Source organism: Hibiscus syriacus, unplaced genomic scaffold (assembly GCF_006381635.1).
Source record: "Hibiscus syriacus cultivar Baekdansim isolate YM2019G1 unplaced genomic scaffold, ASM638163v2 tig00111239_pilon, whole genome shotgun sequence".
Lineage (NCBI taxonomy): Eukaryota > Viridiplantae > Streptophyta > Magnoliopsida > Malvales > Malvaceae > Hibiscus > Hibiscus syriacus.
In genome coordinates, this window is record NW_024063031.1 from 3,219 (window position 1) to 75,307 (window position 72,089).

Sequence of the window (72,089 nt, forward strand, 5' to 3'; positions counted from 1 at the left end):
ACTATATATATATATATATATATATATATATATATATATATATATATATCAACCATGCATTTACAAATACCAACATGTTCCATTAAGCATGCATAAGGTATTATTGTATTACCTCGATTTTCTTGCTCCATCGATTGAACATTTAAACTTAATTCGATCACTCTCAAACTTGAATCCAACGTCCAATAATATCTCAGATATATACAAACATAAATTACATCAGAAACGAGGCTTAATTGTAGAAAATGGATCAAATCAGAATGTAAAATGCTGAAAAATAGCTTATCGAGTTTGAATTTAGGAAATTGACTTTGGATTCAAACTCAGGACATTGCAAAACATGAAATATGACTTTTCGAAAAATTTGACTTTTTTTTGTCAAAGTCAACGGTTAATAATCATACCGGTTCAGGTCAAGTAGACCAGATTCAGATTGGGTCATGTCGGTTCGACCCACCCCAATCGATTCCAGAAGGTTTTCTTATCTGGGGAAGAGCCCACGCGCGCACGACGACGCGTGGCATCGTGGGACGGCGACGATAGGCTCGGGGTCTGTCGATTACTCCCAGGCAACCAAATAACATTCCCAACCAAAAATTAACCAAAAACATCAACCAAAGCAAGCCAAAATAACTGAAATATCTGAGACTTACCCACACGGCGATAGAGGAAAATTGGCGATGACACGGTGACTCTTCGATTAGGCCTTGACCAGAAAGACGCGAGGAGTCTAGCTGAGGTGACGGTGTGGTGAAACAACTAATTGAACGATCAAAAAACAAGAAATCATCGTGGCAATTAGGGTGGTTTAGACATTGGCTTCTTCTCTCTATTCAAGTAAAAAGATGGTCGATCCGGGTGGTTACCTGATGGGGTTGGCTCGTAGAGGGGCGTCGGTTCAGTTTGCTGGTTGCAGGCACACTAATGGCGACCGGACCTGGGTGGATCAGAGACGAAAACTTGAAGACGGGGTTTATATTGGGAATGGGGTTAGAGTTCACCGGGGTTTAGTTTTTTGGGTTATAACCCAAACCATATTTTATGTTATTATTATTATTATTATTATTATTATTATTTGCCCCAGAAATTGGGGTGTGACATTTAAATTTACTTGTATTTAAATTTATAGAGCCTCAAATCAAATTTAACCTAATTTTTTATTTAATAACACAAAATTAAATTAAATGTAATTTAATGTTATAGTTACTGTATATTAATTTTTTACATATACTTTTATCAAAATTTAACTAAAATTATATGAATGTATTTTTATAATTATGAGAAGTTGTAGAAGAGCTCATTGGAGTGTCATGAGGATTCCCTTTTTCAGTCCAAACTTCTTGAGCATATCTTTGACGTACTTAGCTTGATTGATGAAGATGTCATCTTTTCTTTGCTTGATTTGGAGTCCCAAGAAAATGAGAGCTCCCCCATCATGCTCATTTTGAATTCACTTTGCATTAACTTTGAAAATTCTTGGCAAAGAACATCATTAGTAGAACCAATATTATATCATCAACATAAATTTGAACTACTAATAAATCTTTACCTTTATGATTTAAAAACAATGTAGTGTCAACCTTCCCTTTTGAAAAACCTTTTTCAATTAAAAAGTTTGGCAATCTTTCATACCAAGCTCTAGGAGCTTGTTTTAAACCATAAGTGCTTTGTCAATTTAAGAACATGATCCGGAAATTTTGAATCTTCAAAACCTGGAGGTTGTTCCCCATACACTTCTTCTTTTATAAAACCATTTAAAAATGCACTTTTAACATCCATTTGATATAGTTTAAATTCATGAAAACATGCAAATGCTAATAACATTCTAATTGCTTCCAATCCTAGCTACGGAGCGTATGTTTCATCATAGTCTTTGCCCTCTTCTTGAGTATACCCTTGAGCAACAAGTCTAGCCTCGTTTCTCACTATATTACCACTCTCATCAAGCTTATTCCTAAATACCCATCTAGTACCTACAGTAGATTTATTACTAGACCTCTCAACTAATGTCCATACTTTACTTCTCTCAAATTGATTTAACTCTTCTTGCATAGCCATAATCCAATGTTCATCATTTAATGCTTCTTTAATATTCTTAGGCTCTATGCATGAAATAAATGCAACATAATTACAAATATGTCTAAGAGAAGATCGAGTTATTACCCCTTTGGATGGATCACCTATAATCTCACCATCCTTGACATAGTTGTACTCTCTTGGATAAGATACTTCCCTTTCTTCAATGGTTGGATTCTCAAGATGATCATGAGTTTCCTCATCTTTCTTCCTTTGATGATGATTCTCCAACGTCATGTCTAACGTCATTTGTATTTATAATACACATCATCATTCAAACAAGAATCATTCCTCGGAAGGAGATTATCATCGAAAACACATGTATAGACTCTTCTACAACCAAAGTTCTTTTATTAAATACTCGATAAGCTTTAGAATTTAAGGAATAACCCAGAAAAATTCCTTCATCACTTTTAGCATCAATTTGCCAAGGTTTTCTTTACCGTTGTTTAAAACAAAACATTTACATCCAAAAGGATGAAAATAGTAATGTTAGGCTTTTTATTTTTGAAAATTTCATATGGAGTTTTCTTTAAAATTGGCCTAATCATTACTCGATTTACAACATAACAAGCGGTATTTATGGCTTCTGCCCAAAATTTTTGGCAAATTATTTTCACAAAGCATGGTTCTAGCCATTTCTTCTAAAGTTCGATTTTCCTCTCAACAACTCCATTTTGTTGAGGGTTCTAGGTGCTGAAAAATTATGGCTAATACCATTAGAATTACAAAATTCATTAAATCCAAGATTTTCAAATTCAGTACCATGATCACTTCTAACAGTGATAGAGTAATCTTTTTCGGTTTGTATTACTTTTGAAAATGTGATGAAATTTTCTAATGCTTCATATTTAGTACTTAATAATAAAACCCAAGTATATCTAGAATAGTCATCTACCAAGACAAATGCATATTGTTTTCCACGCAAGCTAGTAGTCCTAGTTGGCCTAAAAAGATCTATATGTATCAATTGTAATACTCTACTAGTTGACACATCATTAATGGATTTAAAAGAAACTTGCTTTTGTTTTCCTTTAGCACAAGCATCACAGATTTTATCATTATCAAATTTAAGCTTAGGAAACCCTCAAACTAAATCACCTTGAATTAGCCGTTGCAAAACACTCATACTAGCATGTCCTAGTCTCCTATGCCAAACCAACTATCATGTTCATCCTTAGCAACTAGGCACAAATTAGTCATATCAATAGAATCTAAATGCACCATGTATATGTTTCCTATTCTATGACCAACAAGCATAACCCGATAAGATGCAATGTCAACGACTTTACAACATTAATTTCAAACATGAAATTTAATCCCTTATCGCATAGTTGACTAATACTCAATAGATTATGCTTTAATCCATTCACATATAACACATTTTTAATTTTTATGGACAGAGATTTACCTATAGTACCAATACCTTCAATGTGACCTTTTGAATTATCACCAAAAGTCACTTCTCCTCCATTTTTGGCGTTAAGCTCTATGAACCGGCTTTTGTATCCGGTCATGTGTCTCAAGCCTCCACTATCAAGGTACCATGAATTTGAATTTGTTTCTCGTGCCTTGTAGCAATGCTCCTTTTCCTACAAACATAGATTAATTTCTAATTTTTTGTACCCAAATTCTTTTGGGTCCATACTCATTAGTTTCTAAAATCCTTGTCCCTTTGGTATCCATTTATAAAGGACATCCTTATCTTTAGTAGTAATGATTCTTTAGGAACCCATATACTCCTAACAATTTTACCATTCAAGGTTCCTTGAGGACTTCTATGTTTGTAGCTTCTAAAACCTTTCTTAACAAAGTTGGATTTTGAATTCTCACCTTTTTCAAAACTTTTTGTTCCAACCTTATTAAAAGAAGTTTTAAGATCATCAATCTTCTTTTGATGATCATCATGAACTTTTGAAAGTAAGTTATGCAAATCAATATTTTTCTTTTCAAAATCATTAATTTTGATTTGCAATTCTTTGATCTTACTTTCAAGCTCATTGTTGGTCTTGGATATAAGACTATTTTTGTTTTTCAATTTTGAAATATCATTTTTGTATTTGAAAATAGAGTCTTATAATCCGAAGCCAACCCATTATCCTCTAATAACTCATCATAAGATAATTCCCAAATCGAATGACTTAGAGGTTACCTTAGAATCTTCCCCGATAGCCATCAAGCACAAGTTTGCAACTTCTTGTTCCTCTTCATCGGAACCTTCTTCATCACTCCATGTAGACATGAGCCTTGTGCTTCTTTTTGGATTAACCCTTTTTCTCAATTGTGGGCAATCATATTTGACATGCCCAGGCTTTTTGCATTCATAGCAAATGATTGGGTCTTTCTTCTTCGATTCAGTTCTGACGCCTTCATGACGTTTGAATTTTCTTCCTCGGTTGGGCATCATCAACTTTCTGAATCGTTTGGCAAATAACGTCATTTCCTCGTCATCATCATCGTCATTTGAATCACTCTCATCTTTTGTGGATTTGAGAGCAACTCCAATTTTTTTTCTTCTCCTTTGGTGTCTCGTCAATCTTATCAAGGTCCACTTCATCTTCAAGCATCATTTCATGAGTAAGAAGGGAACCAATTAGTTCTTCAAGAGTTAAGGACGTAGATCCTTAGACTCGATGATTGCCGTCTTCTTTGATTGCCACGATTTTGGAAGGGAGTAGACTAACTTCCTCACAAGCTTTTCATTTGAAATGATTTCTCCATATGATTTGAGACCATTGACAATCGTTGAAAATCTATCCGTCATAGCTTTGATATCTTCACTTGGTTTCATCCTGAAATTTTCATAGTTATGAGTTAGAATACTAATTTTAGATTTTTTTACCTCATCAGTACCTTCATGAGTGACATGAAGCTTGTCCCATATTTCTTTGGCGGTTGTACAAGATGAAACTCTTCCGTATTCATCTGGTACAAGAGCACAAAATATGATATGGATGGCTTTGGAGTTGAGCTGGAACATTCTTATCTCTCATTCACTCCACAATCTTGGATGAGTGAGAGGCTTGATGTATCCTTCTTCTATGACATTCCATGCTCCCATGTCACTTGCTTGAATGAAGTACATCATCCTAATTTTCCAATAGGCATAATTAGCCCCATTGAAGAAAGGAGGCTTGTTGACGGGCATCGAATCGAGACCGGAGTAGTAATTTGAAGCAGAGGCCACTGATGACTTGATAATCGATGTAACTCTTCCCAAATCGACTCAAGAGGCGATTAAACCTTCAAATGATTGAGGCTTTGATACCAATTTTTGAGTTAATCGATTGACAGAATCGGCCAAGAGGGGGGTGAATTGGCAATTAAAATTTTGTGGAAGCTTTTGCAGAATGCAGAAAATTGAAAGTAATTGCACAGCGATTTAGAGTGGTTCAACTTTATCAACCAAAGTCTATGTCCACTACCTTAGCTATCCACACTAAGGATTTTCCAACAAATTCACTAATTTATTATTTCTTTTGAGGCCAAAGAGATAACCTTACAACTCCATCAAGAATATACCCCAATTCTTGAGAACATTATTTTCTCAAAGAGAAGATTACAAATTTGCAAACTCACAAGAAAAACCTCACAAGACAAATATGTTTGCAAAATTCTAGAACAAAGAAAGAACACTCAAGAATAAATACAATTGAGCACAATAAGTGTTCTTGAAAGCAAAATGAATATTGAATGAAAAATAGGCTTGAAATGCTCAAACTTGAGGTTTGATGCTTTCTCTTGATTCTCTCTTGATTCTAGTTGCTTGATGTTTCTTGTTATTGATCAGTGGCTTATAAGCTTGTTTAAATACACCTTGAATCACTTCTGAACGTTGGGGATGATTAGTGGAGTCAATAGAGCCATTTAAGTATGAAAATAATTAATTAAAGCAGTTGGGAGCGTCAGTGCATCGATGCATACCCATGGTGTATCGGTGCATCAGTGTAAAATTCAAATATTTTGATCGTTGGACCCTTAGTGCATCGGTGCACTAAGAGTGCATCGATGCATCAAGTGCATTCGATGTTTCAAAATAGCCAGAGTGCATTGATGCATGACTGGTGCATCGATGCATCAAATGCATTCGATGTTTTCATAACATTCTCAGTGCATCGGTGCATGGTATATGCATCGATGCATGAAATGCATTCGATGTTCAATTTAATTCATGGTGCATCGATGCATGAATTGGTGCATCGGTGCATCACTCTGAAAAATTGATTTTAGACTTGATTTTGGTTCAAAATACTTTGTGAAAATTGTTTCAAAAATATATTAAGTATAAAACACAATTTTACACATTTAGTAAGATTTGAAATTGATCGTAAAAGACTTGGAGTAATAATTTGATATTCGAGTAATTAAATCGAATATAGTTTTAGAAAATCATTTGTAAAATCTTAAAATTTAACTTAATTTGTTATATCGAAACATGAAAATGTTTTCAACAGTAACCTTTGAGTTGTCACCAAAGGCTACCATCCTCTATTTTGTCGTTAAGCTCTATAAACCGGCTCTTGTCTCTGGTCATGTGTCTTGAGCATCCACTATCAAGTAACCATGAATTTGAACTTGTATTTTGCGCCTTGTAGCATTTCTCCTTTACCTACAAACATAAATTAATTTCTAATTTTTGGTACCCAATTTCTTTTGGGTCTATATTCATTAGTTTATAAAATTGTAGTCCCCTTGGGTATCCATTTTTGTAGGATATTCTTATATTTAGTAATAATGAGTTCTTTAGGAACCCATATACTTCTAACGATTTTACCATTAGAGGTTCTTTGGGGACCTCTATGATTGTAGTTTTTAAAACTTTTTCTAACAAAGTTGGATTTCGAACTTTCTTCATTTTCAAAACGTTTTGTTCCAACTTTATTGAAAGAAGCTTTAAGATCAGCAATTTCTTTTTGATGATCGTCATGAACTCTTGAAAGTAAATTATGCAAATCAAAATTTTTCTTTTCAAAATCTTTGATTTTGATTTGTAATTCTTTAATTTTACCTTCAAGATCATTGTTCTTGGATATGAGATCATTTTTTTTTCAATTTTGAAATATCATTTTTTTATTTCAAAAATAATTTCTCATAATCCGAAGCCAACCCAATATATTCTTCTACTAACTAATCAAAAGAATAATCTTCAAAATCATATGAATTAGAGGTTACCTGAGAATCTTCCCCGGTGGTCATCAAGCACAGGTTCACTACTTCTTGTTCCTCATCATTTGATGATTCATCATCATCACTCCAAGTAGCCACGTGTACCTTGTGATTCTTCTTGGATTGACCCTTTTTCTTTAGTTGCGGGCAATCGTATTTGACATGCCTGAGCTTTTTGCGTTCGTAGCAAATGATCGGGTCCTTCTCCTTTGGTTCATTTTTGAAGCCTTCATTTTTTTTAAATTTTCCTCCTCTATCGGGCTTCATTAATTTTTTGAACCGTTTGACAAATAATGTCATTTCTTCATCGTCGTCATCATCAAAATCACTCTCAACTTTTGTGGATTGAGAGCAACTCCAACATATCTCGTGAGGTCTACCTTATCGTGCGTGAGGAGAAACTGATGAGTTCATCGAGAGTTAAAGACTTTAGATTTTTAGCTTCGATGATCGCATTCTTCTTCGATTGCCAAGCTTTAGGAAAAGAATATATTAACTTCCTTACAAGCTTCACATTTGGAATGATCTCTCCATATGATTTGAGACCATTGACAATCATGGAAAATCTATCCGTCATAGCTTTGATATCTTCATCCAGTTTCATCCTGAAATTTTCATAGCTATGAGTTAGAAGACTAATTTTAGATTATTTTACCTCGTTTGTGCCTTCATGAGTGACTTGTAGTTTATCCCATATCTCCTTGGTGGTTGTACAAGATGAAACTCTCTCGTATTCATCTGGTCCAAGAGCACAAAATATAATATGGATAGCCTTTGAGTTGAGCTGAAACATTTTTTTTCTCTTCTTCACTCCACAATCTTGAATGAGTATATGGTATGATGTATCCGTCTTCCACGATATTCCATGCTCACATGTCACTTTCTTGAATGAAGTACCTCATTATATTCTTCCAATAAGCATAATTAGCTCCATATAAGAAAGGAGGCTTGTTGACGGACATTGAATCAAGACCGAAGGCGAAGTTTGAAGTGGAGGTCATTGATGACTTGAATATCGATATAACTCTTCCCGAATCGACTCAAGAGGTGGTTAAACCTTCAAATGAGTGTAGCTCTGATACCAATTGTTGAGTTAATCGATCGATGAATCGGCCAAGAGGGGGTGAATTGGCAATAAAAATTTCGGTGGAATCTTTTACAGAAAATTGAAAATATTTGCACGGCGATTTAGAGTGGTTCGACTTTCTCAACCAAAGTCTACGTCCACTATCTTAACTATCCACACTAAGGATTTTCCAATAAATTCACTTATTTTTTCTTTCTTTTGAGGACAAAGAGTAACCTTACAACTCAATCAAGAATTATACCCTAAATTCTTAAGAACATTCTCTCCCAAAGAGAAAATTACAAATTTCGCAAACTTACAGAAAAACCTCACAAGGCAAGATGTTTGCACAATTCTAGAACAAAGAAATAACACTCAAGAATGAATACAATTGAGTAAAAATGGTGTTCTTGAAAGCAAAAAGAATATTGAATGGAAATAGGCTTGAAAAATGCCCAAACGATAAGTTTAAGGCTTTCTCTTTGATTCTCTCTCAATTCTTGTTTTTTGTTATTGATCAATGGCTCCTTAGCTTGTTTAAATACACCTTGGATCACTTCTGAACGTTGAGGATCATTTGTGAAGTTAATAGAATCGTTATAGTGTAATTATCATTAACAAATCTGTTAGGAGCGTGGGTGTATCGGTACACTCTCTAGGTGTATCGGTACACTCAGTGTAAAATTCAAATATTTCGACCGTTGGTTGACTTAGTGTATCGGTACATCCCAAGTGTATCTGTACACTAATTACATTCGATGTTTCTCGGAGCCAGGAGTGTATCGATACATCGTCTGTGTATCGGTACACTAATTACATTCGATGTAGGGGGTGTATCGATACATCCAATAGTGTATTGGTACCCAAATTACATTCGATGTTGGGGGTGTATCCATACATTCAAGAGTGTATCAGTACCACCCTTTGTAAAAATCATTTTTGACCCGATTGAGGTTCAAAATACTTTGTAAAAATTGTTTCAAAAATATTTTAAGACTAAAACACAGTTTTACACTTAAGTAAGGATTAAAATTGATATTGAAAACTTGGAGTAATATTTTTATATTCGAATAATTTAATCGAATATAATTTTTAACCAAATAAAATCTTAAAATTCAATAGTACTTTATTTGTTATATCTAAACATCAAAATATTTTCAACAGAAAATGACAATAATGTGATTTGAACTCAGCCCATTAAGATTATTAAGTAGCATTCAAACCATTTGAACAAATCCTATACATGGTTAATACAAATGAATTTAATATTTATGTATTTTTAAATTAAATTAAATATTTTATTTTTAACATTTATAATTTAAGTATCATATAACAATCTTAAATTGAGTCTTTTTAATTTACATTTAAATAATAAAATGTACAAATCATTTTTATTTTATTAATTTTTATTGGAATGTGTACTTCAAAATGTATAATTTAATAATTTAATGAATTATTTATTTGATTGTGTAATTGAAAATGTATAATTTAATGTTGATATTAATTAAATAATAAAATGTACAAATTATTTATATTTTAATTAATTTTTATTGAATTGTGTAGTTCAAAATTTATAATTTAATAATTTAATTATTTTTATTAGATTGTGTAATTGAAAATGTATAATTTAAAGTTGTACATTTATTTTTTAATAAAAAAAAATCATTAATTAAATTAAAAAGACTCAATTTAAGATTATATATAATCCTTAAATTATAATGTGAAAATAAAATATTATATTTAATTTTAAAATATATAAATCTTAAATTCATTTTTTAATCTTGTACAAACTAGTGTTTAATATATATATATATATATATATCTATCCAATTTTTTATCAAATGCAAGCTTGTTTAAGTGGTTTTGTGCTTCTAAGCTATTTAAGTGGCCTAGGTTGAGTTACTCTAATTTCCTTCCTTCCTTTTTTTTGCCATTAAATAAAATATATTGCATATAAATGTGTAAAAGTAATACAAAACTATGTTTGGCCTAGTGGCTGCAGCGCGCGCATCCACACTTAAATATCTAGTTCGAGTCCCTCTCAACCCCTTCTATATTGCTGTTCTTTAAAATTTATTTTACCTTCAATCAAATGGTGACACATGTCACCATTTGGTTGAACAAAAAAAAATTAAATTAAATAAATTTAAATTATAAAAAATCCTTTAATAAAATGATGATGTATGTCACCACTTGATTAGAATATTATATCTATTGAATTAAATTAAAATTAAGATCAAAATGATAAACTATATAAGTATTGAGGACTTAATATGTAATTATACTAATTTTGTTAACCCTTCTATTAAAAGTTAAAGGAAAGTGACTTGATTGAAGCATTTAAATAGTTGAATGGTTTGATCGTTTAAATTGAAACATCGGTGGTCAAAATAAAAATGGATAATAGTTTGGTGGTTACCCGTGTAGTTTTTTCTATATATTTTTTTATAAATATGACATGAATATAATATAATATCTATTTAAAAATTATTAATCGTTTAACAATGAACGCTCATACTCTTATATACATAATGCTAGAATACAAAATTTAAAATAATAATAATAAATCTATTAATCACTAAATCACTTGATTGGTACTATATTTTCATATTCATATAATCAAATTTGGGGGATGAAAGTCTGAATATGGCCTTTAAGCAATTTTCCCCATCCAAGAGGAGGTGTCAAGGGCTTGTTGTCATAGGTTCGTTTTCGGCCCACCTCAAATTTAAAGCAATTTCGCTATTCATTTAATATTTTAAAATTAAAAAAATATTTTTCAAATATGCATAGGACGTTATTTTAATTAAATTTAAACATAAAATCATGAACCCTGATGATCACAGTGGTAAAAAAATATTTTTATTCTTTTAGATCTCGGGTTTAAGCACTAAAAATATCAGAGGTACGAAGGTTAAATGTCAAAGGATTGAATTATCTTTAAACAAAATATATCTTGTACTTATCACAATTAAAAAAACTATAAAAATATTGTAATTAAGTAAAATTACTCCTGCAAAATAAAAATATTAATATTAATTGTCATAAATAATATAATAAAATAAGAAACATACTTATTATATCATATAAGTTATTATTTTAGAAACAAATTTATTTAGATTAATATATTGAACGCGGTATTTAAAATTAACATAATCGTTTAAATTTTATACACTCAAAATAAAAAAATAGACTCGAATAATATTACTTCTATACTATTATTGCAGACTTGTTTTATTTTCCTCTAAGAGTAATATATTTTAAAGAGTAAAGTACATAAATGGTCTCCCGACTATAAGACTGTTGTTTTATTGAGTCTACTGACTATTAAAAGTTATAAAATAATTCTAAAACTATATGTAGTTGTTTTATTGAGTCTCCCGATTATTAAAAATTATAAAATAATCATTCCAAACTTGTCCTTTTATGTTGAATATTGGAGGGCATTTGAGATGGACATAACCCATTCACAAAGGAATGTTAAAATGATCCTAGAATCGTTTTAATTGTATTTTATGGATCGAATCTTCGTTTACATTATATCATCAATGCAATGCTTGCAACATTATGTTGGTGAGTTAGTACTTGAAAGCAACGCCGATGCTAGTAAACATCACTAAGATATGATTTTATCATATCTCAGTCAGCATGTTAACGTCCATCTCAAACATGTTTCAATTTTTTAACGAAAAAGGATGATTTTAGAATATATGAATAGTCGAGTGATCATTTTATAAATTTTAATAGTCGATAGACTTAACAAACTTTATCTTATAGTTGGAGATCCTTTTATAATTTTTAATAATTAGGGGACTTAATAAAATAATATATTATCATCGGGAACCATTTGTTTACTTTATCCTATTTTAAAATAGGCGTGTATAGTCTTCTATTGCCCCCGAGGAAATGACATTAACATGACAACATTATTCAAAAAGTCATAATCATGTAGATTTTGAATTAGAGTTATTTATGGATCGAATTAGACTATATTATATTTAAAAAGTTTTATATTTAATTTTTTTTGTTTAGGTCCCTTTTGTCCAGTTCAAGCTTACGAGTTTTATTATTCACTTAATCTTTAAATAATTATAGTATTTTTATAATTAAATTTCAACATAAAATAAGTTAATCCAGGTCAGTTCAAAATTAATCTCACCTTGTTTAATCTTAAATTAGATGGATAATTAAAATTTTGGATAGGTATATATATATATATTATGTTTAATCTTAAGTCGGTATAAAATATTTTATGTTTGAACCTTTTGAGAGATTTCAATGGTTAAAGAGAATGTTATTCTCTTTTAAAGTTATGAATTCGAATAATCGCATCTACAGGGTGTGTAATTCTATTATGAATAGATACCAACTTGTAATTGCATCATACCATTCAAAAAATATTTTCAATTTTATTTTGGTCAATTTTTTTATATATATTTTGATCATTTCGGCACATTAATTTGTACCATTTGATATAATATTTTAATATTTAAAATCAAGTAATATTTTTTATCTTAAATATTTTTATAAAATTTATAATTACATTTAAATATATAATATAATCATTTCATTAAGTTATTAGACTTAATTAATAATATTAATATTCATAATTTTTATATAAAATATTTAGAAAAATATTTTAAAAAATAATTACTTTCCTTATAAATCTATCCAAAAAATATTATATACGTAGAAAGAAGACGACAAAAATGTCAACATGATATTATTTTCATGGCTTAAAAATGTAGACATTATTACAAAGATTATCAAATCCATCAAAATCAAATTCAATCAAATCTAAAGGGAAGGTGAAGATGTTTTAAGTTTTTTGACAACTTCATAGACCGATGTTTTCATAGACAGAAGTGTCGATATTTCAATTTGTCACGGTCAAGAACGCAAACTGACATTCATTCGAGGAAATTATGCCATGAATTCGAAGATCTGCAAAATTGAGAGCCATCTTCATTGCAGAAACAAGAACTTGATGGAAAATCTTACTTGGGTTGGATAAAAAATGGCCATCTCACAAGGATATGACTAATCTTCATTCATCACGAAGAAGGTAAGCTCTAAACCTTACTTTACATCTAACAAACCATTTTTCCCATATTTTTCATGTCTGTTTAGCAATATTTTTTAAATATCAGTATCGGTAAAGTTTTGAGTTTGAATCTCTGTGTCTGATAAATTAAATTCTTTTTTCAAGTTACGATTTAATTTTAATCCCTCTAAAATTAAAGTTATAAGATTAAATTATCAATCAATATGTTGAATCATTATGGTCATAATTCATAATATTTTAAAATATATAAAAAAGGAAATTTAAAATTCGAATCTCAATATCATAAAACTCAAAACCCTTCCCTTCATGGCAAGATGGAGACAATATTTCAAAACAAAAACAAGAGGTGAGCCATGTTTTAGAGATAGGGCCTTATCTCCATGAAACTCCCCATATTCACCCATCATCTCCTTTCTTCTTCCACCATTGATTTTCTTTTTCCAATTTTTTTTTATATTTTAGATCATTATACCAAACTTTTATATCCATATTTTATTTGAACTCATTTGATGGTTTCATTTGTTAAAAATTGTTGTTTTCTCTAGAGGTTGTGTGCTCGAACAGTTGTGTCTACAAGATGTGTGTGCATTGTTAGTGGTTAAAAATCTATATTTTATTTGAATACATTAAGTGTTTTCAGTGGTTAAAAGGATTGTTATTTCCCTAGAAGTCATGGACTCGAACAATTTTGTCTGAAAATATGTACGTTGTTAGTGGTTAAAATATATATTTTATTTTAATTCATTAGTGTTTTCAATGGTTAAAAGGATTATTGTTCTCCCTATAGATCATGAGCTCGAGTAGTTGTGTCTGCAATGTGCGGGTTATCAGTGGTGAAAAATCTATATTTTACTTATTTTTTTCTTTTATTTGTATTTGAGATACGCATATGTGTGTGAATAATACATTTTTTATGTATGTAAAATTCATTAAAAGTAATTATATTAAATCAATAAAGATTATTAGTGGAGTGGTAAAATGTTTATTTATAAAAGATTTTGGTTATGTGTACTAATTCGAAGTAATACATTTAAATTTTTTATAAAGATAGGAAAGGATAAAAATATTCATAAAATAATTTACATTAAACTTTAAAATATATAGAGTTTTGTTATTTTTCAATTGAACTATTGATCGGTTAACCGGTCACAACGAAACTTAGTAAAATAATTAAATAGTAATATATATTTTCCTGTTTTAAATTTTATGTTTATATTGAGGGACGAAGCTATGTGTAATGTGGGAGGGGACATGACCTCTATTCATTTTTGGATTTTAATTGCTTTTTTGGTCCTCTTAAATTTTGAAAAATTAAGTTTTGATCCTCTAATTTTTTGGATTCAATTGCAATTTAGATCCTCTTAGTTTTGAAATTGGGATAATTAAATCTCAGCCTCTCATTTTGTTTGATACAATTGGTTTGCATGTCTCCCTTAATTTTAAAATTACACAAATTGAACCTTGACCTGTCATTTTTTCGGTTTAAACTTTCTGGTCCTTTTATTTTTGAAATTAAATAAATTAGTTCAAAAGCTCTCTATTTTTAATTTTAAATCGATGATTTAACAATCTGATTATAACCATCATTTTATTCATATTTATATTTATCATGAAGTTCCATCTCGATTTCGTTCTTATATATTTGCATATATAGGGATATGATCTTGTTATATAATGTAAAATTCTTTTAGTTTTACACATATTTAGGATCGTTGGATGAGTGAAAATAAACGGTTGAGATAACAATAGAAAATGAGAAGATATTCATTGGAAAAAAAGAGTCAATATCTGTCATCTATTTTCACTCATCCAACGGTCCTAAATATGTGCAAAACTAAAGAGTTTTACATTGTGTAAGTAGATTCTAACCCATATATATGGACCTAGAGGGGGCGGTCGTCCCCTAAAATTTTCAAATTACTATATATTTTAGATAGTTTCTTTGTATTTTCTATTAAAAATATGTTGTCGTCTTCTTAAAATTTTATAAGTTATTCATTGTTTAAAATTTTATAAGTTTGTTTCTCCGAATATGAAATCATGCGTCCGTTTCTATTAATATATATAGTATATAATTTATATTTCTACGGTTACAACAAAAACCATGGGTTTAGTATACGTGGAGAAAGGTCGTTGAATGCAAGTCCAACATGCAATAAATAAATGAAAAAAAAGAATCTCCAACTTTCAAACCTCATCTACAAGAAGTAGAAGCTCTCATTCACCAAGCTTTCACTTTTTTTTTCTGATTAAAATATGTCATTAGTCCCTTTACAATAAAGTAAATCAGAGGTTAAATAATTATATCAACAATGATCTTTTTGGTTATCAAACTTATTGATTGTGACACTATAAATAATAATGAATTTTAATAAATTTAAGCATTATTTTATAATAATTTGATAAGTTTAATGACTATTTTGTAACTATTTAAGACACTTAATGATAGTTTTATAATAATTTGAAGTAATTAAAAAAATCATATATAAAAACAAATTGTGTGCATGAACCAAACAAATTCAGTGATTAAGAGATTATATTTTAGATTCGAGTACGACATCTATAAAAATATATAACTTTTATCGTTAAATAATTGAGGGTATTTTCGAACCGTTGCAATATTTTATTCCCTCATCCTGATAATAGAATTAAGTTGTGTGAATATGGCAACATACTGTCTGAACTGCTGACACGTGTATGGCGTTGATTAACCAAAAGCCGCACTATCAAATGCACCCCCTTTTGGCTAAATAACGCTTAGTTCCCCCTTTTAATCGACGTTCACAATTTAATCTTCATTTAGTGAATAAATTCTACACATTTGGATAAAATGGGTTGGTTGTATTTTAGATCCCTCTCTAAAATAAATAATTCAATCCAGTCCTTTTAATATAAAATTTCGTCTTTAACCCCACAATTTATATTTTATTCTAATCCGAATTTTTTTTCGAATTCCGCTCTGATCTATTGAATCATAAAATAACGAGTCAAATTTTAACTTGTAAAATTTATTTGAGGGTTTGAAATTTTGTAGAGAGAAGACATGGGAAACAAGTCCTACGAGGAAGCCGTTGAAGCTCTCAAGAAACTTCCCAGGTATTCTCTACCTCAAAATAATGTAGTAACATCCTCATTTTTATATATATAAAATTTTTAGAGGTTCATAATGCAATTAATTATTACACTAAATTAAAATTTCATAACTTTTAAGGGACTAAAGTAAAAATTATACTAATTGTGGGTTTATGTCACTTCTCGGCTTAGTCACTTATTAATAGGATAAATTATAATTAGTCATTAACATATTATTTCTCCCCTGTTTTGGTCACAAAACTTTTTTTTCTTCTAAAAACATCACTATCTTTTTATTTTATTTTAATCACCGTCAGTTAAAAATTTAAAAACGATATTAATATAATATTTTTTTATCTTTTTAAATTTTCTTATCATTTTCTACCTTTCATCAATAACATCCATTAATGGATCGATAAAGCCATTAAGAGAATCATCTTTAAAATTTTTAAATTATATATTTTGTGTTGATAACCTATTTTCGTTTTTAAAATTTTATAAGTTTGAGCCTTAGTAAAATCATTTAACAACATTGAATTTTAACATTTTTTTGAGGAAAGAAATGACTTATATTCCAATGGCATCAACGATTACAAGTTGTTTAATACATTCAGGTTCATCCAGGAAAAACCAAATCGGATTGTGGTTTGATAAAGCCCATTGAGCTAGCCTGTGAGCCACTCTGTTCGCTTCCCTATATACATAATGCACTTTGAAGGATGGGGAATCATCAAGAAGGGAACGAGCCTCATTGAGCAACAATCTGATTGTAGAGAGGTCCTGGGTCTTGTTCAATAATCTATTTGACAGTCTGTTCACCACCGAGATAGCATCTCCTTTAATTAACACATTGTTCCACCCATTCTCGATAGCAAGTCTAATTCCTTGAGTAAACGCAAAAGCTTTAGTGGATTCAGTCGTATTAGGAGGATCAATCTGTTTGGCCATTCCTCCATGGACCATTCCGTTCGAATCTCGTGCCACGACCCCCATAACGGCTTTATAAGATTCTTGACTAAACGCTCCATTCACATTGATCTTAATAAATCCCTGCGCCGACTTACTCCACTTGCGAATTCGGTGGGGAGGAGTCTCTCTGCTAAGGCAAGCGAACGGATTGGAAACCTGTTTAAACTCACCAAGAAGATTCCAAGCTTTTAAGATGACATCTTTATCCGTTTACAGCTCAACATCATGGATCCATTTATTCCTATGATTCTAAACATTCCAAAGTAGCATGAGGAATAAATCAAATCCTTATCGGTTTAGTATAGGGAACGAGAATTTAATCCATTCAAAGCAGGAGGTCTCTTCCCACTTAACAATAGCTTGGGGAAGTCCCGATAGACTGATGATAGATTTCGACTTAGGACAATCCTTAATCGCATGCAGAGCTGACTCCATCGAACCGTTACAGAGGCTACACATACCATCGTCGAGTCTGTTCTGTTTAAGTTTTTCCCCAGAAGGAAGGGCTTCATGACAGAGTCTCCAACCAAAGATTAGAATTTTTGGGAGAACATTTGCCTTAGCAATAGTATTCCAAATTTTCTCGGAGACCATAGCCGTGCTATTATGAAGCTTCAACCAATTATAACCTGACTTGGCCGAGTATGAACCTGAGCTATGGTGGCACCAGAGGATTTTATCCCCATAAATGGTTGCTATCAACGTTTCCAGAACCTTTGTTGCATCTTCCTTGATAGCACCGAACGAACTTTATTCACATCTCATTTGGGGCAATCAGGAAGCATAAAATATGCCACCTTAACAGGATCAACATTGTTATCCATGTATCTTCCATTCCACCAAAGAGGGCCTGAGTCCCCCCATCTGTCCAGGAACACCCGTTTGGAGCTGTTAATCCTAACTCTTTAGAGGAAGCCTTCATTTAGAGCATCATTGGCCTTAAGAATGCTTGCCCACGCATAAGAGTATCTGTCCCTCAGTCTAGCTTCAAGAAAATTAGAACGAGGGAAGTACTTGGCCTTAAGGACCTTAAAAGTCAAATACTCCTTGTCATGAATGAGTTTCCAAACTTGATTGTCTAGAAGGGCAATGTTGAACAACTTTAAGTCCCTGAAACCCATTCCACCAAAATATTTAGAATGACAAACCTTATCCTAAGCAAGCATTGGCCACCCTCTCGAATCCTGTTTGCCCGACCACCAATACGACCTCACTTGGGTCTTAATATCCTCAATTACCCCTTCCGGTAACAGGTAACAAGACATGGCATACGCTGGAAGCGCTTGGACCATAAACTTGATAAAAATTTCTTGACCTCTGAAGGAAAGTAGTCTCTTGGTCCACCCTTGAATTTGTTTTGCAGTTTTGTCTTTGATGAAGTTGAAGGCCGCTCTTTTACCTTTCCCCACTACAAGCGGTAACCAAAGGTAATGTCCTGGATCATGGGTCTCCACTACTCCCAGCACATTGAGAAAAACTGTCCGGTCATCGAGTGGAGTGTTGGGGCTAAAGTAAATGTTAGATTTCTCGAAGTTGACCTTCTGTCCTGACGCCCTTTCATACTTCAATAAGATGCTTTTAATTTTCCTCAGTTCCTCGACGGAATTCTTCACAAATAGGGTGTTATCATCTGCATAGAAGAGGTGAAATATTCTAGGTCCTTAAAAGCTAGCCTGAATGCCTTTTATATCATTCCTCCTTTGAGCCTCAAGGAGCAAAGCTAAAAGACCCTGTATGCTCTTTCCAGGGTAAAAGGATCAGACAAAACACCATTAATCTAATTTGAAAGAAAACAGAGCTAATGCATTTACGAATGAGGTTAACAAAGGATTCATTAAAACCCATTCGAGTCATGGCATTAAGAACAAAATCCCATTCAACCCCATCATAAGCTTTTTCCATATCTAGCTTAATAGTTGCCCCCTTATTCTGTCCATTTTTAGAACCTTTAAGGTAATGGAATAACTCATGAGCAACAAGGAAATTGTCCGAGATACACCTACCCAGAACAAAAGCACATTAGTTTTTAGCAATGCATTTAGACATCAAAGGCTTTAAACAATTCACAATGACTTTTGACACAACCTTATAGACGACCGAGCAAAGGCTAATTAGTCAGAAATTTTTCATTAATTTTAGACTGTCGATTTTGGGAACAAGCATTATGATAGTGCGATTAACATCATCAAAGTTCACAGTACCATTCAGCAAATCAAGACAAAGACTAACAAAATCATGGCCAATAATATTCCAAAAAATAGTAAAAATGACCGGACAACCCATCAAGACCAGGGGCTTTAGAGGGGTTTACTTATGAAAATGCATAGATGACTTCCTCGGAGGTGAAGTTGCGGCAAAGCAAATCATTGTCCATCGGCGTTACACATCGATCAATGGCCTACAGGATCTCCTCGTCGGGCTCAGCACCTGAAGACTAGAAGAAAGATGTGAAGTAACTTGTGGCCACATCGAAGATGCCCTCCAACTGATCACACCAAACTCCTTCCTCGCTCTCAATACCTTCTATCCACTTCTTCTTTCTCCGTCCATTAGCTCTCGCATGGAAGAAGGTAGTGTTCCTATCTCCATCCCTCAACCAAGCAACCCTAGATCTATGCTGCCAATAGATCTCATCCTTGTCAATAATCTCTTTAAGTTAAGCCATGGCCTGACAACGCTGCTTACAAACCAAGTCTGAGACCGGAACCGAATCCAAATGAAGAATTCAGTCTCGAAGGCACCTTTCGTCTCTCTTCGCTTGCGATCATATCATCCTTTGCCACCTTCCGAGTTTATCGCCAACCATCTTAACCTTACGCAAGAAGGAATCATCTCGTTTCTCCTATATTGTTCTAACAATGTCCACACATTGCTCCTCTTTCGCCTAACAAACTTGAAATAATCAACTCTAGATGGTCGATTAGGAGCAATTCTTTCCAAGCATAGAAATATCGTACAGTGATCCCAACAAGAGGTCGGGACAGTAGTGACTAAACAATCGGGAAACATAAGCCTCCAAGCATTGATGGTCATAAATTTGTCAATGTATTCCTTCACAAAAGTACGAGCCTTGGAACTACCCGTCCATGTAAACCATCATTCTCTAGGTCGGATGTCCTATAAATCCGCATCCCGAAGATAGCATTGAAAATCATTAATATGAACATTAGCCCATCTTTTTCAATAGTTTCCCAGTTTCTTCTTTTGTCAGCCCAAGCACTCCGTCCATAGAATCCCATGAACCGAAAAAGATGTTTTTTCCATTTAATCTCCATATCACTGTGTAGCTTGGAAAAGCTTCTTAGGGAGACGGTGATTTCTTCTTTCCAGAGCAGTAATAGCCCAACACAATCATCCGATCAGTCCACCGAAAAACAACCATACATCCGAGTCGTGAGTCTGATTGACTCCACCTTATTCTTCTTAATCTTAGTTTCTGACACAAAAGTGAGCAGAGAGTCCTTTTCGGAGATGAGTCTCCGTAACTCCCAAACTGTCAATAGGTTCCTAAGCCCTCAACAGTTCCAACATAAAGCGATTATAGAGATTGAAAGGGCTACACTTCAGTCACCGCCGTAAGAAACACATCCCCCGACTGCTCGCTAACCGACTTGCTAGGGTCATCTTCCTCGCTAGTTCATGCGCATGAATTCATCGTGGACAAAGTAGTATTCAAATCATGCCTTAGAGTTTTCTTGTACTCCTTTTTTCTATTGTCGTTGTCTCCTCCCTTTCTTTTGCCCAAACTTGACGAACCCATTTCTACTCGGTCGCTAAGAATAAGATTTTGAATGTTGTCTTCATCCCTTATTGAGTCTTGAACAAGACATACATGTGGTGGCACACTATCAAAATTAGTGGAATTAATTTCTTCATCAGGGTTAGGGCTAGACGAATGGAGAAAGTATCTTCCTGGAACCCAAGGATGGCCTCGAGAGGCCCTTCGAAGTTTACCCGAAGCTGGGCTATTTTTCGTGCTAGCAAGAGAGTTGCTAGATGATTCGCCATCAAGATATACCACACTTTCCCTCCTTGTGTGGTTGTTCTCCTCCGCCGGTTTAGATGACACCACATGGATCCACTCCCCGAATTGAAGTAGCTACTGGAGTTATACTTAATAGCTGGGGCACTCAGTAAGAACGTGGCCAATGATGCCATACCAATGGAAAAAGGAGGAGAGGCGTTCATACTTGAGTAGACACCTCTTTGGCTGGCCATTCGCCAACTTCCCCATCTTGGCACATCGTCTAAGAGGTTTTGTTATTTATCTCCACTCTAACTCGGAGATAGTCTCCCATACGTCCTTCACTCGACCTCATATCAACAGCAATAGTTTGGCCGATTTTGTTGCCGATCTTGATGGCCGTGGCCTTGCGCATGAGCCCTAACGGTAGCTCATAGATTCTTACCCAAACTGTTAAAGGTGCAAGTCAAATTCCTCTAGGTTGAGCGTTAGATCATAGTGCGCCAATGCTAGTAGGTTCCCATCAAAACTCCACGGAGTTCTTCTCATGATTGCCAACTTATCATTCAAGGATTTGAATTTGAAAATAAACATATTTTCTTGTAATATGCTTGAATCCTCCAACCTTCCACTTCCCCAAATGGAGCGAAACACTTTCAATACAACTTCACAATCAACTTTCTTGTACCCAATTATCTTAGCCACTACCCATCGATCCATTTCCACCAAATCTTCTTCACTAATCAATCTTGGGGGGCTCCTCGGTGAAGTTGAGCTATTGCATGAGGTAAGGCACCTCTTCCGATATCTTGATTTTGGTAACAAAGGGTGTAAATGAATTTTGAGAATTGGTAGAATAGTCATACAATAGTTCGAGATGGAATGAAATGAATCAATAAACCAAAGGTAGCCAAGTTAAAGTCTTTTTACTCGACTTTGATAAGGTATAATCCCTCATTTTCCTTCGTTTTCTATCCTCTTTATGACCTGATTCCGAAGCAGTTGGAAAGGTTCCATCAAATCTTGACATTCTTGGTTTCCCATAACACTGACTAGACCTGCAATCTTCATTTACCCAGCGGATACTACACATCATCGTACCATTGTTTCCTATTCTATGTAATTTTCCATTACCCCGATTGCTACCTTGCAGACTGTCGATGCCAATAATATTGCACCTGCTACAACCACGATTAATCAACTGCCCCCAATGGGACTGCCCTGTACCTTTATTATACCCGCCCATGCTGTGAACATGTTATGCCAACACAGGAACTATGACGACCGTACGATGGTACCACTGTCATTCCTTGAATAATCCTCCTTTTTCTTGGAAAGATTTTCCAATCTTGAATTTTCATGTTCTCCTCTCAACATGAGCTGTAGTACCTACAGTCCTACCAAACCTACTTTGAAATTTAAAACTCGTGCCTTGTCATTTCCTAGTCCCCTTATCGTAATACTTATAAGATTTAAAATATCTACCCTCGAACTCCGTGGATCTACCTACTTTCTTACATCCTTGATCATCACTCCCTTTTCCCTGGTGTAACCTTTGAGGCCTTATCGAGTTGACATGACCAGATAACATCATTTCCTCTAATGACCTGTTGTTTAGAAATCCAAAGCATATCTCCCCGAATCTATCCACCTCCAATTCCTTTTGTCCTCGAGATTTCTTCCCATAATTATCCCGCATTATTCCTCTATTCATCTTAGCCATCTCAACATTTTTATCCTTGAAAGAGATCAAAATTTCCACCCGTACAACATAATAGTCCTTCAGCTTTTTTCCACAGTACACGCTTGATTCGTACAGTCTTTCCTTGGAATTCGTGAAGCTTCATTCTTCATGTTTCCCTCGATCAAACACCCTAAAACTTTGCTCTCAATCATCATATAATATAATAATTAATGTGCACTCACTTGGCCTTACTAGTCAACATTGCTCTCGATCGATATCTACACAATCATACATTTATACATATCAGTATTCCAAATATCATACTTTGATCCTTCATTTCTTAAACAAAAGGAAGTCTATTTTCATTTTCCCTTTTAAGAGGTATCGGTACCCACTATAGGGTATCGATACTACCCTAGCTGAGGTATCGATACCGAAATTACATTCGATATTTCCTTAGTATCAATACCTCCCTTATGGTATCGATACTACCCTAGCTGAGGTATCGATACCGAAATTACATTCGATATTTCCTTAGTATCAAAACCTCCCTTATGGTATCGTTACCTATGGTATCGGTATCAGCTTCCCAGGTATCGATACCCTTTGAATGCCTTCGTTATTTTACTCTTGAGGTATCGGTACCTGATGAAGTAGTACCGATACCCCTTGCCTAGATTTTCCTTTTTAAACTCGAAAATCATACCAAACTCACTTAATTTTGAAATAATATGAAGTTTTCTTATAGCGGGAAATTTTCATTATTTTGAACAAGTAAAGGTTTTGAAATTTGATGGACACCTCATACTCGGATCCGGGTCGGATACGGGTTGGGGGTGTTACAATAAATGCATCAAGACTAAGAAATGGTTGAAGATAGATCATTCTAATTGCCAAAGGATGGTCGTATTAAAAGGAACGATAAACGACCGAGGGGCATATAAGATTTCAAGCCGGAAAGGTTTTGAGGTGTTTGATTGTTAGAGTATACCCAAAAACCAATCATATGATGATTGTAATAATACATTTATTTACCAATTTTATTAAATAAAGGCAATGCAAATATTATTTTCAGTTATATATCTGTGTTTAACATAAACTGAAAGATAATAAAGTCTATATAATAAAATTATTAAAAGATCCATAGTCAAGTATTATTATGGGCATGGACAATAATAATACGATTAAGACTAACATGTTATTGATTGATGACAAGGAGTTGTCATTGACATAAAGATGTCATAATTGATACATGATTATATTATTAGAGAACAATGTATTGGATTGACCCATCATGAGCATATGTCTTGGATTATTATGTAATGGTCATAACATTGCTCATGGTAATGACTATATGTATGATCCTCAGACTTTAGATCAATATCATCCCAACATATATTGTTGTATGTTTTGATACAGTTAAACATGCTCCGTAACTGGTTGCACTATAAAGACTGTTATTGAATATATCTTGATATATGTAGTGGGGTGTATATGATTAAGATATTATTTGTCCTTCCTATATAATAGGAAATATATCACAGACCACTTGATTGAGTGAGACTAGAAATGCATGGCCATGCTCGAATAAGTTGATGTGATATCACAAATTATTCGTTAATTATAGTTTACTCTAGATATCAAGAAACAATAGATGGGCTATACAAGTGTGACTATTCTAAGACTTGTGTCTATTCTAGATATAAAGTTGAATTAATTAAATACTATTTTATTTACTAATTTGAAATAACTTTAAAAACCCTAAGATGTTAGGGTAATTGATATATTTAAAAGGAGGCAAGGTCTAACATCCCTTTTTTACTTTAGCCATTTTCTCAAAACAGATTTTGGGAAAAAGAAACCTTGCTCTCAATCGGGTGAACTAAGTAGAGGTCGAGTCGTGTTTTCGTGGAGACTTTCGATTCGAATAGTTAGTGATCACCACTTCTCGTTGTTGTCCTTACTATTTTTTCAAGGAACCCACTGTAAGTATTTGCATCCCTTCCTCCCGATTTCGATTTTATGTACTTGGATCACTAGTGAGACTGTCGAGTTTTATTTTTGCTGCACTGTGGGGTGCGCTGATGGTCCCAACAATGGTATCGGAGCCACTTGTACGATCCGAATTCAAGTTAAATTCTTGGTTGATGCGATATGTATGAGATGCATGTTCTAGTTTTATCGTTTTCGGCAAATATGCATGATATCATTATTCGAATCGATAACCGTAATATTTAATATGCTAATTTGTTAATATATTTTTCAATCGATTTGTTGCTGCAAGGATTTTACGAAATCCATATGTCAATCGTTGACATGATGATCCGTGGGAGTGCGATAGCATATCGCGTTTGGCAGTGGAACAATGGTTGTTCCAATGTAGAAAATCTTCGGGATTGAAAATCCCAAAAGCAAGATTCTATTGAAAAGTGTTATTAAATCGTGAAGTTTTTCCATAGAAACAAAAGTATTTTTTTTCGAAAAATCCCTAGACCCCGTAAGGGGCTTCGCCCCTTGCCCCCTCATCAGCAGTACAAATTGAAGGCCCATATTAATATTTTTTTAGCAAAGGCGTAAGAACGTGTATATATATATGATATTTTTTTGCACGTTGTTTAACATACATGGTTATAGCCCTTGTTCAATTTACAATGGTTTAATTTGAAATACGGTCCGCGAGCCGTGTCTTTTTATATCTCTGTTGTATTTCTCTTCTCATCTTACTCCCTCTTATGTAAAACGAGTTTCTTTTAAAATTATAAACCTATGAAGATTCACAAGGAGCAGAAGAATGGCGAGAAGATATCTAGAGAGTAGTCTTAGGCTTTAGGGTTTTGGTTCTCCTATTGGCTTGGGATGGGCCACCTTATTCATTATTTTGGGATATAACCATTGCATCTTATTTATTGCTATATTTGTTATTTATGCAATACATCAAATGATAAAATAAGAATGAATATTGATGAGATCAATAAGGACCTAATATTAAAACGAACAATGATGAGATAATTATGCAAATCCTTTTTTATAATCTAAGTTAACTTAACCGTCTAATATTTACCCTCGTTAAGGCTTCGATCGATATTGTGTGGGCTTTGCCAAAGCATTGTCACATAAATCTATCTTGGTTAAACGCAAAGAATAAGCAAGTGATATTCACCGGTTGAGATATTGGTAATAACTTAGCTAGGTTATTCTAATAGGATTAGAAACCTATAGGTTAAATATTTGGATAAGTCATGAGATGACTTGAACAAAATTTGTTCACAAAAATGAGGAGTTACATGAGATGTAACTAGTAAAGTGTTACTTACCTAAATAATCACTATCCTAAAAGAAAAGCCAAAGTTAATTTAGGAAATTGATGTATTATGGATTCTCACCCACTAGAAAAATTTTCGTTGATTTTTTCCAAAATTAAAACTGAGAGGGTTTTTAATTTTGAATAAAATAGTGGGAGTAATTTGTAAATAAAGTCCTATTTATAAATTTTAATTCGGTAAATTTACTTACTTTAATATTTCCATTGTTATATATTTAATGGCAAACAACACTTTATCATTGCGATCACTCCTTGAGAAGGATAAATTTAATGGCATAAACTTCCTTGACTGGTTTTGTAATTTGAGAATTGTCCTCAAATAGGAAAGGAATGAATATGTCATTGAGGAACATGTTCCTGATGAACTTGAATGCTTCAAGAGCTGACAAAGACAAATTCAAGAAACATATGGATGATATGTTAGATGTTGGATGTCTAATGCTTGCTACCATGACTCCTGAGCTTCAGAAGCAACATGAGGACATGGTTGCATATGAGATGATTCAAAATCTTAAAGAAATATATGAAGGGCAAGCACGTCAAGAGAGATATGAGACCTCTAAAGCTCTATTTCAATGCAAAATGATAGAGGGAACTCCTGTAGGAGATCATGTCATCAAGATGATAGGCTACATCCAAACGTTGGAAAAGTTGGGATTTCCTCTCAAAGATGAATTGGCTACCAATGTTATCCTGCAATCGTTTCCAGATAGCTTTAGCCAATTTGTCCTTAATTTCAACATGAATGAAATTAACAAGACTTTGCCACAGTTACTTGGCATGTTACGAACTATTGAAAGTAACATGAAAAAGGTTTGGACCTAAGCCCATTCTGATGGTCCAAAAGGATAAAGGAAAGGGAAAGAAAAAGGTAGTGGAAAAGTCTAAGGGCAATGGTAAGGTCAAAACAAAAGGTAAAAATACATTGAAACCCAAAGGGGGAGTTAGGAAGGAAGGAAAATGTTTCCATTGTGATAAGACCGGACACTGGAAGAGAAACTGCCCTGTTTTCCTTGAAGAGGTCAAGAAGGCAAAAGAAAAATGAAATGTTTGTTTCAGGTATTTATGTTATTGATGTTAATTTGTCAACATCTACTTCTTGGATATTAGATACCGATTGTGGTTCTTATATTTGTACTTCTGTACAGGGACTGCAAAAGAGAAGGAATTTGGCTAAAGGAGACGTAGACCTACGAATGGGAAATAGAGCAAGAGTTGTTGCATTAGCTATAGGAACATATGTTTTATCTTTGCCTAGTGGACTTGATTTAAATTTAGAGGATTGTTATTTTGTGCCTAGTTTGACTAAGAACATTATTTCTATTTCTTGTTTGGAAAAGATTGGTTTTGAGATTATTATTAAGAATAATTGTTGTTCTTTTTATCTTGATAGTGTTTTTATGATTCATCATAATTGGTTAATGGTCTCTATATTTTGGATCAAGAAAACACCATTTATAACATAAATACTAAGAGATCAAAAATAAGTGACTCGAATCAAACTTATCTTTGGCATTATCGTTTAGGCCATATAAGTGAGAAATGCATATCAAAATTCCATAAAGATGGATTATTAGATTCATTTGTTTTCAAACAATATGATGTATGCGAATCTTGCTTGTTGGGAAAAATGACTAAAGCTCATTTTAATAGTAAATGTGAGCGAGCAAGTGATTTGTTGGGGTAAATACATAGTGTTGTAGGTGGGCCGATGAATACACAAGCCAGAGGTGGATTTCATTACTTCATTACTTTCACCGATGACTTCAGTCGGTATGGGTATATTTATCTTATGCGCCATAAATCTGAAGCCCTTGAAAAGTTTAAGGAATTTAAAAATAAAGTACAAAATCAACTAGGCAAGGGTTTTAAGGCACTTCGATCAGATCGAGGTGGAGAATACTTAAGCATAGAGTTTGATGAACTCCTGAAAGAATATGGGATTGTCTCACAACTTACACCACCTGGTACACCACAGTGGAATAGAGTATATGAAAGAATGAATCGAACACTGTTAGACATGGTTCAATTGATGATGAGTTATAGTGATCTTCTAACTTCTTTTTGGGGACATGCACTTAAAACTGTCGCTTTCACACTAAATCGTGTTCCATCTAAATCGATTCAAAAGACACCATACGAGTATGGACTAGGAGGCATCCTAGTATATCTTTTATGAAGATTTAGGGTTGTGAAGCTTATATAAAACATCAGATGTCTACAAAGCTCGAACCTAAATCTCATTAGTGTATATTTATTGGATATCCTAAAGAAACTAAGGGATACTATTTCTTCAACCCTAATGAGAACAAAGTGTTTGTTGCTCGAACATGAGTTTTTCTCGAAAGAGAATTTCTCTCAAAGAATTGGAATGGTAGAAATATTAAAATTAGAGAAGTTCAAGAACAACATATCAATAAACCTGAAGTTGAGCATGTTTCACAAGTTATTAAGGAATAATTAATAGATTTAGAAACACAACCACTGCGCAGATCCACAAGAGAATGTCGTGCACCTGAGAGATTTGGATTTCTCGTTACTGCACATGGAAATATTCTTCTTATGGGTCAAGATGAGCCTAAGACTTATCAAGAGGCAGTGTCTAGCCCAGACTATGAGAAATAGCTTGAATCCATGAGATCTGAGATGGATTCTATGTCAGTAAACCAAGTGTGGACTTTGGTTGAACCACCTGAAGGGGTCAAACCTATAGGGTGTAAATGGGTTTTCAAGAAGAAAACTGACATGGGTGGTAATGTACAAACATACAAGGGGTGATTAGTCGCTAAAGGTTTTTGACAAGTTCATGGTGTAGATTATGACGAAATATTCTCCCATGTAGCTATGTTTAAGTCCATCCGGATCTTGCTTGCAATAGCTGCATTCCATGATTATGAAATCTGGTAAATGGACTTCAAAACCGTTTTCCTTAATGGAAAACTTGAAGAGGATGTGTATATAACACAACCAGAAGGTTTTGTCATTCCAGAAGATGCTGGAAAGGTTTGTAAGCTACAGAGGTCTATTTATGGACTAAAGCAAGCTTCTCGAAGTTGGAATCTTCGTTTCAATGATGCAATCAAAGAGTTTGGTTTTATCAGAAATGAAGATGAACCTTGTGTTTATAAGAAGACTAGTGGGAGCATTGTTTCTTTCCTAATCTTATATGTAGACGACATACTCATCATAGGAAATGATATACCTACTTTACAATCTGTTAAGACTTGGTTAGGTAGTTGTTTTTCTATGAAAGATTTGGGTGAGGCGGCGTATATTTTAGGAGTTAAGATCTATAGAGATAGATCAAGACGACTTCTATGTCTGAGTCAAAGTACATATATAGACAAAGTGCTGAAAAGGTTCAGTATGGAAGAATCCAAGAAAGGAATTTTGCTTATGAGACATGGCATTTCTCTTTTGAAGAAAATGTGTCCTTCAAATCCACAAGAAAGAGAACGGATGAATAAGATTCCATATGCTTCATCTATTAGTTCTATCATGTATGCCATTATATGTACTCGACCAGATGTATCGTATGCTTTAAGTATGACGAGTCAGTATCAAGCAAATCGTGGTGAAAATAAATGGGTTGCGGTTAAAAATATCCTTAAGTACTTAAGAAGAACCAAAGTTAAGTTTCTTGTCTATGGAGGGGAGGAGGAGCTTAGTGTAAAAGGTTATATTGATGCCAGCTTCCAAACTGACAAGGATGACTCACGATCGCAATCGGGTTTTGTGTTTTTTCTTAATAGAGGTGCTGTGAACTGGAAAAGTTCGAAGCAAGACACATTTTAGTCACTATCCCTGATTTGGGATGTTACAAATCTCCCCTCATTTTAAGAAAATTCGTCCTCGAATTTTCACTGCACACATCGATAAGAACATGATTTCTAATGTTATCATGTTGCTTCCTTTATTTAATCTTTCATGTTTACCGCTAAAATACTTACATTTTTCCCACACTTCTTCATCTACATTCATACTTATAAATCCATATAATGTCACCAATCATATAGACAAAATCCTAATCTTCACCATTCCTAATTCAAGAAACTATTCTCTAATTACTTTGCAACATAAACCAAATCTTTTCCTATTATCATTCAAAATAACAGGCTTATCCTTGACAACTGGATCAAAAGAATATAATTATTCGACTGTATCTTAAACTTTCTTAATACATATAACTAAATTCTTATATCTCTGATTACGTATATTTAACCTAGAAACACAACTTTAAATCTTCTTCAAATATGAGTAAACATATACTTTACAGAATCAAACAATCTTTTCACATCTCCTTGCACACTTTTCTTACTTCTATATCGAACTTATAACCTGCACTTCCATATAACCTTTGTCATACTTAATCCTTTAACTCACTTTTTCATTTAATTTCCTTATCCCTTTACTCTTCCACAAATCAAGATCTCCTTGTAGCATAGAGCATATCTTTCCTTCAGGCTCTCATACTCTTTTCATATCACTTATAACTATCCCTGATTATCAATCTTTATTACATCTTTATAAATCTTATAATCCATATGAATTACCCAAAATCTTGTTCTTATACAAAATCCTTATTCTATTTACAATATACATATTCTATTACTATCTATAGCTTCCTTTAGATACACAAATCCTTATCTTCTTTTACATACTAAGAATACAGCACCATATCCAAATCCACATCATACTTGATTAACTCAGTTTTATATCTTTTCCAAATCTTACAACTCTATCACCTTTAATATTACAGCTAGTCAATAGTAACTGTTCAATCTAGGGTACAAGCCCTAATCAACCAATCATATACATCTTTTCCAATCAAAATTATCTCAACAATAGTTTACTTAACTTATCAAATCCACATTTATTCTCATACACTATGTAGTTTTCGTTATTAAAACTTAACATTCTAACTTCCTTTCTCTTATAAACTGATCACCAATGTACCAATTCTTAAACTCTTCTTATCAATCCTTATCTTCATTCAAACATACAAATCTTCACCTCCTTCACTATATCACATTTATATGATCAAAATACACAACTGTATCCAGAACCACTTCATATTTGGTTATCTAACCTGGCAATATCTTAAAATCTTATAACTCCAATACATTTTTCATCACATAATCTTGTTAGCCAACGCTAACTCTTTCCATCTAGAATGCAAACCCTTATCCTATCCACACTCGTGCTTATACACAATACTATTCCTTTGTTTCAAATTCATAACTCTGATTTTATTTATCTTATAAACTTGTCACTGATGCACTTATTCTCGAACTTTTCTACAAATTCTTACCACATCATTTGATCTTTTAACGTTCTTATGGTGACACTTGTTCACCATATTCTATCTTATCCACGAAATAATGAAACTACTCCCTATTACTTTTCCGATTGAAAATAGTAGAAATGTAACATCCCAAATTACGGGTTAGTGACTAAATTGTAAAATTTTGGAATTTGGTGATTAAAGTAGAATATTTTAATAGTTTAATGATTTATTTGGGAATATTTCTGGAAATTTATTAGTAATTATCAAAGGAATTAAAGGGCAAAATGATCATTTGACAAGAAAGATATTTCCCCCCTTTTATATGAATGATTCACGTGGGGTGGGGGAGTTATCTACAAACTCTTCTCCCTACTTCATCCTCTTCTTCCTCCCGTATCTCCAAGCTCAAAGGTGAGTTTTCTATTTTGTTGATTATTAGCTGAAATTTAAGTTGGGTTTTGATGATTAGATGATAACTAAGCTTAAGGAAAGCTTTAGTTATCTTAAAATCAAAAGATAAAGGAGTTATGACAGATTAAAGAAAATGGGGTTTTAAGTGAAATTTTGAATAAGAATGTTTAAATGAATTTGGAGGATGAATTTGACTTGTCATCTATGAGAATAAGAAGTTAGAAGTGTTAGAATTAAGTTTGGATAACATGGAAAATTTGGTATGATTATTGATTTCTATATGGATAATAGAATTTTGAGGTTTAAGATGAGATAAATGAGTAGAAATTAGTTTATGTATGTATATTTGAGTTAAGAATAGAAAAGTGAATGAAACATGAAGTGGAAATAGTGAATTTTCATGCAATAAACAGTGATTTCTGGGCTTGAACAAAAATTCCAGATTGTACAGAGGGAACAGATACCCCCTGGGGTATCGATTCCCCCTATTGGAAAAATGGAATTTTGGTTCATTAAATCGACTTAAGTTATTAACATCAAGTTTAAGGTTTAGGCTTCTGATAATTGTTTTGAAATGTTATATTTATGTAGATATTGAGCCTAAACAAGTCTGGAATAATCAAAATATTAGGATCGAATCAAAGTAAGGCTAAGGTGAGTGCAATTTAATTGTACTTATGTTATTGAATAAACATTGGCTTGCGATTAGCCAGTGACAGAATTATTGTGGTAAGAAATAATTCCTCCAATGTTATGGTATGTGATATATATATATATATATATATATATATATATATATATATATATATATATATATATATATATATATATATATGTGTGTGTGTGTGTGTGTGTGTGTGTATGCTTGATTATATTAGTGGATATGTTCTTGTAAGTGCTAAGTGGCTTATGTAAATAAATGAAAAGGTGAGATAAAATAAGTAGTATTTATTGATAAGGTAAAAGAAGATTATATGAATAGATACTATTGATAGGGCACATAAGACTATATGTCTATCCTTTAATGTAATAAAGTGAAATAAGTCAAATGATATTGAAGTATGTGCATATAATATATGTAATAAGTGATGTATGTGAATCATATGATAACAAGAGATGACAATGATTTACATGTCATATGAACACAAGAGAAGTGTTATAAGCTAAGTGACATATGATTATGAAAACATATGAAAAATGAAATGTGCATGTGAATATGTGAAATTATATAAATGATATTGCCCATGTTATGTGATATGAAAGCTAGTGGTATAGTTGGCATACCAAGAGTCGAGGGATACAGTGGTCCTACAGGATATAATGGTCATTCGGGACAATACAGTGCTCCTTCGAGACAATACAGTGGTCATACGAGACATAGTGGTCCTTCGAGACAAATTTCAGTGCCCCTAGTGGGAATTTTACGAGTTACGATGACAACATTTGTGCATAACCTCAATGCATTCACATATCCTTAGTTCTCACAAGTGTACCATGGGTTAATTAAAGAGATAACACAAATATAATATATGTGATGTATATGCTTTTGATGATATGAAATGTTATAGGAATTATATGTTGATATGGTATATAAAGAAATTAGTGATGATAAAATGAGAAATGATAAGCATGTTAATGATATTATATTGTATGATATGTGCATGTATGTATATATTACATAAAAGAATATATACTTTGGTATGATAAGGTAATATCAAATGTTCAAGCGTTGTAGAAGTTACAGTTATCATATAATTATATTTTATATGCCTCACTAAGTCAACGACTTAGCGTGTGATTGTTTCACGCGTAGTTTTTGAGAAAAGGAAGGTTGGTAAAAGTTATGCAAGACAGGTCAGTTTCTCCTTTCCAAAGATCAGATCAGAAAAGAAATATATAGTATGTATTTTGTAATAAGGATAGTGGTTGGCATGTAAATAAAGGATTAAATCTGATATGTTCTAATTAGTTTCGAAAAGTCATACGATTGAGTTTTGTAATGTTTTAAATACGTATATGTAATTGATAAATTTTATACGGATGAAACTTAGGTTTTTATGAAGTTATACGTATTTATAAAAGTACTGTAGCAGTACTGTAGTGATAACTCCGCAAAATATCACATTTTGGGACCTTTTCACTTAAGTTATTGAGTGTTTAATAGCTCATATAGGACCATGTAGATTCATTTAGAAGCATTTAGTTACCTGTGGTGGAATTCAGTTTGTCGCGACATTTTATTTTTAAAGCGATGCTACCTTATGGGAAGGGTGCTTGTTTGATGATGTGCAGGAATTGAAAGCAAGGAGAAAAGAAAAGAAAATGATGTGACATAAGGAGATTGTTTAGCAAAATGAAATTGCCAAGTTCGACTGGGATTTTGATAGCGCTTAAAGTGCTAGAAGATATTTTTGAAGCCAGTTGTCTCCGACTTTCCGAGAACTCTTCCCGAGGAATCCACCTCGAAGATCCACCTGCAGGGACCAGTACTACAACCGCCGGTTCTGCTGATGACGTCGCCTTACCCTGCAGATCTTGTTTGTCCTAGGATGTCTGAAACGAGATTATGTCGGCCACTCAACCAGCTACCCAGGTTGTATCATAGCCTGTTCTGCACGACTCTCAAGCAACTTAACCATGGTTTTTGGGTTTTCTAGGAAAGTCAACACCAAGTCCTAGGATTAGTTTTCCCCTATAAATAGAGGATGAAGCCACATTATTGAAGACTTTGGTTCCACCCAAATTTGAGCTTAAAAAGTTAGAGAGAGAATGTTTCATCTTTCTCCGTCAATCTTACTTTCCTTGGCATTTCTTCTAGACAAGCCTGAGGGAGTGGCGTCCTGAGCATCCAAGAGGAGCCAGTTCACTGGGAGCAGTTTTTGGTGGCCGAGAGAAGCATTGGGCAGTGCACGTCGAAGGCTTTCCCTCCTCCCATTTGTTCTTTTCTTTCATATTTTGTTATTGGGTTGTAAGGAACAGATGAAACTTGCTTTGTGCTTGTTTATTTCTAACCCCACCATGAACTAATCCTATTTGGTGGGAGTTTGCTTGGATGTTCAAGTTTATATTTCAATGAATGGTTGCTTTTCTATGCTTTAACCTGCTTTGTTTATGAAACTTAATGCCTTAAGGTTGTAGGAGCTACGAGAGTAGCCTTTCCTTAGGAGGTCTTGAGGGTTCGAGAGAATGCCTTGGTAAATTATCCTTAGTGTTTGAGAGAAACTAGGGAGGAACTATATAAGAAAGGGGTTCTAGGTAGTAACTAGGCCTAATCCACCTTAGAGATAAGGTTAGGATTTCATTCTAATAAAAGAAGTTGTGCAAAAATGATAGGTTAGATGTTAATGCTGCCACAAAAAGGTATTACCGAGACATATCCTGTTATCTGGACCAATAGGATCACTGCAGGGGTTTACGCCAATTGATTATGCCAAGGCATATTTAATCTATCGAGTCCCTTACTAGAGATAGCATAGGGCACCTTAGTAGACTTTGTCGGGCAGTCTAGGCATAGAAGAAATATCATTCGAAGAAATAGATTTAGATTTTCCTAGTGACTCCTATCACTCATTCCTATAGCAGCTTGTCGTGTGAGAAGGCTAAAGTCCTATAAATCAAGTCGTATATTTATATTTTATTTTGCCTTGACATTTCCATTTGTTTGCACTTATCACAATTGAATTTGCCACGGCATTTCATCCAACTTGCCTCGACATATTCAATTGCGACCACACTACCACCATTCTCTTTTCACATCAGTCATTCCATTTTGCCACAACATTCTCATTTGTACATACCATCACTAACTTTACTGAGGTGACAAAGTAAAGTGCCTTGACAAACCTATTTGATTTCCCCAATTCCCTGTGGAGACGATACTCAACTTATCATTGTATTACTTGTTCGATTGTGTATACTTGCACATATATGCGCACCCATTTATAGTACTCACAAAAAGTAAACAAGTTTTTGCGCCATTGCCGGGGAATTGGCAACTGGAAGTTAAATTGTTTTGTCATAACATTTTTATTTTACTTGTTTATATCTCTTTTATATAGTTTTACCCTTTATTTTTCTTATCTTTTTCAGGATTTCATGGTGTTTGACCAAAAGTAACCCTGATAAGCCATTATAACCAATTGAACCTGAGATCGAGAGGCTCTTTAGGAGAAGAAGACATGCTCAACGTGTAACTATGTACCAAATTGGAAATCCAGGCATTGGTCATGAGGAGGATCAGAATGTCGAGGCAAATCCATTTGCTGGGAATGCACCCAGACCTCGTGCCATTCTTGATCACTTAAACCCGATTTTAGACAATTTAAATCCTGGAATTGTGGCACCAGAGATTCAGGCAGCCCACTTCGAGCTTAAATCTGACATGTTCAATATGCTAAACTCCATAGGGTAGTTTAGGGTCATGTCAAATGAAGATGCCAGACAACATATTCGTAACTTCCTGGAGGTGTGTGATTTTTTTCGCCAACAAGGGGTGCACGAAGATGTTCTTAAATTAAAGCTAATTCCATATTCTTTGCGTGACCGAGCAAGGGCTTGGTTAAGTGGCATTCTCGCGGGTTTTATAGAGTTGTGGGCTGATCTGTGTAAAAAAAATTTACTGTGGTATAATCCTCCAAACATGAACACCCAATTGAGGAACGACATTGCTTCTTTTCGTCAAGCTAATGACGAGTCGATGTATGAGTGCTATCGATACAAGGCATTGCTTCGCAAGTGCTCAAATCATGGTTCTCAAGATTAGACGCAAGTGGTGATATTCTACAATGGAGTAAACGCACCCACGAGGATGATGCTAGATGCCTAGGCAAATGGGACGTTGCTTGACAAATCACCAGCAGAGGCATTTGAGATTCTGGATAAGATTGCCACTAACGATTATCAGTTTCCATCCACAAGACTTGGAGTTGGGTGCAAATCTCATGGAGCTTTTAAGCTAGATTCTAAGGATTCGGTGTCAGCCTAACTTGTTGTTATCACCAATATATTGAAGAACTTGCAACGGCCAAGCGAGGTGAAAGAAGTGAAGGCAGCTCATTCAACATGTTTATTATGCCACGGTAATCACAATGAGAGTGACTGCAAGATCAATAACCCCTATTCCAACACATATAATCCTGGATGACGTCAACATCCAAACTTTTCATGGGAAAATCAAGGAAACAATAATGCTCATCAACCAGCTTGGCAGCAGAATTTCAATGACTCCCAGGGATTTCAAATGAATATGCCTTGGCATAGTTCTAACAAGGGATGGCCATCTTCATCAAATACCAGTTCGTTGGAAGCCACAATGTAAGAGTTCATTGCAACAACAAAGATAATGCTGCAAGATCATGCGACCTCCATCAAAAATCAAGGAGCCCTGCTTCAAAGCCATAGTTCGTCATTGAGGGCGCTGGAGAGTCAGGTTGGTCAAATTACCGCGAAATTACAAGAACCCAAACCAAGACATTTGCGGAGTGACACTAAAGTCACCAAACCTCATGGCAAGGAGAACTTCAGTGTGCTAACTCTTTAAAGTGGTACACAAATTAATGTTGAAGATAAGTTTGGGGGAAGACCGAAGGATGATTTACCCCCTGTAACCATGAAAGCTGATCAAGAAGTGCAAGAAGAAGTACCAGTGGAAGAGGACAAGGCTGAGGATTCGTCAAGTAAAGAAACTGAGGGGTCAAATAAAAATGGCAAGGCAACTTATGTTCGCACCCCGTCAGTATAAGAAGTTAGACCCCCACCTCATTTTCCGCAAAGACTGAAGAAGCATAACGAGGATATTCAATTCAAAAAATTTGTTGACATTCTGAGTCAACTTCAAATCAATGTTCCTTTTTTGGAGGATACGGAAAAAATGCCAACATATGCTAAATTCCTCAAAGAAATTGTTACCAAGAAGAGAAAAATGGATCAGTATGAGACAATTGCCAAGGTAAAAGAATTTCGCTCTTCATTAAGTAAGCTGCCACCAAAGAGACATGATTCAGGCAGCTTTATCATCCCATGTTCGATATAAGATAAATTTGTTGGGAAGACACTATGTGACCTTGGCTCAAGTGTAAACTTGATGCCTAAGTCAATTTTCATGAAGCTTGGGATAGGAAATGCGAGACCCACATCTGTCATCTTGCAATTAGTTGATCGTTCACATGTGCGTCTTGAAGGGCGAATTGAAGATGTCATCGTGCGGGTTGAAAATTTTGTTTTTCTTGTTGATTTTTTGATTCTGGACTGTGAGGATGACGCCACAACACCCATCATCTTGGGAAGACCCTTCCTAGCTACCGGTCGTATTCTCATCGACTGTGAGAGGGGTGAGCTGACCATGTGAGTGGCTGATCAACAAGTCACTGTGAATGTCTTCCGATCGCTCAAGTACATGGATGACTCTGAAGAATACCAGAGTATTTTTGAAGTAGATACATCAATTGCAGAAGAAATATCTCAATTTTGCCAAGACAATTTCATTCAGCTGGAACCTGATGAGAGGCTATTCGAAGACTTAAAGGCGGAAGAGCCTAATGAATTTTCTACTAAGGAACATCAGGTTAGCTTCCTCAAAACTAGCCCAGGTACGCGCTTTGAACCTTTGAATTTTGAAGAGTTTGTTCCTCCTAAGCCCTCATTACAACATGCACTTACCCTAGAACTTAAGAATTTGTCACAACATCTTAAATATGCTTATCTGGGTAGTAACGAAACTTTGCCTGTGATTATTTCATCTGCTCTTACTCCTAACCAAGAATCGAGTTTGTTAAGTGTTTTGTCATAGCATAAGAAAGCGTTGGGATAGACGATGGTAGATCTGAAGGGAATAAGTCCAACTATCTGCATTCACAAGATCCTGCTGGAAGAATACCATGGAAAATCCATAGATCCATAGCGAAGATTGAACCCAATCATGAAGAAAGTTGTGATGAAACAGATTCTCAAATGGCTTGACGTTGGAGTAATATACCCCATCTCGGATAGTTCATGGATGAGTCTCGTTCAATGTGTACCAAAGAAGGGAGGCATGACCGTGGTGACAAGTGAAGACAATGAATTATTACCTACGCGCACAGTCACCATATAATGAATCTGCATGGACTACCGCAAGCTCAACAAGGCCACCAAGAAGGATCATTTCCCTTTGCCGTTTATCAGTCAGATGCTGGATCGACTTGCTGGCAGGGCATTTTACTATTTCTTGGACGGTTACTCGGGGTATAACCAAATTGCCATCGCACCAAAGGACCAGGAAAATATAACATTCACATGTCCCTATGGCACATATGCGTTTCGAAGAATGTCTTTTGGACTCTGTAATTCCCCGACAACTTTTTAGCGCTTCATGCAAGCCATATTCTCAGACATGGTTGAGGATTTTCTGGAAATTTTTATGGACCATTTTTATGTTTCCAGAGATGACTTTAAAAAATGCCTTGGCAATTTCGCAAAAGTGCTGAAGTGATGTGAGGCGGTTGATCTAGTGCTGAACTGGGAAAAATGCCACTTCATGGTAACCGAGGGCATTATTCTAGGCCATAAGATTTCTTCAAAGGGCATTGAAGTAGACAATGCTAAGATCGAGGTGATCGAGAAGCTACCCCCACCAACTTCTATCAAGGGTATACGGAGCTTCCTTGGACATGCTGGATTTTATAGACGATTTATCAAGGACTTCTACACAATATCCAAGCCCTTGTGCACCCTGCTACAATAGAACCAACCGTTCGTGTTTGATCAGAAATACCATGTGTGATGCAAGTGATTTTGTTGTGGGAGCTGTGCTTGGGCAGCATAGAGGTAAAATCTTTCATGTTATATATTATGCTAACCGTACCTTGAATGAGGCACAATTAAACTACACTACCACTGAGAAAGAATTACTTGCTGTGGTATTTGCATTTGACAAGTTTAGGCCATACTTGATAGGCACCAAAGTCATAGTTCACACTGATCATTCTGCTATAAAATACTTAGTGAATAAGAAAGATGCCAAGCCTAGACTTATTAGGTGGATATTACTGCTGTAAGAGTTCAACTTAGAGGTCATTGATAGGAAAGTTACTGAAAACTAGGTTGCAGACCATTTATCTAGGCTAGAGAACGTTTCAGAATGCCATGACATCTTTGATATTAAAGAAGAATTCCCTGACGAGAAAATTTTATATGCCAAGGTAATTTCGTGGTACGCTGACCTTGTTAATTTTCTTGTTAGTGGTGTTTTTTCTTATGAACTGAACAGCCAGGGCAAAACGAGGTTTTTGCATGATGCCAAGTTTTATTTTTGGGACGAGTCGTACTTGTTCAAGCAATGTGCCGATCAAATGATTCAACGGTGTGTCCCCGAAGAAGAACAACACGATATCTTACACCATTGCCACACAACACCCTGCGTAGGGCATTTTGAAGGTACGAGAACTGCTGCAAAGGTCCTCCAATCAGGCTTCTATTAGTCATCACTATTTAAGGATGCCCATGCATTTTGCAAAGCGTGTGACAGATGCTAGCGCACTGGAAACATTTCCAGATGACACAAATTGTCGCTGCAAAATATTTTGGAGATATAGTTATTCGATGTTTGGGGCATTGATTTCATGGGACCATTCCCATATTCCTTTGGAGATTTATATATCTTGCTTACGGTGGACTATGTTTCTAAGTGGGTAGAAACGATTGCCACACCAAGGAATGACTCAAAGACGGTGCTCAAGTTTCTTCACAAAAACATCTTCACTCGATTTGGAGCACCAAGGGACATTATCAGAGACGAAGGCACCCACTTTGATAACAAGCTAATTGCCAAGGCATTACAGAAATACAGAGTGTGACATAAGATTGCCATGAAATATCACCCGCAAACAAATGGGCAAGCTGAAGTGTCCAACCGTGAAATCAAGCAAATCTTGGAAAAGGTGGTGAACCCACAAATGAAAGACTGGTCCCCAAAACTCGATAAAGCACTTTAGGCATACCGGACGTCATTCAAAACACCTTTGGGAATGTCTCCCTTCAAGATGGTATATGGAAAAGCCTGCCACCTACCAGTTGAGTTGGAACACAAGGCATATTAGGTGATAAAGAAGCTCAACTTTGATGCGCAACTTGCTTGGGAAAAACGACTGCTCGATCTAAATGAAATAGAGGAGTTTCGAGCTCAAGCATATGAAAATGCCAAGCTCTATAAAGAGAAGACCAATAAGTGGCATGACAAAATGTTTTTACCAAGGTATTTTCATGAGGGCCAGAAAGTACTGTTGTTTAACTCTAGGCTTAAACTCTTCCCAGGCAAATTAAAGTCACGGTGGTCGGGACCATTTGAAGTCCACCATGTTTACCCATACGGTGCTGTTGATATTAAGAACATGGACGATAGGTCCATCTTTAAAGTCAATGGCCAGTACCTAAAGGCTTACCAAGGAGTCCCACCATTGCGTGACAAGTTGGCGCTTCTCTTGCATGACGTCGATATTGGTCCAGCATCTTAAGGATGCCATGACATTTTCAACTTACTCATGTGCATAAATAATTTTTACTTTGCCGTTATTTTAGTCTTTCTTATTTTTAATCAATTTCTTTTATATTATTTTTGCTGCAAGAGGTATTCCACATGGCTAGCACGTGCGGTGTATGGTGGAAGCTTGTGAAAATTTAGCCGGCAAACTTGAATAGTAAAAGAAGGGAAACTTTTTCACTTTTCACTCTTACTTAGGATTAAAATTTTTACTCTTTCTTTTTGTTTTCTTCCCGCCTAGACCCCACCATTTCACTTTTTTATCACCCACAAAATCTCTATTTTGTTCTTATCTTCTTATTTTCCTTCACTTTAATTTTTTTTTCTTTTTCTTTCATCATCTTCTTCCATCCTTTGTCGAACCCACCATAACCGCCAAAAAACTCCAAGCTTTTTCAACTTTTCTTTGTTTTCTCTTTGAACAATGGTCTGATCACGGCCCTCTCCTTCTGGACCACCATATTTTGTGGACGATGCAGCCAAGGACTGGGTTCCAAACCATTAAAAACTGGTGAGTCTTTTTCGAGTTGGGATTTGTCTTCTCTGAGGAGGAGGATGCTGCATTTGGAAGTGAGGTGTTTGATGTGGTTAACAAGCACAAGTGGCACAAATTTGCAAAGCATCCAGCCACTGTTAACACATCGATAGTAAAGGAGTTTTACTCTAACATCTCTGAGCCAAACCAGTATGTCGTCATGGTTCGCGTCATTTCAATTTGATTCACTAATACTGATATTAATCGGTATTTTAAATTGTAGGTTCTGGAAGATCGCCATGCCACTTTCGCGCAAGATGCAGACAACAAAACATACCAAGGCATTCTAGAAGACCTCTGTCTTCCCAACACCTAATGAAATGGCCAACAACTGAGTCGCAGGACCGTGGACCTAGAGAAGCTGCTCCCGCAAGTGAAGTTGTGGAACCATTTTATGAAGCACAAACTTTTGCCCACTTTCCACAACACCACCGTGTCTTGCCAGCGGATGCTTTTACTGCACTCCATCATATTCGGTCGCCCCATTGATGTGGGAAAAATCATTATAGAGCAAGCCCATTTATGCCTGAAGCGATCTGCAAGTGCCCTGGTATTTCCTAATCTCATCACTGCTTTATGCTGTAAAAAGAAAGTTACTGAGGAGCAGTTCGACGAGATTTCACTCACTCATCGCCCGGAATCCCCACAATTTGTTGAACCCCTGGCGGAAGAACATTCTGATATGCCGCAACCTGCTACCCTAATGGAAGAAGAGCACCCCGAAGTACCGCAGCCCACCGAGTCAAAAGAGGAGTCCCAATCCGAGAAGCCACGGCAAGCACCTTTGCGTAGGAGCCGATGCCACCTGAAAAAGATATCTAAACGTGAGGAGCCCCAGTACTCCTCCGGTCGTACCCACTTCTGACTCCGAACACTCCAATCCCGCCAAACTAAAAAAGCGCACTCATCGCGCGACCGCTGCACCACCACCCGTTTAAGTCAAGGTACCTTGCATTGCATTGCATTCATAGCATGTATTTATTTTCCTTAGTCTTAGCAAGCATTGAGGACAATGCTTCTCCCAAGTTTGGGGGAAGTATAGTTCTCATATCATTGCATGATAGTATTAAGTAAAATAAATATGCCATGACATTAGTAGGTGTTTAAATAGTTTTCTGGAATTAGTTAAGGATGCCCTATGATGATGAATTCCTGATGGCAAGGATAAAATGTACATGACTAGTTGAGGATGATTTAACCAACTCTAGGACTTGTTTCTTTGAAATCCTTGAAAACACGAGTGTAAGTTTTCAATGTTTGAGAAACTTAGAAATTTTTTTATAAGAGAATTCTTAAAATGTCGTGGCATAAAAATTTGAATGATGAAAACTCCTGTAAAAAAATGAGATGAATGAATGATGATAAAGTTGTGAATAAATGCCTCGGCATATATGTAGAGGGACACTCCGCTATGCTAGGGCATATGAGTGAATGAAAGTAGTCACGGGATGACTCTACCTTACTAGCTCGGGGGTGGAAGGTATGCTCCCTTTCATCTAGAGTGTGGGATGGTAAAGTGATAGGCTGACTCCCCTCGTAGTAGAAATAAAGGAAAGAAAACAAGGTGGGAGTAAAAATTTATAAATATCATGGCAAATTAAGAAAGCTTGCTTAAAATTTTTTTAAGTTTGTTAAGCATGGACTGGATACAAACACGCACACACCCACATAAAGAATATTGCCCCAGGGAACAATACTAGATTTCTCAACCTAGTCTAGCATGTTGAAGCCATGTGCGCTAAGGGCTGAAATTTTATCCCATAAACTATTTTTCTTTTGAACTTGTCATGGTATTTTTGTTTTGCTTATTACTATCCATTGCTGAGGACAAGAAATAGCTTAAGTTTGGGGTGTGATAACTCCGTAAAAGGTCATATTTTGGGACATTTTCACTTAAATTATTGAGTGTATAATAGCTCATGTAGGACCATGTAGATGCATTTAGAAGCATTTAGTTACCTGTGGTGGAATTCAGTTTGCCGTGACATTTTATTTTTTAAAGCGGTGCTACCTTATGGGAAGGGTGCTTGTTTGATGATGTGTAGGAATTGAAAGCAATGAGAAAAGGAAAGAAAATACCGTGACATAAGGTGATTGATGAGCAAAATGAAATTGCCAAGTTCGACTGGCATTTCGATAGCGCTTAAAGTGCTAGAAGATATTCTTGAAGCCAGCTGTCTTCGACTTACCGAGAGCTCTGCCCGAGGAATCCACCTCAAAGATCCGCCTGGAGGGACCGATACTACAACCGCCGGTTCTACTGATGACGCCGCCTGACCCTGCAGATCCTATCTGTCCTAGGGTGCCTACAACGGGATTATGTCGGTCACTCAACCAGCTACCCAGGCTGTATTATAGCCTGTTCTGCCCGACTCCCAAGTAACTTAACCATGGTTTTGGGGTTTTTTAGGAAAGTCAACACCAAGTCCTAGGATTAGTTTTCCCCTATAAATAGAGGATGAAGCCACATTGTTGAAGACTTTGGTTCCACCCAGATTTGAGCTTAAAAAGTTAAAGAGAAAATGTCTCATCTTTCTCTGTCAATCCTACTTGTTGTGGCATTTCTTCAAGACAAGCTTGAGGGAATGGTGTCCTGAGCATCCGAGAGGAGCCAGTTCACTGGGAGCATTTTTTGTGGCCAAGGCAAGCATTAGGCAGTGCACGTCGAAGGCTTTTTCTCCTCCCATTTTTTTTTTTTTGCTTTCATATTTTGTTATTGGGTTGTAAGGAACGGATGAAACTTTCTTTGTGCTTGTTTATTTTGAACCCCACCATGAACTAATCCTATTTGGTGGGAGTTCGCTTGGATGTTTAAGTTTATATTTCAATGAATGGTTGCTTTTCTATGCTTTAACTTGTTTTGTTTATGAAACTTAATGCCTTAAGGTTGTAGGAGCTACGAGAGTAGCCTTTCTTTGGGAGGTCTTGAGGGTTCGAGAAAATGCCTTGGCAAATTATCCTTAGTGTTCAAGAGAAACTAGGGAGGAACTACATAAGCAAGGGGTTCTAGGTAGTAACTAGGCCTAATCCACCTTAGAGATAAGGTTAGGAGTTCATTCGACTAAAAGGAGTTGTGCAAAAATGATAGGTTAGATGTTAATGCTGCCACGAAAAGGTATTGCCGAGACATATCCTGTTATCTGGACTAATAGGTTCACTGCAGGGGTTTTCGCCAATTGGTTATGCCAGGGCATCTTTAATCTATCGATTCCCTTACTAGAGATAGCATAGGGAACCTTAGTAGACTCTGTCAGGCAGGCTAGGCATAAAATAAATATCATTCGGAGAAATAGATTTAGATTTTCCTAGTGACTCCTATCACTCATTCCCATAGCAGCTTGTCGTGTGAGAAGGCTAAAGTCCTATAAATCAAGTCGTATATTTATATTTTATTTTGCCTTGACATTTCCATTTGTTTGCACTTATCAAAATTGAATTTGCCACGACATTTCATCCAACTTGCCACGACATATTCAATTGCGACTACACTACCACCATTCCATTTTCACATCAGTCATTCCATTTTGCCACAACATTCTCATTTGTACATACCATCACTAATTTTACTGAGGTGAAAAAGTAAAGTGCCTTGACAAACCTATTTGATTTCCCCTATTCCCTATGGAGATGATACTCAACTTATCATTGTATTACTTGTTCGATTGTGTATACTTGCACATATATACGCACCCATTTATAGTACTCACAAAAAGCAGACATGAAGCAGTACTGTAGCAGGGTATCGGTTCCCTGTAGAAGCGGAATCAGTTCCCCTCTGACATTCTAGAAAATTTTAACATTTGGGTAATGTTCATTGTTCATACCGTATTTTACTGTTCATAAAACGTATATTTTCTTAAATTGGTTATAACAAACATGATTCAACAATATATTATCGTATTTTTCTTAAAAAGAGTTCAAATGTTCTAATATTTTTTAACAATATCATTTTTAAAAGTCAATATGACATCTCGGACTCGTATTCGGGTCGGATATGGGTTGGGGTGTTACAAAAACCCTCTAACGCTATTCTAACATGATTTTAACTTTCTGAAATCCACCTTTGATCTTACGAGGCACTTCCTGAGGTGTCCGCTCTTCATCCTGCCTAGTTAGGGCAGGTAAATTGCTACCACCATCAGGTCTATCACCTCTCACTTCTTTCGAAACTCTTATTATCATACTTCTATTATAACGTATCAGTCTAATTCTATTAGTAAGACGGTACACTCCTTACACTATCAGATCAGAAATTTTCACTTTATGTTGCCATGTATACCATGTTAAAACTCGTTTAATTTCAGTTTAAGCCTAGAATCAGCTAAATCTTAGCTTTGATACCATTAATTGTAACACCCCCAACCCGTATCTGATCCTGATTCGAGTCTGAGGTGTCACATCAAATTTCAAAACCTTTACTTTTTTAAAATAATGAAAATTTCCTGCTATAAGAAAACTTCATATTATTTCAAAAGAAAAGTTTACAAACTTATCAGAGCATATACAATTCAAATCGTTTATCTTACATGCCAACTATAGTTTCACAAAATACATATTAATAAAAGACTTTTCTGATCTGATAATCGGGAAGTAGAAGCTGACCTGTCTTGCATTGCCTACCCTTGCTTTACTCCTCTTATTGCTTCTTGAAACCTACGTGTGAAACACTCACATGCCAAGTCGATGACTTAGTGAGGCATAAATAAATGTATTATGACATATCATTACTAGTTCCTACTATGCAAATTTCATATGATCCTCATAAACTATAGAATGCATTATCCATCAAAACATAAACATAAACACATACATATACATATCATTTCATTATTCTTATTATTATTCTTATCATTATTCATATGATTAACCATCATATTTCTTAGTTATGAGCTCTTGTACCTAACCTTGTTAACCAAATATGTACATATCATCATACATGTTTCTGTAACATATTTCAAATATTAACTTAATACAAATATCATATAACCATTCATATGACAACTATAGTCATGCACATCATATATCACATATACCACTTCACATAAAATTCAACGCATTATCATATCAAGTTTATTTATAATATCTTTTATTTGCCCATGTATATTACTTAGAACTTAAGGTATGTGAGTACATAGAGGTTGTGCACTATGTTTCCACCACAGCTCATATAATTCCCACTATGGGCACTTAGACTTTGTCCCGAATGACCATGTAAAAATTTCCCGAATGACCACATGTAACATATATGTCCCAAAGGACCATTTCTTAAGAACCATATACATATTCCAATGGACCAAATATGTGTCTCAAAAGACCCTATGAATGTTCCAAATGATACATATATATCCCGAAGGACCACGTAGAACCCTCGACTCTTGGCATGCCAACTATACACCTAGCTCTCATGACACATAACATGGGCATTATCATTTATATCATTTCACATATTCACATAAACACATAATTCACTTTCACATTTCACGTAGCTTATGTCACATAACTTGGATCACATATACAAACAGTCACATAGATCCTTTACATTATTTATATCAACTTTCATGTCATTTCACATTTCTTGTCACATTTCTTATATCTTAATCTTATGTCTTCTCATAGACATATATTCACATGTTCAGGTAGTCCACCATTTCATCACATAAATATATAACTCATTTCATTTCATATATGTATTCTCAACATACTTATAACTCATAGTCATATATATATACATATATCATTTTACCTATACTTGTATTCTCATGGTTTATATTCTTCTCCTCATAATCACATATATTCTGTTTAATAGCATATATATATGTATCTAATAACTTATGTCATCTCATATAACTTATGATTCATTCTCTAATGTTCATCTATATCATGTAACCTATGTCATACTTATAAACACATATCACTTCTATTATTTCATTTATATATATTAATCTAATCTATTTACTTAGTTCCATTTCATATAATCTATATGTGATAATTTTATTTAAGCACATGAATATTTCGCTTATAGCTTATCTTATATGTTTGTATCATCATTTATTTCAAGTCTCCTAATTGATATACTATTCTCATATCCTTCGATAGGTCAATCTTATTTAGCTTATCTCACTTCTCATTTACTCCTAAAATTCTATTATACTAATTCACATAAATGATCACACAACTATATACTTGTCCAACTCAGGTTCCTATTATTTATATATCCTTACATTTGCTTATCTAGCTCATATTAATTCTCATGAATTCACTTTTATCATATTCTCATATTATTACCTAATTTATCTCATAAACATGTATTCACATGCCTTAAAAATCATATAACTTATACCATTTATACATAGTCACATAGTTCAATATCACATGGTTTATATCATCCTCACATAACATGTATTCACAACAATCATATAACATACACAATAGCATATATCACATATACTTATATCAAACACATGCTTATAATCATTAATTCATGTATTCTAATATATGAAATAGACTTATCGCAAGTCTTATTTCCATTCATCATCATATAATAATTAATATACACTCACCTGGCCTCACTAGTCAACGTTTCTCTCGATCGATATCTACACAATCATACATTTATACATATCAGTATTCCAAATATCATACTCTGATCCTTCAATTCTTAAACAAAAGGAAGTCTATTTTCATTTTCCCTTTGAAGAGGTATTGGTACCCACTATAGGGTATCGATACTACCCTAGCTGAGGTATCGGTACCAAGATGGGTATCAGTACCGAAATTACATTCGATATTTCCCTGGTATCGATACCTCCCTTATGGTATCGCTACCTATGGTATCGGTACCACCTTCCCAGGTATCGATACCCTTTGAATGCCTTCGTTATTTTACTTTTGAGGTATCTGTACCTGATGAAGCAGTACCAATACCCCTTGCCCATATTTTCCTTTTTAAACCCGAAAATCATACCAAACTCAATTTTGCTTCCATAACCTCCTTTTAACCCTTAAGACTTAACTATACTTATTCAAATCAACTTATATCACTTAAATTCATCCCAATCTCTAGTATCCTACATACACACTTGAATTCAATAATCAAGCCAATAAATCAACATGTTCTAAATTTGTTTCTAACACTCCGAATTTCTTAGTTAGATCCTTGACAAGTCAAATTTCACTTCAAAACTTATTTATTAACTCTATCTCAATAATTCCTTTAAAAACTATTTACCTTCAATCTTACATAACTTAATCCTCTTTGAGTTTTAAGCACTCTGAAGCTTTCCTTAAGCTTTTCTATCACTCCAAGAATTAAACCCAACTTTAAAACGAAAAAATTAACCAGCTTGAAATCAACTTACCTTAGCTATGGAGACACAGGAGGAGGAGGAGAAGAAGCTTGCATTTTTCTAGACTTTTCCTTTTCATTCCTCCATTTCCACATGTAATATCCCTTAAAAAGAGAGAATAAAAATCTTCTCTTAGAAAGGACCATAATACCTTTATTACTTTCAAACTTTATTATTAAATCCAACATCAAAATTCTCCAATTAAGTCTCTGAACTTTTAACTTATTTCAAAATTGAACACAAATCTTTAAAAATTCACATTTTAGTCACTATCCCTGATTTGGGATGTTACATTTATAGTAGAACTTCCAGCACTCAGTCTCCTTCATAAGTTCCGCCTTTCTTCCCTTTGAATATCTAGCAAACTGAAACATCCACTGGAGCCTCCTGTTATCAACTTCACCTCTCTCTAACCAGTTTCGGCACCTTCGCATTTTAAGGAAATCCTGCCCAAAACATGGATCAAATAAGTAACACCAAATGCAAACATAATTACTTTTACCGTCATCTCTTCCCTCAAAAGATGAAGAACAAAAGTGACACCGGAAAAGATACTCTCTACCATGTCCTAATAACATGACACAACCGTTTAACCATAACCGTTTTGATGTCCACCGGGGACCTCATAGACCTGAACTCCATGCCTCAACAAGGAAGAAACAGAAACGGAACCAAGAGAAATCACTAGAAAGAAGGGAGAGGAAATTCTCTCTCTAAACCTGCTACCAGTTCTCAGTAGACATTGAAATGTCTACGAATTTGAACATTTGATTGTAGGGAGAAAGGTGAAGCAGGAGCTAGAGTTGATGGAATAACAGCCTCGTTAAACACTACACTATCAGCTGATGGGGTACCGAATGCTTCCGTCGAGAGATTGAAAGAAGGATTCATTTACTTCCAAGAAAGAAAAATATGAGTAATTCACTCATCACCCCATCTATTTTCATCAATTTTTCTTTCGGTTTTATTGAATCCCTTGCAAATCTTCCTTCTTTTGCAGTAAGAATCCTGCTTTGTATGGTGAGCTTGTCAAGGGTCAAAGCCCGAAGGTGTATTATATATAACAAAATGTCGAGTTCGAATCCGGGTTCGAATCGGTTTGAACTTTGGTGATAGTTTATATGTTTTGAGTCTACTAACTGTTTGAATAAATGCTTGCAGTGTATGGTTGTTGCCTGCTCAGACTCCAGGGTCTGCCCATCTCATGTGCTGGACATGCAGCCCGGATGGTGCCACCATATGATCAGGTTCCTTTCAGACCCAATTTTCTTAGCTGCTTATATACACACACATATTTTGATATTACCTCTCATTTTTCAGTTCATAGATGTATTAGAAACATGTTGCTGACTCTTTGTCCATGTTATATGGCAGACTAAGTACGCCAGAATCGGATCCGCTATCGAATATGCAGTTTTGCATCTCAAGGTGAAGTATTCTGTAAGAATTTTGGGTTAAAACGGATAATACATCACAGGAGGCAATCTCATGCCAATGAAAGTTTTAATATCTTTTATATAGGTACAAGAGATTGTGGTGATTGGGCATAGTGCCCGTGGTGGAATCAAGGGGCTTATGTCTTTCCCATACGACGGAAACACCCCGACGGAAGGCCTTGAGATTGTTTAAGAAAAATGATGGGTATTATGAAGTAAAATTTAGTCTAATTCAATTGAGATTTTTTACAGTGATTTCATTGAAGATTGGGTTAAGATTGGAATGCCTGCTAAGACCAAGGTGCGAGCTGAACATGGTAGTGAGCCTTTTGGAGGTCAATGTGCACACTGTGAGAAGGTAAACACCTCAAATCTCGGCTTCAAATTCAAGTATTATTGTAGTTGATTCATACAGTTATCTTTATAAAATGGAATAGGATAGATACAAGATTCAAAATTATAAAATTGTAAATGAGGAACAGCTTAAGATCACATAGGTTCAATGAGGAACTAATAGCTCTTTCAGTCTGGCACATTCTCAAGAACTAGGGATTCAATGAACCGAACAAGAACTGTTCAAGAACACACGGGCTCAATGGGGAAGCGATAGCCCTTTTACTCTGGTACATTGCCAAGAACCAGGGATTTACTGAACTGAAAGAAAACGGTTCAATGACTTGAAGGTCACACCGTTTTGATTTCCGATCTGGGTTTTTTCTATTCAAGCATCGGCTGATTCTTTCAATTGCAAATCCACAATTTGGCTATGCTAAACAACTAATGGGGTGAATTTCATTTTTTTCTTCAGGAAGCCGTGAATGTATCACTTGGCAACCTGCTGAGTTCTCCATTTGTAAGAGGCGGATTGGTGAAGAAAACGCTAGCTATCAAGGGCGGATACTACGATTTCATTAATGGAACTTTTGAGCTATGGAGTCTTGAGTTTCAGCTTTCAAACCCTCTCTCTGTATGAAAACACCACCATCTCCATCACCATCACTGTACCATCTTTGTTCCTTAAAAATCATTACAATGTACTTAATGTCTTGTTTCTTAATAAGTTGTTACGATAAATAAATATATCTATGAGATAGATATCACTGGGCTGCCACCGCCACCGCTTCCAGTGGCAGTGGTGGCTCTTTTGACCTATGAATTCCTCATTTAAGCATACTTTCATATAACTTTATTCACTGCCATCTTTGTTATGTAAAAGATGTGGCCACCATACTCCACTGGAAGCTCTACTAGGAACATGAGCTTAAAGATCATCATCACAGCAAAGATGAGGCTTTGAATCTTCAACTGTTTTACCCTCTTTTCTTATGATTTGCTGACATCATAATCTGAATTCTGAACTGAGTTTTGTAGACGAGACAGTTTCAAGAACTTGGATGCTTTGACTGTTTTACTAAATGTTTCAGTTCATGTTCTTTAGCATAATCTCTGGCTATGTAGATTTTCAGGCTTGAGTTAGAGTAACATAATTCTGCTAAGAAAGTTATCATGCTCATGTATAATACATGTCAAGCTTAAGTTTCAAATATAAATAGTCGAAAAAAATGAAAAATTAGTGCAACTTAACTTCGAATTGCATTCTCAATGGGTCATTTTTACCCACCATTAAGGAGAGCTGTCTCTTGTCAATATTAGCTTAGAGATTAGGTAAAATACTTCAAATAGTAAAATATAGTTGGCCTTAGGCTTTTTGTTCCGTGTAAGCATGCTCAAGTTTAACCATTTGATAGAGAAATTCTTCATAAGCCGGTCTCGATTTATGTTATTCGGATTCGAGATTGAGTATCAAATGACGGCATATATCTAACATTAGCATGCTCAATATTTTTCATATATTTAAAGGATCATAACTTCATCTGTGTTTCGTGTCAGACAAAACTCGAATACTTTGAGTATTTTATGATTTCTTTCTTTGGCATTATGCAGCAATCTAAGGTTGATTGATTATAGTAAAGGGAAAGGGTTAAGGATGCTCATAAATTACTTTCAAAATTGGCAGATTAGTCAATTCTTTCACTTTCATCCATATAAACATCAAAACCAACTACTGCCTTGAAAGGCAACTTACCTTTGCAAGTTCCTTTCTCTATTGGTATTCCCAATCAAGAAAATTCTAACTATAAGTGGTTACCAACAATAAGCCGATGTGACCCAAGACTCGGGTCGGTGTCAAATTCGAGTATGCATCCGACCAACGCATACATACTCATTTCTTCATAAGTATTTTTCATGTATTTGAAGGATAATTATGTCTCATATTCATTAACGAATACGTGTGGGACATGAATGTGATTGTGAATCCTATAAACATATAAGAGTTCGAGTAACATAGATAGCTATTGAAAAATAAAACAGTGGAAGTATAAGAAAACAAAATGTCACCATTTCTTTATTACATACGTAAGAGATTGAAGCATACAAATAAGAATGTTACAAAGGAATCTCAACAATTCCATAATCAATGATTGAATCATATAATTTGCTTTTGACCCTTCAAGACAAATATTGAAACCATGTTTTTTTTTAATATTTACATCAAAAACATTATGATACTTTAATACCATCATCTTTGATTATCTTAGTGCTGGTGTCAAGAAGGGTCACTAGTGATCTTGATTTCCGGCTCCGAACCCGGCCTGCTTCCTTCAACAACTCCCCAACCTCCGTTTCTCATCAATGACATCTGGATTGGCTGTTCCGAGCTTCTCTTCTCGGATGTCAATCACATAATCCAGGATGTCAATGGCATCATCCAATCTGTGAAATATAATTAAACTTGTAAAAACACAAGAAATGTTCTATATCGAATCTCAACATCTGCAAAAGCATTTTACATGTCTGTAATCGGACCATTAGCACCGGAAAGTGAAAGTAAAGGTGGTTACCTTCCCATTGCATCATAGGTACCAGCAAGATTGCTATACACCCCTAATGTATCAGGGTGATATGGACCATATTCCTTCTCTAATATGCTCCTTGCTTCTTCGAATAGATCAGCTGCCTCATTTATCGAGTATCTTTGAACGCAGGCAAGCCCCATCTGATTCAGAGCAATCCCGAACAAGGCGGACTTCTTCTCTCCGCTAGCTCGAAACTTTGAAATGGAACTTTTGAAGGTATTGTAGGAATCAGTGTAGCTCCCCATCATGTAATACATGACTCCCATCTGTGCTTCAATGCCTGCAATCGTACTTTGTTGCCCCGGGGCCTCACTGAAAATGGTTAAAGCCTTCTTAAGCAGTTTCAGTGCCTGATCTAGCTCATTCATGGATTGATATATAGCTGCAATGTCGATGAGGCCACTGGCAATCTCTTCAGAGGGGATTCCGGGGTTTGGCTTTCCATATATCCGGAGTGCGTTTTCGCAATGAGTTCTGGAATCCCTTAATTTTCCGATCTTGTTGTACAAATCAGCCAAACGAACGAAAACCAGAGCAACTGTTGGATGATTATCTCCTTTTGCAGACTTATACACTGTGAGTGCTTTCTGATAGGCCAAAACAGCCTCGTCGTACCGAGCCAATGATAAATATGCATCTCCAATGCTGCAATCAATTGAAGCCACATCCAGTTCATGTCCATTGGCTGCCATGGACATGCTAGCTAAAACGTAGTGCTCGAGTGCTGATTCGTAGTCTCCTTTCGAGTCACAGATGAGTCCCATGAGTCTTCTGTCGGCAGCTTCTTCAATTGAAGCAGGCGCACCATTCTCCCTATGGATGTCAAGAGCCATTTGACAAATCTTCTCAGCCTCATCAAATTGCAGTGCTTGGACATGTGCTTCAGCTACATATCGACATGTCTCACCGACTCGATGATCGGTTTCTCCCAGAACTTGTCTTTGAATCTCCAAACCTGCTGTATAGCACAATATTGAATTCTCAATTTGACCCAGCATTGCATATGTATCACCTAGTTGCATGCATCCAGCAAATTTAGCAAGTGCATGAGTCTGGCCATCCTCAATCACTGAAATCTCAATCGAGCGCTCAAGAACCGGAATCGCCTCGTTGTATTGGCCTAAGTTGCAGTACAATGCAGCCAGAACATGCAAAGACATTACGAGCTCGAGACTCGGTTTGCCATCAGCACATTTCTCAAATGATTTTGTTGCTCGAAATGCCAAATCAATCGCCCTCTTCGGATTTTCACCCGAAGACATCATATCCCTTGACTGTTTTAGCAGAAACAGCCCTAAGTCCGGATTCTCCAATTCATCGTCAAGAGAATCCCCAGTCCCATCCTGAAACTTTGCACCATTTAAAGCAAAATTCCTTTTTTCCCCAAAGAGGAAGCTGCGTTTACTTTTCTAGCATTATTCTCCTTTTCAACTGGATTTTTCTCTTGAGAAGATTTGCTCTTGGGACTCGATTTTTCCAGTGCTTCGGAATCCGATTGCAACCGATGCTTAACAGCTCGAGTTTGCCCCTTCTTCTTCTTCTTCACAATCTTTTTCTCACCAGACCCATTTTGTTGTTTCTTAGAGGCCAAGTCACAAACACTTTCCTCTTCTTTCCTCTCTGCAACCACCTCCTTTGTCATTTCACCGTCGCCGAAATCCCCGACGAGATGGCGCAATTCGGAATCGATCCTCGATTCCTCACCGTATGATCCGTAACAGGTCACCGAAGGAGATTGTTCAGAGCTTTCCATCTCGTAGACATTGTGGTAAAGCTGCTCAATGGAGGCTTCCATTACCCCATCAATGGCTAAATCAACCGAATCACTGTGTTGACTCTTTCGACTGAGTGCACTTTCTTCAACAAAACCATCTTTAAAAGCAGTGGAAACTCCATCGTTGAGTTCTTCAACTCCAGTTTCTCCAGTCCTTGCATCCATCGCTAATCCAGGCATTGTTTCCTTGCTGAAAAGAAATCAAATTTCAAAAAACTATGATTAAACACAAATTAACTCAATTTCAAACTCATAAAAATCCCATTTCATCATTTGTCTAATTCAATGATCAACCAAACTGAGGAAAAGAAAGCTATAAACAACCAGAATATACAGAGATATAAACTTGAAATGCTTCATACCTTTTATGGTAGCTGCTTTAAACGAAGAAAACCCAGAATTCTTTTGCAGGAAAGAACATGGATTAAATGAATGATTTTCCTTTGGGTTTTAATATTTAGTAGAAATGGGGTGGTGCAATGTCTTTCTTTCTATATCTATGTTGGCTTTATATATATAATTACATATGTGTCAACTTTGTTATGTATACAAGATTGAGGGGGGAATTGGGTAATTTCTGAAAATTATAGGGGGAATATTAGGAATTTCAAATTAAATTGGTGTAAATATTATATTTATTGGTGTGGGGGAATATGAAGCAATTTAGAAGGCGACTGTTCTCCCACCAATGTATTTTTCCTTTTCAAGAAATCCAAAACATGTCTAAATTTAATAAAAATAAAAAAATAAAAAATAAAACTCTCTAAAAAAAATAATCTAGAATTAATATAATAATTTTTTGATATATAAATAGTGTAAACCAAATAAATTATAAAATTTTAGAATATCAAAGTTTAGATTTAGAATTTAAAATTCTAGGTCATTATTATTACTTAAATATTATTAGCAATATAACAATTTAATCTGAAATCGACAGATCTTGATCTGATTCAATCTGATAGGATTGAATTTTTTCATAAAAAATTCAGATTCTAGTCCGATCGGAACGGATTCGGGTGAAGGGTTAAAAATCTCTGATCTGACCCCACCCAAAAGTAATTGTGTAATTTTTTCATATAAATTTATGTATAATTGTTATAATACTCTTCTCTCTATAGCTTTTTTAATTAGGTTCTTATTTTATATCGGGTTGGGTAAAGTCATATCGAATTTATATTCTAAAAATCAGGTCGGGTGAAAAATATATATTTTCGGGTCAGATCGGGTCAAATTCAGGTGGACGTGTATATATATATATATATATCGGGTCGAGTAGGGTCAATTTGACCAAAAATCTGACCCAACCCGATTTATCATCATCCCTAATTATTGAGACTATTAGAGACAACTACACTTCTTATAAATTTTAAATTCTCACATATTTTAAATATTTTATTTGTATGTTAGTTTATAACATAATTTTATGTGGTATTAAATTTTATAATTTCACGTCAACAATAAACTAACTTTTTTTCAACGGACATAATAGATTAAATTTAAAATAATTGCATAATTAAATATTAAGTACTTTTTTAAAAATACATTTATTTTAGAATAAATCCTTCCATTATGTAGTAATTCTTTTAGGTACGCAAGACAAAAGAATTGGAGCGATTAACGGCTTTTAACGGTGAAAGGTTTTTAGGAAGGGGAAAAACTGGGATGACATGACGGTAGAAATAGGAAACGTGAAAGGCCATTTTCTTTCTGACACGTGGTGGGAGGATTACAATTTCAAAGTGGTGTAAGACTCCACGTAGACCACATCCAGCTTCATTATTGCTGTCTCTTGGCGGCTGCATTTATTTATTTATTTTCTAATATCTGTTGTGTGACCGACCTAAAGGGTCTGGCCCACATTACTCTTGAAAAAAAGTACATTATTATTATTATTTATTATCTACACAAATTTTAAACAATAAATGGTAATAATTAGATTACTCAATAACATCCAAAATTAATTAATATTTTTATTATTATTGTGACAACTTATGGATTCAAATATTTTTCAAATGTTTAAATTCTCTTAATATGACAAGTCTAAATTTGTATTTCTCCTCTCTCTCCCCTTTTAATTAGAGATTATGTATTTCTTATTATCACAATTAGTAAATTTTATCTAAATAAAAAAATGAATTCTCATCCATGTCCACAATTGTCATATTTTATCATACATCGATAAAATTATCTTATATTAATACTAATAACATTACTATTTTATATATAAATTAAATATTTTTATTAAAAGCTAAAATATACTTTTTAATATTTGGGAAAAATATATAAATAACTAATAATGGAGTATATAGTCATTATTCATTTCTCCATAGAAAAATGTGACTATTCATAAATAAACTTACAAATAAGGAAATAATATAACACTATTTAATAGAAAATATAAAGAAAAATAATCTTTAAAAACCCCTTTTAGATTTAATTAAGGAAAATAAAGAACTTTATGTCTTATTGTTTAATTAATTATAAAAATTTAGATAGATAAAAAAGTTATCATGTATTAGTTGATCCAACGAGTGAGATAAAGAGATAGATTGGTTAAATAAAATTAAGAGTTCAAATTTTGATGTTATAAATAGTGAAAAAGGATTGAGAATATGGATGGGCCTAAGGGGGCGGGTGAGGCTAGTCGTCTCTCATATATTTTAGATATTTTTTTTATATTTTCTATTGATAATATATTTTTGTTCCTAAAATATTATAAGTTTGTCACTCTTAAAATTTTATAAATATGTCCTTATAACATAAAATCTTATTTCCGCCCATTATTATAAGGAATCGGGCTATAACAAAAATTTTATAATATTTAATTTAAATTAATCAACTAATAGGTATCATATACCTACCAAAAGAATAGAAAAACTAAACAAAATACAAACAAACTATTAGGGAGCTAGAAGGAAAGAAGACATCCTAAAGTTTTGCTTATTATTAAATTAAAGGGTAAACTGTATGATTGATACTTTCGTTTAAGTTTTGTACATTTTTCATCATTGTTTTCAAAAAATATAATATTTGGTTACTTTCTTTTTTTTTATTTAATTAAGATATGATCACTTAAGTTTAATTACCGTTAGATTTTTAACGGAGTGCTAACGTGGTATATTAAATATATAAAATTAAAAAAGGTAAACTACACAATGATATCTAATGCTTGAGTAAGTTTTCGTTTACTCCATAGAAATTTCATAATAACAAATTGATCGAGATCGTTTTATAATATATGTTAAAGAATGATCCTAACCGATACGAAATCCCATCGACACGAAAAGAAGCAGTCTAAGCATTTAAAAGTAGGCATGTAAACGAACCGAACGCACACGAACAATGTTCATGTTCATTCATTTAATAAATAAACGAACATAAACAAACACGAACATAAATGAACACGATCATAAACGAACATAAACGTTGGAGACCCTACCTTCCATTATTCTTTCATGAAAAATAGTCGACAATGCAAATCAACCAAATCTACAGTGATAAATAACGTAAGAGTTGATTAGCAGTGATGAAATGCTTGAAGATATCAAATATTTCGATCGATTTTTTAAAGATATTAAATGATTCACACGACTTTAATTTAACGATATAATATTTATCTTAGTAGTCCATGATTACATATGAACAATAATGTTCCACTACGTTATTCTAATAAATTCACCGGCTAAAAGTTTTGTGACATCAATGTCAGACTTTAGTGAGGTTTGTTAATAATGGTCTTTTCCGTTGGCAGAGTAGAAAATTTAACCTCATAAAGATTTTGAATGGTACAAATTGGACTACAAGGCAATAACATAGATTCGAAATCTCTTCGATGCTACATATCGTAACTGATATTATTGCTAAACCATCATTCAAAATTTTAACGTACCTAAAGTCTACTCCACAACTAAAGGTCACACAAGAACTATGAAAATAAAAGTTCATTGTCAAAGTGTATTTTCTACTTATTAATGAGTTCTTCCTGAAAAACCCATTACTTCCGCTATTACACTCTTTTTCAGAAATTGCATAGAAACCTTTGTTTTGTTTTCTGACAAATTCTATATATTTTTCTCTTTACTGATGCTCATATACTTCTGATTGTTACCTTTATCTTCCTATCTATTTCTAGAAAGAAGTATGATGTTTTCTTGAGTTTTAGATGTGAAGATACCCGCAATAACTTTACATATCAACTATTAAGCCAAATAAAACAGAGTAAGAGATGAAAACATACATGTAAAACTTTAGATTGAACTATAATATAACTTATTTTGAAGCTTTCAGCGATCGTCTCCACTCTCTAGTGAACACTAAGGCTTGGGGAAAAAAGGGGAAATGAATATAGGTGCGAGGTGCCTCACGGGTTAACATATTGGATTTAATCTCCAAATAAAATTGAGTTAATTATGGAGTTGATCATCATAGTATCAGATTAATTAATATTTTTAAGATACTTACAAATTGGTCACCAAAATTGATTTAAGAAGATTGAGTTAAACATAAATGAATGAACATAAACGAACATAACCGAACGTTCACGAACGTAAATGAACGAACGAGACCTATGTTCATGTTCGTTCATTTAATTAAATGAACATAAAATCTTGTTCATGTTCGTTCATTTAATAAATAAACGCACATAAACGAACTTCCCGCTGCACGGTTCATGAACGGTTCGCTGAACGTTCAGTTCATTTACAGGCCTATTTAAAAGCAAAAAAGGTAAATTACACAATGATCACTAATGATTGAGTAAGTTTTCGTTTACTCCACAAAAAATTCAAAATAACAAATTGATCGAGATCGTTTTATAATATATGTTAAAGAATGATCCTAACCGATACGAAATCCCATCGACACGAAAAGAAGCAGTCTAAGCATTTAAAAGCATTATCCTTCAAGGTACACTTTGATTTTCAATACAAACTGTAAATGCAATCTTCTACAAGCTCATTCTTCTTTTTTTCTCAGCTTTGAGTTTGGTTTTATCCAAATTATTAATCTGCTCCTAACTTCCATTTTCCTTTGAAAATAAAAGAAAAGAAAAAGGAGTTCGTAGAAAATTGCATTTACAGTTTTTATTGAAAATCAAAGTGTAGCTCGCAGGACAATGCTTGTAAATACTTCGACTGCTTCCTTTTGTGTTGGTGGGGTTATGTATCGGTTCACATCATTCTCATATATATGTTGTAAAATAGTCTTGACCGATTTATTATTTTTGAAATTTCAGTAGAGAAAATGAAAATTTACTCAAGTATTATTGACCATTGTGTAGTTTACCCTTTTTAATTTTATATATCCAACGTATCACATCAACAATCCGTTAAAAATTTAACGGTAATTAACCTTCGGCGATCACATCTTAATTAAATAAAAACGAAAGTGACAAAATATTATGTTTATTAAACTCAGTGAAGAGAAATGTACACAACTTAAATGAAAGTTATCAATCCTGTAATTTATCTTAAATTAAATATTAATTTATATATCTTATGCTACATTATCATAACTAGAGCATATTACAATGGTGCAACTCCTCCATCTTGTCTATTAGTTGACACTTGAGAATATTTTTATTTTATGAATAGAATCAAATCTAATCAAATTAATTTTTAATATTTTTATAAAAATAATTTAATTTGTTAAAATTGAAAACAATTGAAAACCCCATTCAATGAATTTATATATCACCAAACTTTATTATTTCAAAAAAAAGTATTAATTAAATAATAATTCAAATAAAAACATACCTTAACTTTAGGGTCACAACAACCTTATTTAGGGTAATTAGATTCTTTTTAGGTTATTCATCAATGATTATCATCACTTTTTCTTTAAAAAGAATATGAATTATGGTTTTCCATGAACTTTCTGGTGTATTTGTAAACTATAAAGTACTATCCAATTATTGAAACTTTATTATCATGTTCTATGGAATAAAAGCAATTGTAGTCCATAAATATAACATTTTTATCAATTTAGTCCCTAAACTCATAATTAAATAGTAATCTAAAACAATGACACACCAACCTCAATTCAACTAGAATTGTCTCATCTTCAACAGCAAATAACAATGACAGCTATTTCTTTCTTTATTTATTTATTAAAGGAATGGAATAATCAACATCAAAAGGACGGCAAACCATAGTCATCTCACCTTCAAATCCCAACTACTCAAAAGTATATATATATCTTATGCCTCCGTGCCTACCATTTATTAATTGTTTAGGGTTTAATTATAAATATTCCTTGATTTATTAAAATTAAGCCCATCTCATTTTGTTGGCTGCATGTTTTGGGGGAAACAAGTATTATTGACGATGTTCGAATATTTTTTATCGACTTTTTAGTACGGTGTCATTGACTCTTTCTCTAAGAAAATGTAAGTTGTTTAAATCGATGAAATGTGAGATGAATAATAATTAATGATTTTTTTTCTTTTGTATAACTACTGGTGCCTGATTTATTGATCGATTAATTCGGATTCGGTACTGCAGAGGTGAGGACGATTCTCCTAACTCAATTTACTCCGTTCGCAAACGTCAGAATTCAAACCCCTATCATTACGTAAGGTATCTAGTACCTCATCTTACTAAATCAACTAATTGTTGATTATTATTAATTAACTAATAATTAAGGATTTATGGTGATTCATAACATAATTTTTGCAATTATTTAGAATATCCTAAAAGATTTTGAAGAAAAATACTTTAAGGAGATTATGCATGTTTTAACATGAATATTAGATTTTTTTTAATTTTATTGATATTTAAAATTAGAGGAAAAAACACAAACCAAATAGTCTCAGTGATTAAAGGAATGATTGTTATTATTAAATGTCCCGAGTTCAAACATGATATTTATAAAGATGTTTGATTGTTTATTATCAAACGATTATTACTCCCTTAAATTTGAAGAAGATTCCACAAACCCCTTTGAGATCTATGTTACTTAGTAAATTTTAAGTTAAAAAGTAATGATTATACCGTTGTTATTTGTCATGTGTTTTCTATTTATTTTATTTAGTTTAAACTGATTTAATTACACAAATAAAAGAATATCTTCTACTTTGAATAAGGTAAAGTTTAAGGATGATAGCATACATTTGAAAGAAAATACATGCCATGGATGGTGGATTATTATTTGATGCACCGTCGCGTTACATGAATCTTATATAGAGAGAGAGGGGGTTATGATCCACTTACACGATATAAAATTCTTTAGTTTTATACAGATTTAGGATCGCTGGATGACTAAAAATAGATGGTTGAGATTGACTCATTTTTTTTCCAGTAAATATATTCTCATTTCCTACGGTTAATCTTAGCCATCTATTTTCACTCATCCAACGATACTAAATCTATGTAAAACTAAAAGAGTTTTATACTGTGTAATAAGATCATATCCCATATATATATATGACATACAAACTAGCATTCAAGACCCTTATGAAGACTGCTGAAACAATGAGAATTTACCTGTGGATGAGGAATCAAGTTCATCGGAGAGAATACTATCCACTGGCTTCCGACCCTTGAAATCGGAACAACTTTGCACTGTCGAGGCAAAGCGTGCTCGAGAAGATGTCCCCAGAGGCAAAGCTTGCTATCTCGAGGTCCGATTTCTACTGTTGGTGCTTAGACTGTACATGAACTTTGAGATAAACACCTGCAAATCCATGGAAACTATATACATATGTATGTATGTATATACATATATATATAATATATATATATATATATATATATATATATATATATATATATATATATATATATATATATATATATATATATATATATATATATATATGAGAGAGAGAGAGGAGGCACTTTCAAACTTATAATAGCAATAAGAAGTATTTGTTATTTACATCGTGTTCTAGTTTGCTTATTCAAGTAAGGCCAATGAATCTACATTGCTCTGACTCTTATTTTCTTGAAGTAGTTATATCCTACACATAATTGGATATTAGTATTGGTATACGATCTATTGACCTTCCAAATACATGAATTTATTAAAAAAAAGAGTTGAAACAATCCGTAACGGGCACATAACTACGTGTTTGATACTCAGACTCAAAGCTAACATGACTACGAATAAGGTAAACATTTTTTTCTCAAGTACGTTAAAAGGGTGAAACAGATTGAAGATACTAAATTTTTTTTACCCATTTTATTATTATTATAATTATAATTATTATAATTATTATATATATTATTATTATTAAAAAAATAATTACAAACAGGCCCATATTATCTGGCTCAATTACAAATGGCCCAACTAAACCCTAACAGATTAGGGTTTGATCTAACCCTAGCCGCCTCATCATCTCAGCCGTTGGATCTGAGAGATCCAACGGCCCACACTCCTCCAGATGCAATCCCTAGGGTATGATACCCTAGGGCCACGCGGTCGCCACAACTACTCCCACCATCTCCACCGTTGCCACGTCTCGTCGGAAGCTTCCAGAAGCGCCACTCCAGCCGCACACATGTCGCCCCAACGGTGAGTCACCACTGGGAGTCCGGTGACTCACCAGACTCCACTCTTTTACCTGGTCCGATGGCCACACCGGTGATGGCTATAAAGCCATCACCCAATCTGCAAAGAAAAAAAACCCAACAGACCCCAGAGAGACAAAACCGAGAGAAAAGATACAAAAATAGAGACCAACTCACAACAACCAGCAACCAAAAACAAAAGAAAAGGAAGGAGAGAAGCTTACCGAGGAAGCCACGACCACCGGACCTCTTCAAACGTCACCAAAACCTTCGAAAATCGAAGGTACTTTCTTAGATTTGCTCCGATTGGGAGCTTTTTAAAAGAAAGGAACACCGGAACCGTCATTAGGACGGTCCGATCTACATAGTGGTGTAAAAATAAATTTTTCCGGCCACCGGATGCGGTGGCCGACGGTGAGAATCACGGCGGCAGACGGCTGCCGCCCGGTGACCAGCTTCCCTCCGGTGAGGGAAGCCAGAGAGAGGCGAGAGAATTCTTTTCTCTCTCAGTTAGAGAGAGAAGAGAAAGGAAAGAAATGAAGATGCTGGCCCTTCGGGCCAGCCGTTTGGGGGATATATACCCCTTCCCAAACGACGTCGTTTAGGGAAGGGGTATATCCGTAATTTCCTTTTGGCTAAACCCTTTCCGCAGCCATCTTAATTTTGTAATATTCCATTTTAGTCACTAAAATCAAATCTTAAATGTTTTAATTTGATCTTTTAATTTTGTTTATCTTATATTTTAATCACTAATCTGCTTATATAAATATTTTAGGAAAATTACGTATTTAGTCTATTAATTTTAATAATTAATATTTTAATCCTGAGTATATATTTTTAATTTATTTTAATCTGATATTCGAATTTTATATAAGTTTATTTTAGTCACTAAATTAATAAATAAGAAAAATAGCATGATTAATCCCTATAATTTTAAATAATTAATTAAGATTAAGTATTTAATTTTAATTTTATTATAATTTATTCACTAATTTTAAATATTTTCATTTATTTTACTGCTTTTAAATATATAATTGTATTTTTATTGTTTTAATTTTACTTGTTAATATATTTGAATATTTTTTTATTATATAGTCATATAAATATAAATATATATAATAATAAATAATATTTAATATTTTTTTATAAATTATTTTAATATTTATTTACTTATTTTTCAATATCAAAGAAAAGGGCAGTCTTAATACAACTGGATGTCCTATTCTGGTATTTTAAAATTAAATATTATAAATTTTTTTTAATATATATCGAAGAAAAGAGCTGTCTTAAGGTACCTAGAAGTCCTTTTCTGATATATTTTTAAATAAATAAATATTTTATTTATAAATATATAAATTAATATTTTTTTCGAAATAATAAGATTATAAATTAAATATATTTTGAATTTTTAAATTTCTAATAATAGAGACAATTTATAATTAAAAAGTACCAATTTTGGGCGTTGTAGGGGTGCTAATCCTTCCCTAAACGTAACCGACCACGAATCCCTTTTTATTATTAAAAAGAAAGAATTTTTGGTTATAAACGCAGATCAGTTCATCTTTTAACTGATGTTTTCTTAAAAACGCTGTTAAAAGATAATTTTTAGGTATTCGACCTACCTGACCCAAAAGGCCGATGGCGACTCCCAAATTATTTTCAAAACCATTTATTCACATCAATTTTCCAGTCAAGTAAATATTTCGTGCCCGGACGAAAACCGGTTACGACAGCTTGGCGACTCCGCTGGGGATGGTCAAACTTTTAAAATCAATTATAAATTGTCTCTATTAATTATAAATTAAAAATTCATATATTTAATTTATAATTTTTTCTTTTCATATTTTTTATATACTTATTATTTTCATAGTATTTATATATATTTTCTTATTAATATTTCAATTTAGTTGCAAGTATTTTATTTCATTATTTATTTTTTCTGTCAGAGGTTTGAACACTCCTCCTCACACACAACACTTGCATCGCATAACATAAAGCTCGATAATTGAGTTTGTCCCTTTTAAGTGGGAGTGAAAGCGACGTCTTCGTGAGAATTTATTCTCCGTGTCAGACCTAGCAAGTAACTTTCGGGGTTCATATGCTCTATGTCTTCGTGAGAATTTATTCTCCGTGTCAGGCATAGAGAAATGTATCCCCTCGAATTGAACTCGATCCACTTTAGTCTGTGATGGACTAGGATTGAGGGTTAGCAACCCAAGGGGGCACTAACAAGGACAATTCGGGTACCTTTATTCTTAGATCTGAAACCTTGCATATAATAAACCCTAGAAACTCTTCCGATCTGAAGCCATTCCGAAATTTTGTCCAAAATAGGTGTACACACAGGAGAAATGAATTCTAACTTTCCTTTTAATTTATTTATTTATTTTCTTACTGATTAAATTACATGTAAATTTAAATTATGAAAAAACATGTTTAAATAAAGATATTTAGGTAGATATTATTATTAAATTTCTTTATTATGTAAACTAATTCATTTCTTTTTGTGTGTTCTTTATTTCTTCTGTTTGCATAGCATCATACAGGATAAAAGGCATTGATCCTCGTGTTAATTGTCTCATTGGAAAGCCTTCATCCATGGATAAAAAGTGCTCAAATCAAATAATTCTAAACTCAGAAGTAAGACAGTGGGCTGAGGACTTACAAAGACAAGGAGGAGACAGTCTGCAAGATGATTATGTATCTGATTTGGCCAGTTATGCTCCAGTTTCGCTAAAAAGAAATGATATGCAAGATTTGCGAAGCCTTTGGGAAAGTTGGGACTCAAACAAAAAGTTGCAGTTTTATCAGACTTACGGAGACATCCCATATTTGCTCTATGTTGAAGTTGATGATGACTTACTTTGAGCCCTAATTCAATTCTGGAATCCCGGATACAATTGCTTCACTCTCAATAAGGAGGACTTGGTCCCTACTATTGAAGAATACACAACTCTGCTACATATAGAAGGGGTTTTGGAGAATCGAATTTATTCAAAGTCAATTAAAACTCAACCCTTTCGAGTTAAATTAGCAAAGATTACCGGGGTACGAGAAGAATGAGTGGCATCCCTTACAAAACAAAAAGGCGAAAGCGAAGGCATTGCTTGGACTAACATTAAAGAACTTATTCAGAGTCATCCAGACACTAAAGTACAATTCGATCTATTTGCTCTGGGTATTTATGGCATGATCATCTTCCCAAAAGTATTGGGATATGTTGAAGCTGCAGTAGTAGATTTGTTTGAGCAGCTACCAAAAAAGATTAATCCTGCTTTTGCAATTCTAGCAGAGACTTTCAGATCATTAAATGCTTGTAGAAAGCTAGGAGGTGGACGATTCTCAGGGTGTACCCAATTGTTATATGTTTGGATCCGTAGCCATTTCTGGAGGACAGAAAAAGTTTCATACCGGCGCTTTAATACGGATTACTCACCATTAAAAGAATTTCTAGAGCAAGAATGGCCGAAAGAAATTAAGAAAGATATGTGGATTAATGCCTTTAGAAATCTGCAAAGCAATGACATTGTTTGGCGAGCCCCGTGGCAAATCCAAAGAGAATTCTTTTACAAATGTGGTGATTACAACTGGATAATGCTGCTCGAATTGTGGGGAGGAATTGGATATGTACCACTTCTGGTCATAAGACAGTATGAAGGTCGTCAATTTGTACCTGTCACTGCTGGATTACATTCATCTGAGTTCGCATTCCACAGCAAAAATTATAAAAGAAATATCATGGAAGCCTTTACAGCTTGGAAAATAACTTTTTGTATCCGAGCTAAAGCAGCAAAAGAAATTCTAACTCCTGATTATGAGGAATGGAGATCTGTCATAAAAAATGAAAATATTCCTCTACCAGATCAAAATGAGGATATCTCTATGGAAGATCGCATTAAAGTGGTTCCATCAGAAATTGAAATCCTGAGAGCTGAGTTTGAAGCAGAAAGAGAAGACTGGTTGAGAGAATTAGAGCAAATGAGACGAGATAAAGCTATGTTGGGTGTTGACATTGACTTTCATTCATCACAATGTGCAATGTTGAGAGAAAACAAAGAAAAATTTGATGGTAAATTTAGAGCATTAAAGAAAAATTACCAGGAGTTATATAAATCCCGGAAAACATCAGGACCAAGCCAATCAACAGTGCAAATGACCAGAGAATTGAACATCGAGAAAAGTCGAGTTGAAGATCTGAAAGGAAAGAATAGCCGTCTACTCAAAAGCCTTGAGAAAGGAAAGCAAAAAATGGAAGATTTTGAGGTTGACAGAAGAGAGCGAATTATAAAACACAAAGCTGAACACCGCGAGATCATGAATGAAATGCAAAGAGAAAGGGATCGAGCCAAAGATTTAGAAGAGATGAAGAATGACATCTTTGATAAATTTGAAGGTGAGAAAAATATCATGTTCAAGGGATTTGAATCTGAAATGAACCAGCTGATTGCTGAACTTGAAGTCAGGGGCCAAAAGATTGAAGAGTCCAATATTGAAAAAGAAAAATGGGAGCTGGAAAGAAAGAATTTCAACACCAAACTTGAGGTAGAGCAAGAAATGGCTAGCAATTGGATGCAAAGATGCAAAAACAAGAATGTTCAAATCCAGAAGCTTAATCAAAGAACGCAAGAAGCACGAGCAAAACTTGAAGAAGATCTGGATCAGTCTAGAAACAAAAATACAGAGTTTAATGCTTACATTTTGCAACTTGAAAAGTCATTATTTCAAGAAAATGTTCGGCTAGGACCTAATGATCTCAAAGAAAATAATGAAGAAAGTGCTTCACTGCGAAGACGCATTAAAGATCTTGAAAAAACTCTGCACAATTGTCAAGTCAGAATCACTGAGTTAGAGCAAACTCTTGAAGGAACTAATGAACAGTGGAAAAAGTCAACTGATTTCTATGTAGAAAGAAGTGAAGAAAGAAGTAATACGGTATTCGAGGCCATAGTACAAATGAGCGAAGTTGCTAGATATGTTGGGGAACTAGCTGTTGAAGCTAAAATAATTTAGCATCATGTTGATCCAGTTTCTAAGTTCGGAAAGAAGGTGTCATGGTTAATGAAAGAAATTATAGAGCTTAATAGGAAAGCTATGCCTTATCTGTAGTTATGAACTATTATAAAGAAACTTTTGTATGCCAATGAAAGTTGTTCTATACAGTTAACTTTTTGGGATCAATACCTTTTTGCATACATACATTTTGCATACATTCATTATTCATTTCATGATTTTCTTTATGGATAATTTTTATTATTAAGATAAAATTCATTAATTAAAATTTGAAAAAAAAAATATATAATAATATCAGAAGATTTTTCAATCGCAGTTATTCTGGCCAAAAGAGAAATACAACATCACTACGGTACTAGACAAGCTACTAAGAGAATTATGGAGGATAAAATACAACGTATTGAGGAACAACATAATAAAGAACAAGCAGAAATGAGAATGAAGCTGGAGAAAATTGAAGCCAGTATTGCAAATTCACAAGACAGCATGATGCAGAAAATAGAAGACATGTTTAAAAGACACGCTATCATTGGAAAAATGCATGAAAATCATGTATCTTTCGACCAAGAACCTATGTATCCTTTAGGTTTTCCACCAGAACCAATTTATCACTCTGGTACTACACCTATACAAATCAATGCTCGCACATCAGCATTTCAAGAAGCCAAACCACATGAAAATCTACAAGTGGATCCTGCATCTTCAAGCAAAAATCCACTTATATCAGATGTGAAAATAGGGGATTTTAATACTGAGCATTTAATCCCAGATTTGAATGAGCTGAATGAAAAAGAAAAAGTAAATGAAGAATTGACCAGACAGATCAAGAGCTTAGAAGAACGAATGAAATCCGTGGAAATAACTGAATCATTCTATGGGTTTGACGCTAGTGAGTTGAGTTTGGTTCCAGACTTAATTCTCCCCATCAAGTTCAAAGCTCCCGAATTTGATAGATATGACGGTACCACATGCCCTTCATCCCACATTACTATGTTTTGTCGCAGAATGGCAGGATATGTGAAAGATGAGAAATTGTTAATTCACTGCTTTCAAGATAGTTTGACAGGACCAGCTTTAAAATGGTATACTCAATTGACCAAAGCCAACATTAGATCCTGGAAAGATCTGGCTAAAGCATTCTTAGAGCAGTACCGCCACGTAACAGACATGGTCCCTGATAGATGGACTCTCCAAAATTTAGAGAAAAAGAATAACGAAACGTTCAGACAATATGCTCAGAGATGGCGTGACACGACAACACAGGTTTAACCACCTTTGTCAGAAAAAAAGGCCACAGTAATATTTGTCCATACATTGAAAGCTCCTTATTTAAATCATCTAATGGGGAATGCAACAAGAAATTTTGCAGATTTGGTCATTTCTGGAGAACTCATTGAAAATGTCTTGAAAAGTGGCAAAATTGAATCAAATGAAGGGTCTAGTTCCAAAAGACCTATGTACCGGAAAAAAGAGAATGAAATCAACAATGCAAATTCTTACAACAAGGATTCATCGAAAAGTGTTACAATAACCCAGCCAAGGGTTAAGAAAGAGGAAACAAACACTAATCGAGCAGAGTCTAGAGGATCTCGAAAGGAAAATGAAAGGTTGTCTTTTACACCTTTACCAGTACCATATGCTGAGATCTATGATTCGCTGTTAAAAGCAGATGTCATACGGCCCTACCCTTTGGTTCCCATGCAACCACCATTCCCTCCATGGTATGATGTAAAGGCACACTGCGTTTACCATGAAGGAATTACGGGTCATTCTATTGAAAACTGTTTGGCATTCAAAAGGGTGGTTCAAAATTTGATCAACACTGGAAAGTTGGAATTCAATTCACCATCTACATCAAATCATCCGCTGCCAAATCATGGAGATAAAAACGTAAATGCAATTCAGGAAGAGAACAGAAAGAAAGCAAAAATTGACATTTCTGAAATTAAATCTCCTTTTGTTTGGATATTTCAACAACTCTCTTTAGCCGGTATAATTCTACAATAATTCAGGCCAAAGCATAATGAAGGCAAGAATTATTGTGAATATCATCAAGAGAAGGGGCACGAAATTCAAATATGTTTTGAGTTTAGGGATTTGTTACAAGAATTGATGAATAGCAGAGAGATAGAATTCTTTGAAGAAGAACCAGGGAAAAAATAAGATGATGTTTTCTCATCAGAGGATTCTAAACCTAGTCAGAGAACAAGTGATCCTGTGATCATTAATGTGAAATCATCTACGGTGATTCCTGCACCAATAAAGCCGAAAGTAGTTATCACAACTCCTTTACCATTTCCATACAAAGATACCCGCAGGGTACCTTGGAATTATACTACCAATGTTTCAATGGTAGGAGGATCTGTTTCTCTAGAAAAAACGGAAGAGAAAATACAGAGTCTGGGTTCGACGTCTGAAGCAGTAAGTGAAGTCGGATTCTTTACAAGAAGTGGAAGATGTTACTCTCCCGAAACATCCAATGCTTCAGAACAAGTGAAAGCAAAAGGAAAAACCATGGTAATACCCCAAAAGGTATTTGATGATGAATCCCCTCCAGCATTCAATGAGCCTGTAACAGAAAAACAAGCACAAGAATTTTTGAAATTCTTGAAACATAGTGAGTATAGTGTGGTTGAACAACTACATAAACAACAAGCGAGAATTTCTATTCTTGATCTATTGATGAATTCAGAAGCATATAGAAATGCTTTGATGAGAATGCTTAATCAAACCTTTATCCCTGAAGATATATCCCTCAATAAACTTGACAGAATTGTGGGACATATAGCCGCTGACAATTACATAACGTTCACGGATGATGAAATACCTGAAGGCGGAATGGGGTCAGTAAAAGCTTTGAATATCACGACACATTGTCATGGTCATGTTTTGCCAGGAGTATTGATTGACAATGGATCTGCTCTCAACTTGATGCCTCTAGTTACACTTCAAAGAATGCCTGTGGAT

The 72,089-nt window shown here is 34.4% G+C and overlaps 2 protein-coding genes and 1 pseudogene across 3 annotated transcripts; 2 read left to right on the forward strand and 1 right to left on the reverse strand.

Moving 5' to 3' along the window:
- Positions 1-42,579: 42,579 nt before the first annotated feature.
- On the forward strand, positions 42,580-50,804 carry LOC120157296 (annotated as a pseudogene).
- A 44-nt stretch (positions 50,805-50,848) lies between these two features.
- Positions 50,849-51,901, forward strand: LOC120157309 (carbonic anhydrase, chloroplastic-like). Of its 2 annotated transcripts, XR_005519126.1 has the most exons (3): positions 50,849-50,905; positions 50,999-51,271; positions 51,722-51,901. XR_005519126.1 is itself a non-coding variant. In XM_039168483.1 (2 exons), exons 1-2 carry the CDS (start codon positions 51,197-51,199, stop codon positions 51,884-51,886), a joined length of 240 nt encoding a protein of 79 aa, XP_039024414.1. In that variant the 5' UTR covers positions 50,945-51,196; the 3' UTR covers positions 51,887-51,901. The 2 variants fall into 2 exon arrangements, 1 of the variants encoding a protein (XP_039024414.1); XM_039168483.1 differs by lacking the exon at positions 50,849-50,905 and having other exon boundaries at positions 50,945-51,271.
- Positions 51,902-53,450: 1,549 nt separating this feature from the next.
- LOC120157308 (protein KINESIN LIGHT CHAIN-RELATED 2-like) lies at positions 53,451-56,012 on the reverse strand. Its single transcript, XM_039168482.1, is given in 5 exon segments — positions 53,451-53,588; positions 53,591-53,688; positions 53,817-55,192; positions 55,195-55,792; positions 55,983-56,012. Coding segments are annotated over 4 exon segments (2,178 nt in total). The 5' UTR covers positions 55,786-55,792; positions 55,983-56,012; the 3' UTR covers positions 53,451-53,475.
- Positions 56,013-72,089: the final 16,077 nt, after the last annotated feature.

What these genes read in the sequence shown, in the direction of transcription:
- LOC120157309 (XM_039168483.1), top strand. Translation starts at nt 51,197, where the DNA reads ATGCCTGCTAAGACCAAGGTGCGAGCTGAACATGGTAGTGAGCCTTTT. An exon ending in AATGTGCACACTGTGAGAAG is followed by an intron (nt 51,272 to 51,721) that starts GTAAACACCTCA and finishes TTTTTTCTTCAG; the next exon opens with GAAGCCGTGAATGTATCACT.